The following is a 72,089-nucleotide window of genomic DNA, read 5'->3' as shown; positions in this document are numbered from 1 at the left end:
GTTTGACTTTGTATTAGTTAGCCTACTACTTACAATACATTGAAGTAATTTACTTCTAATTTACTTTTTGAGAAATCCTCTGTCAAAGTCCCCTGCTGAGAACAAAATCAAGCCACTTCTGCTAAATTTGATGAGGGAATTATTTTTTGTTGCCATTAGTTCTTCGTGATATTGATCCTGTTGGACTCAGTACTAGTGAAACTACCCCCACAAGTAGGCTACTATGAAGTAGGCTACTTACTGTGTACTTTTCCAGTAATCCTCTGTCAATGTCCCCTCCCGACTACAAGAATGCATGTTTTTCTTTTAATAAGCGTTAAAAAACAGTTCTTCCTGAGACTTATATTGTTGGACAGAGTATTTTAAGAGGATGGGAGACACGATATCAGCAATACTTCCAGTCCGTACTCCGGCAGCAGCATTTTTACACCTTGGAACTTCTTTAGAGTCTGGCCTGGATAGCTGGTCACAAATATCCTTCAGCACACTGACACACTAGGCTTGTTTGAGACACATTGCGGCTCGCCTCGAAAGTAGACGAGAGTAGCCGATCGCAGCCGGGGGAGGTGTCAAAAAGCTCGTCTTAAGTCGGACAGCTCGGACTCGGAGTCGGCTTGACTGGCTGGGTTTGCAATGGCGGAAATTGCGTTGACGTTTTACGTTGCAGATGAAGTGGATGCAATAGAAATGCTCCTCCCTCTTAATGTTTGCAAAACTGATAGGTGGACAGGCTACAAATGATCAGTCCCTTCAGATCCGCACACATGAAGCTTAATGAGCATGAATTGAACAGACCTGCTGCTGTGTTAATTCTTTAGCTGCCACTTTAAGCTTTATGATGTGTACAACATGGATGTAATCTGATTTAATCTTGCCATTTTAAATGATGTATTCAATAAATAAGGTTAAACCAAATCATTACATTAGATTTTATTTTAATGATATGGTTTAACTGTATTGTTATTGCACATATTACATGTACTGAGACAACGAAATGCAGTTTAGCTTCTAACCAGGTGCAACAAGCAGCGAAGTGGAAAGTAATGTACACAATCTACAGAATAACATGTAGAATGAATTGAATGATGAATAAACAGAGGGGTATGAATACACTAGATATCAGCCTGTGAGCAGTATGAACAGTGTGTATGAATATGCTAAGATATATAAAGTATGAAAACGGTAAGCAGTATAGTATAACATATATAGATATTAATTTCATGATGATAAACATTGTGGAACAATGATGAAAAATGGGAATGGATGTGGCGACGTAAAACTGACACAAAACAACAACAAACTTTTGCCAGCCAATGGGAGAGTTTCATCAGCAGCACGTGGTAAAACCCACCAATGAGCGCTCAGCTCGAGATACCAGCGAGCCATTTCCCATCAAGCATTTCGCTTCCGCAGCTCGTGGAGAGCAACTGCGCCAACTCGCCTCGCCTCGCTCTCAAGGCTGCGGGCGTCTTTGTCCCGCGAGATTTCAAAGTCTCATGTGGGCGAGCCTCCAGATCAAGTCGGACAAAATGACTAACCATCATGCAACGCACTAGCAAGACGTTGATCGCAACTACGCAGGTCTTGCTTGTCTCAAACAAGCCTAGACAAAATGAATGAATGAATGGGCGTTTCTTTGACTATTTATAGGCAAATATGGGCGTTACGTGAAGCCCGCAAAAGCTGCACCGCATTTCGAGTCGATTGTGATTTATAAAGGGAAACCAGCGTAGGAAGTCCTGTACGCACTTTCCTCACCGGTACGCAATGTTTGGTGAATCGGAAAATGTCTGTACCTATTTTTGGGATTTCTACTACGTAAGCAACCTTCCCACGTGAACCCTACGCACGGCGTTATAAATGAGGCCCCAGAAGTCTGACACAGGGGCGCGTAAGGGGGTGAAAAGTTAGGACGATTCTAAGGGCCCATGACTGACCCAAAATGTTTAGAACATTAAGAAAAAAATGTAAGTAACCTTTCATCAATCATCAATAATTAACATTAATATAACGTCATATTGATGATGTACTCACTAAACTTACGATTCATTTAACTTATTTTCTTCCAAAAGTTAATTATCCAAAGCATCGAACACCCCCCTCTATTTACATGTAATGGTTTGGTCCTGCCTCCAAACGCTGTGGGACACAGCACTTTCTAGCAGCAGAGAGTAGGCTTGTTTGAGACACATTGCGGCTCGCCTCGAAAGTAGACGAGAGTAGCCGATCGCAGCCGGGGGAGGTGTCAAAATGCTCGTCTTAAATCGGACAGCTCGGACTCAGAGTCGGCTTGACTGGCTGGGTTTGCAATGGCGGAAATTGCGTTGGCGTTTTTCGTTGCAGATGAAGTGGATGCAATAGAAATCCCACATGTATTGTATGGAGAATTACATGATCTAAAGGGACTGTGATTGAGAGAAAATTAAATATTTGTTTACAATAAACATGAATATGTCATTTGTTTGATTTGCATTAAAAGACAATACCATTTTTGATTTAAATGATAGATTACCTTGTGCATTTGTTGCAGCCCTTGCTTGCTGCATAAGTGCAGCTGCTAAACTGTTATCTGAAAAATAATTTACATAATTTAAAATCATATCCAGATTGTTGGAATGCAATTTAGTTGTTTACTCACCATTTTGTAGTCTTTGGGAAATGTCTTGTGAGACTATTACAGTGATGTCTCCCTGTCCATCACGCAGTGTAAGCACCACAAATTCCATTTTACCCACTGTAGACAAAGGTGATCACTATTGCTTTATATAGGTTTGTTAATTCAGTCATGATGAGGAACCACACCAGTGACTGGGTTCCATAATTAGAAATGCTCATCCCTCTTAATGTTTGCAAAACTGATAGGTGGACAGGCTACAAATGATCAGTCCCTTCAGATCCGCACACATGAAGCTTCATTAGCATGAATTGAACAGACCTGCTGCTGTGTTAATTCTTTAGCTGCCACTTTAAGCTTTATGATGTGTACAACATGGATGTAATTTGATTTAATCTTGCCATTTTAAATGATGTAATCAATAAATAAGGTTAAACCAAATCATTACATTACAACAGATTTTATTTTAATGATTTGGTTTAACTTAAAGATAAACTTTATTGTTATTGCACATATTACAGGTACTGAGACAACGAAATGCAGTTTAGCTTCTAACCAGGTGCAACAAGCAGCGAAGTGGAAAGTAATGTACACAATCTACAGAATAACATATAGAATGAATTGAATGATGAATAAACAGTGGGGTATGAATACACTAGCAGCCTGTGAGCAGTATGAACAGTGTGTATGAATATGCTAAGATATATAAAGTATGAAAACGGTAAGCAGTATAGTATAAAATATATAGATATTCATTTCATGATGATAAACATTGTGGAACAATGATGAAAAATGGGAATGGATGTGGCGACGTAAAACTGACACAAAACAACAACACACTTTTGCCAGCCAATTGGAGAGTTTCATCAGCAGCACGTGGTAAAAACCACCAATGAGCGCTCAGCTCGAGATACCAGCGAGCCGTTTCCCATCAAGCATTTCGCTTCCGCAGCTCGTGGAGAGCAACCATAGACATATAAAGAGTAGACGCCGCATCGACCGCTGCTGCCTATTGGCGCTGACGAGCCGTGGGGCCGCCATCTTGGACCGGTCACCCGCTCCACTCAGTGTAATCTGTCTGGCAGGCGCAATGAAGTGTCAGCGCATTTTATCAATCATAACTCGCTGAATACAAAACTGATTTTCACGGGGGGGGGGGGGGGGGGTTTCTGCAAACGTCATATATGTAGGCATGATACCGGACACATGATTCGGCGTATTTTAATATTCATAGTAGGCTTAACAGCAATAGAATATTCTGGTATTTGATAGCCTATGTTATGTATGATAGGTATTTTGCAAAAGACACACGATATATAATATATACACACACACACATAAAAAAACACTAATGGTCTATATATGATAGAGAAGCATATTGTGTAGGCCTATACTCAGCTATTTTAATAAGTTGAAAAATGAAGAAACAATAATACATTATACATAGACAGAAGTTATATATCAGTAAAAATGAATATCTATGTCATAAAAAATGAAAATGTACTTCTACATCTATATAAAAAATGTAAATGTTCAAGTTAAACACAAGAACATGACACCACCCCGCCCAAACCATATTTACACAAAGTTGCTCATGACACCCGAATGCCCCGTGCATGCGGCTCCTCCAAAGCATGACTGAGAACCTCTTTCTCATATCTTTGTCTTTGGGAAACCATCAAAATAAAAACGGGAGATTTGAGAGTCAACACAAAAACATTTTAAGAAGGAGGTCAAGCTTATTTTCTTCCTTCTTCTTCCTAGATAGATTAGATTAGATTTTAGATTTAGATTAGGACCCTTTGTGTTTCAGGTGACAAAGACTTCGTCAGGTAATATGCAATGGGAGCCTTCCAATGTCCGTGTAGGCCAACCACCATGAACACAAGAGCCTCAGTAGCAGCATCGGTCTCATTGTTTCCATCACCCATGTCTACAAAAGCAGACATTGACTGGTTATGTGGATTATATTGCACATGTTTTCTGATGGCCATGTCATCCAACATGAGTGAAACACATCCATATTTAGCCTGGTCGTCCTGGCATCTTCTCTCCAGCATATCCAGCATCATCTTGTTCAGGCCAGGCTTGCCATCCACCGAACACAGCCACCTGTAAAAAAATTGAGAAGTAGCTATTTAACGTACTTGCAACCGTAATTTCCAAAAATGAAATTGAACAACATTAAGACTACCTTTTTGTTGTAGTCTCTCTGAGGTATTTGTATGCCTTTGGACCATGTAGATGGAGTGTGAGGGCACATTCTCTGTGGTCCTTGGAGTACTCATGGCCCTGCTTTGCCTTCAAGTCTATTTGAAGATCTGAAATTGTATGAGAAAAAATTAATAAGTCTACTCTTTATATGTCTATGAGAGTAACTGTGCCAACTCGCCTCGCCTCGCTCTCAAGGCTGCGGGCGTCTTTGTCCCGCGATATTTCAAAGTCTCATGTGGGCGGGCCTCCAGAGCAAGTCGGACAAAATGACTAACCATCATGCAACGCACCAGCAAGACGTTGATCGCAACTGCGCAGGTCTGCGCAGGTCTTGCTTGTCTCAAACAAGCCTAGTGAGAGCATGGCGCTGGTGAGGAGGGATGCTAGTACTTACGTGTGTGCAATGTCTCAACGACTAACAAAGTCAGGCTTTCAAGAAAGAAAAGAAAGGAGAGAAAGACAAGAGAGAGGGACTAAAGGGCGACAGTATGTCACCCAGTTTTTCAAAAGAAAAGGTGGGTGTGGTCCATGGGCATTAGTCTGTTAGCTAAGCTTAGTCCATTGTAAATAATAATTGTAATGTTTTGCTGACATTAAGTACTGTTAATATCTTCACAGAAAATGCTGAGGTTTTTCATTTCACTGTTCTTTTAGCTGACATTTAATAAATGGTGGTACATTTTTAGCAGCTATTCATACTAAATCAGTTGTCCCTCCCCCTGGTGCCAGGACCAACAGATCCATCTTTAGGCTCAGCAGCCCTGTCCCTCCCATAATGATTTGCAGTATTGCCATGCTGCCTATTGAAAGCCAGGACTTCAAGCTGGACTTCAAGGACTTGATCAGTGACTTTGCCTGTAAGAAGGCTAGGCACTGGGCTCTTGGTGAGTAAGGCTGAGCCAGGGCTCGTAATAACTGTTAAAGGGCAAGGCTATGGTAACGATATTGGATCACTACACACAAGATGCATGATGAGAAAAAGACTGAGAACAGGTAATAGGCTCTGATTTAGCACCACCATCAGGCCTTTTCACTTCCATTTCCGTTTTGTTGTCCATTTACACTTTAATAACCGCTTATTTTGTAGTTGGTATGTATATGTAATTCAAAAATCTGCTGCTTATGTTTTTTTTTGTTTTTTAAAAAGGCATGTACACCATAAAAGATTACTATTGAGATCTATTGTCAGGAATGTTAGTGTTATATCAAATAGTGAATTCTACTGCAGCAGAATGTTGCCCGTCTGCACAGTGTTATAGTTTCACCGCTCAGTGTCAGTAAATATTGTGCGGTTAGTATTGGACTACAAGATAGATTGAAGCCTGTACAGGTAGAGTTATTTAAAGCATAAATGAGTGGGTTGGGTTCTGGAGGTGTGGTTACAGCAATTGTGCTTGGTTGGCATGGCCTGGGCCTGGTGGTGGGGCCCAATGTGATGTCTTTTCATGGGGCCCAAAATCCCTGGCGGCGCCCCTGCTGACGAGGATATGTTTATCTCTGCATTCACATGCAGATATGCGTTTATAGAGATCAATACAAGTATGCAAGCACTGTGCATAACTTTATTTAGCTGACTTCCGGTTTGTACTGTGTCGGTACATCCAGTGTCCAGCTTGCCGCTGTGTGACAACCATAGACTGGTGACAGCGTCATGTTTGTTGCATACCTGCAAGATAAGATAAGAACTGTCGCCCTACTTTCACCTGCACCCAGCAGCAAGCGGGAGAATGATATATCATACAGTCGACCCCTAAAACATTTGTAGCACACTGTAAATATGGACTATGAATGAACACATGCAATGTGGAAACACACACATAGGTTTATTCTCAATACTCATAACAGTATCAGACACAATGACTTTACTGAGAGTGAAGATTGTGGAAGCTATTCAGTATTTTTCACTTTTATTTAATGTATTTATTTGTTGTTTTTTGTTTTGTAAAATTAATTGATTTACAGCCATATTATTTAAGTTAAGTTGTGGTCCAGCTAAAATGCTTTTATTTTGAAGGTGATGGGTCAATTTGGGCACACAGCTGGGTTTATTTAAGGCAATCAGGGCACAGCAGCAGTCAGTGGGCACCGGGAAGGTATATGTTTTTTTTACCAGTGTCAGGGCTGAGTTCAGCAAACATTTAAACACCTTTTGCTGTATTGTTCCCGCAAGGTGAAACTAATAAATACCACAAAAACGCCGATGCCTTGTCTGGACAATGGATTAATTACCGGCTCCTGATCTGCGTAAGGTCCACATACCTGGTGCCTCAGTGGCCTTTTGAAACTTTGTTGTTGTTGACAAATAGCCACTACAAAGATGACATACTGTATGGTACTGAAGACAACATACAGTATATTGCATTTACCTCTTCCTCTAACTCTCTCTCCAAAATTGGCCTCCATTGTTGTGCACAACAAAGTGTTCAAGCTCAGGTTTCTAAGTGATCTAATTGGTTACATGGCTTTTAACGTGTGCATTCTGGGTGCAGGGGTTTGATAATTGAGTGTGGTATTTCAGTGGCAGTGTTTTGCAAACACACAGGCTGTCGGTTTTGAATAACGTGTCTAATTTTTAAACGTGTTTCTTTTCTAAGAGTGTGTAGTTATTTGGTCAATCCAGTGTCCAGCTTGTCACTGTGTGACAACGTCATGTTTGTTGCGATACCTACAAGATTTACCTGTGACAAATGTCAGTGATGTACAGAAATGTCGACCTACTTTCACCTGCACCCAGCAGCAAGCGGGAGACATGTTTCAAGTTGTACTTGTGAAGTTACGTCTACAATTAGGAGGGTGAGTAATTAAGCTTTTATTTCTGTAACGTTAAACTTATTGTTTTTCTTCAACAAATTTGACTACATTGAAAGACAGAGGAGGGACATTATGTGCATTCTTAATGAACATACTATGTATTTTTGTATGTGTCAGGGTGTTATGCTACAGGTCCATGAGGACAGGCCCCACAGTGAGTTCAGGATGAAGTGTTACTGTCTTAGTTACCGTCTGGTTCAACATGTTCCTGGGGATTTGGCTCATTTTAGACAGGTTAGACACAGCCAATAGTAGAACCTAAACTTTAATATAACTAGCACAAGGTAGCTACTCCCCAGAAATGGACTGACTGGTATGTGTGTGCTGCACAGAGGTCACAGTTGTGTTTTTTTCTTCCTGTTCTGTTGTTAAAGAGTTATTTTTCTTCGTTCATAGTGTAAAAGTAAATCAATTTGTATCGGTATAAGAAGTTGTAAGTATAGAAAAGAACAAAGTCATATAGGAACAAAGATATGACTTATTTTTTACTCCTTAAAATAGCACAATGTTATTAAACCAAAATGTTACCATAAAAGAAATAATACAAAGCAAACTGAATACGTATTTATTTTGTTTCTCTTCTTACAGGTGGGGCTGAAAGACTCGACCCCCGTTGAGCTGGAGCATCATGGCTGCAGGTGTGGCGTGTGTTACTCTCCTGCTCCAGTCACATGACTCCCAGTGGGTCCCCAGTACTCAGCTCTACAGAGCAGCAGTGGTACAAACCAAGAACTATGGCAAGTCTGAGAATAATGTCATTGTAATTCAAATGCTAAAACTACACACTCATCATGTCTCATACTCATCATCTCTATATCTTGCTTCCACAGTGTGTAAAACCAGGCCCGGAAGAGAACATGGCTGGGATGTCCGCAATCCATAGCAGAGAACAATTTCAGAGAGAGTAAAGTGAGAGATTAGTAGTTATGTGAACGTAAGCTATGCACACAGAATAGTTTATGTGTTGATGTCTCTGAGAGCTGCTGGATGTGTCTGCCCTCAAAGTGCCAGGGATCTACAAGGACTTTACCGCTGCTTCTGCACCATAGGTATCCCTGTGAGGTGCCACTAGTGGACTCTGCTCTCAGTAAAGTTCAAGCAGGCAGTCCCTTGTCATATGAACATCACCATGACAGCTAGAAGTCACACCGCTGCCCACCAACATGCCCCACCACGGCCAGATCTACCACTGGCTGGCTACAGACTACAACCATCTGCATGCGTTTTTTGTTGTTGTGAACATCAACAGTTGCCCTTAAGGGGATAGTTCTGGTCTTTTGAAGTGGGGTAGTGTGTTGTGTATATATCCATAATCATTGTATTACCTACAGTAGACCCGTGGAGAAACATATAGGAGCATAGCCATGTACTGCTGAGGACGTGGGAAGAAGCAACATTTATTTTATTCACCCAAAAAAGCTATATCAGTTTAAGTGTACGTTATTTAATGCTAAATATAATGATTTTTTCAGATGGGCCTTCATTTTTAGGTGGATTGCTGCTGGATTAGGTTTTGCTGCTGTGCTGATACTCCTGTCTCTCCTACTAACTGGGGTCGTGCCGACCGCTGTCTTCTGGAGGTTATACACTGACTGGATAAGAACCTCAGCCCCATTTCAAACAATCCAAACTATCATCTTAAAGTCTCTTGAGGTCAAGAGTTATGTGCACAACAATGGAGGCCAATATCGGAGAGAGAGTTAGAGGAAGAGGTAAATGCAATATATTGTATTTTGTCTTCAGTACCATACAGTAACTATATGTTCATGTCATCTTCACTCTCAGTAAAGTCATTGTCTGATACTGTTATGAGTATTGAGAATAAACCTATTTGTGTGTTTCCACATTGCATGTGTTCATTCATAGTCCATACTTAGAGCGTGCTACAAATGAAAATGCCTAAAACTTTTACTTGAATGTCTTGTTTATTAATCAACTAATGGACAGTGTTTCAATTCAGTTCATGTAAGCCTTACACACACTCTTTTGAGCGTCTAGTGATTATGGCCTGCATTTTTTTCTGTTCTAACTGAGCTGTCAGCTTCTTAGCAGTTTAGACAAACATCAAATTCATAATGTAGAGACTAGTTGGACAAAATAATGCTTAACAACTGTTCCATTACTGAGTGAACTGTTTTAGGGGTCGACTGTATGATATATTGTTCTCCCGCTTGCTGCTGGGTGCAGGTGAAAGTAGGGTGACAGTTCTGTTCACATCACTGACATTTGTCACAGGTAAATCTTGCAGATATGCAACAAACATGACGTTGTCACACAGCGACAAGCTGGACACTGGATTTGACAACACAGTACAAACCGGAAGTCAGCGAAATACAGTTATCCAAAGATTACTTGTATTCTCTATAAACGCATATCTGCATGTGAATGCAGAAATAAACGTATCCTCGTCAGCATGGGTGCCGGAAGCAGGGGGGCCAAGGGTCGTCAGCAGGGACGTGCACAGGTACGGGCTAATGTTGCCAGGGCAACGGCCTTTTTGGCTGACCTGCCCCTCTGGAGAGAGCGAGAGTTTATTTAATTTGTTCTGTTGTGGCCGAATTAACATGATAAGCCCACAATTGGTAGCGTCTCGCTGCGGGAAACACACTTTGTCAGCGCTGTCATCTGCCGGTGCGTTAAGCAGTGGCGTTTCTATATGTACAAAAGTGGTGGGGCACAAAAAACTCAGATGTCTATATATAAGCTTCTGCAGAGAGGTTCATGGCTGGCGAGGCACTGGCACTGACTCTTCAGGTTTACAAATATATTAAATCAAAATATAATATTATTTTCAAGAGCTTTTTTTGTCTGATGCTTCAATTACTTTTAAACAGACAGTTCAACAGAAGGATACCCAACATTTTTTAATTTTATCATTTAAATATTGAATTGTTCTCTCTTAGTAAGATCCCATTTTCAATAAAATTGCAGTCTTACCTTGACATGAAGATTAAGTCCATTTGCCTATCCTTCTGGACAAAAATCTCTATTACTTTTTTGTAAAAGTCCTCCTTATCTTCTTGTAGTTTCAAAAGTCTATCATAAATCTAATCTAATCAATAGATTTTTGATTCGAAAATGATAAAAGTAGGGTAGACATGTGGATATTATCCGGCTGAACAAAACGTACATTTATCTAACAGCTACGTTTCCCACGGATCTTATTTTGAGCTATTTTCTAAAATCCTATGGAGAAATCTCGTTGCTTTTTTGTGGAGGGAAGCCATACGCAGCTTACTTCCTGGTCGCCTCACTGCAGCTCTCTCTCCTCCTCTTCACACACCACACTTTTCGCGGCACACGTACTTACAGCCAATCAGCTCTGAATTATGTGAGATGACGTATGGTGGGGATGGCAGCACTTTGCCCCTATGGTCATTATTTTTTGCCACACACATTAAATAGGAAAATACTCTGAGCATGTGCAGTGTAGTTTTTGCAGTCACCGTTCACTTAGACAGTCAGAGGGAGGGGCAGGATCAGGTTTTGTCCCACATGGCTCTAAACAGCTCAATAGGCACACACTGTAGACACTAATTAGAAGAACACATACTAAAACAGCAATGTACAGACGAATCAGATGATTAAACATGATCTTAAAATATATTTTATATATTTTTTAATTTATTTTTTGCATTTTGTTGTAATCATTATTTTAATACTTTCTGCTGACACTAGGTGGGGCTGTGCCCCACCTGCCCCTAATGACCAGTCGCCACTGGCGTTAAGATCACCTCAGTGTCGGATTTTGGAAACTTGATTTTGAGTTGTCTCATAGCAGTAGGCTATAGGGAATAAGGGACAAACCAGGGGACTTTACTTCCTCTTGATACCGTTGGTTATTTACAAAAAAAACACCTAAATATAGCCTACTTGTTGTGATTGTGTGTCTTTTCATCTGTAAACTCCTTCAACGGGGCCGCTCGCTCTCTTTTCTTGCCCTCTCATGGGTGAATACTTCACTGTCCCGCTTCATTGTAGAATTTCTGCCATGTCTCTACCACTTTAGTTTGACCATCTCTGTTATTAAGTTACGGAATACTAAATGAATAAGTAATTAGATACCTTACCGTTACTGGCTGCGCTCATAATGGTAAGAATAAGAATAATGCGTATTGAACTGGTTTCATTAATTAGTGACTTTATTTAAGGTAGCCTAATTAGTTAGAAGCAGGGGTTAAATTGGGATTTGATATGTGGGGGGGGGGGCTCTGTGTGGAGGTGCGAGAGGGGGGGGGGGGGGGGGGGCGGAGGTCGAGGATCTCATTATTTGACCTTAAGGGATATAGGCCTACACTGTGGCCCTAAAGGAACTGCTCCATTATCTGTATCAAATGCACACATTGATGCCACCAAATGTCACAATAAAAATAGAAAGTACTACAAATAAACTGGAATTCATTTACATCTTAAATTATGAATATATAAAAAGGTTTACAAATATCCAACCTTCAAATTGCTTTTTTAAATCAACACTGCTCTGCACACTTGCTAAAGAACATTTGTGTGGAAATCTCAATTCATTTGTAGGGCTGCGTGAGTATGGCCAAAAGTATGGGAGTACATCTCACTGTAAACTATGTAATCATCACCAAATTCTGTGTTATTATGACCGATCATAACTCAGCTTTATGCAGACATACATTTAGCATGGTGTACAGGGCCGGTTCTTGGCATAGGCGACATAGGCGGTCGCCTAGGGCGCCAGATCTGTGGGGGGCGCTGCGCTGGCAGCTCTGGGAGGGAAAAAAACATTTTGACTGTTTGCGCCCATGCAGGCGCATTCACGTCACACAATCATACGTATTGGGATCATTTGTATTAATGTGGACCGGAGGGAGAGGGTGATGAGCATAAGTTTCACTTTCCTTTTTTATTTCAATTCCAACTTTGGTCATGAAAATATGTTTCTCTGTTGTCCCCGTTCATAAAGCATAACACAACAGCATCAGAGCACGGTGCAGAGTCTCGAGATGAGTTTACAGTAGTCCCTCGTTCTTATTAAACATCCATGTTGTAGTCCGCTGTATAGAAAACTGTAGTTTCCATAGTTTCCCCACAGCAGCAGACGCACATTCATGACGTCCGCTGGCGCATCATAAACACGTCGGATAGTGAAAGTGCATTCGGATTCTCTAAAGTACCGCAGTCTCTTCTCCTAAGTCCTTTTGAATTCTCCTATCCACTATCCCTTAACCCCGTGACGTTTCACTCAGAGATCAAGGAATAGGAGATAGGGTTAGAATTTAGGAGCTGATTTTTGGATTATCGGAACGCAACCCGAGAATAAAACGAAGTTCGGCCATGTTTTTTTTTTTCTGCAGGGAGAAATGTGAAGATCACGTGACATAGACGCCAGCCATTGGAATGAATGGTGAAAAAAAACGTAGGGATCTTACAATTTCAGAGGCGTTTTTGTAGAAATACTACGTCCTACGTAGTTATTACACGTTTTTTTATGAGACTGGGTTGGGCAAACATATGTAGTAAATATACCACAAGTATATGCAATTTAATGCAACAATTTGAGCATGAATGCTTAATTTATTTTAGTTACATGCATTTACTCCTGCAATCTATTGTTACATCTTTCAATTATTACTGATAATGAACACTCGACTCAGAATGAATTGTGTTGCATGTCATGGTCTCAGGTGAGGAGGTATACCTGTGGTGTCACAGCTATCACAACACATCACAGAGGGACCTGCTCACGTGAGTCAGCAGCCTCATCATTACTCAGCTTATTGTCGCTGCAGAGCTCTTTGAAGGCAGGTAGTCGTTGATTTTCACTCTGCATCTTCTGAGCAGATAACAATAAAACTCTAAAACAATGCACGTGACTTTGCAGGATATATAAATGGTGATAGTGCTTTGGTGTCATATCTGCTTCCTTGTACTTTCTTGCAGCAATAAAATGCACTGAAACAAGACAGGAAGAATTATCTATATATAACTCGTTTCTACTGTCAAGCCATGAAACAAACAAATAAGTGATTTTATAAAGAGATGATGATGCAGGTGGATGCTTCTTGTATTCACGAACCATTAGATATTTAATTCTGTCCAAAAACAGAGTCATGCTGGAGCCTTGTGTGGGGTGCTAAATGAATCATTTTGGAAATATAATTTAAGTTGCATTGTATTTAATTGGGAAATTCAACTTGTTTTAGAGATGTTGTTACAATCATGCACAGTCATGAATCTTTTCAATCAATCGCTGGCACTTCCCCAAGTAATAAAGCTTTTTACAGACCCTGCTTCCACTATAAATAATTTAGATATTTTTCTTTACTCCTTTCATGTCGGTGTTAACACTTCCTCTCCAAATACTGCTGAACCGGGTAGCACACATCTGCAGGACAGCAATATAAGTTGCTGTGTTAAATTAAAAGGTGCATTTCTGTGCAGGTTTCCCCTAAAAATGAATTTGCCTCCTCTGATGTATTTGTTGACATGTTCCGAGGAGTTCCCCTCTTGCAGGTGCTGTTGCCTTGCAGCAATTCAACAGAGAGTTCACACCTGTCTGCCAAACAGTTGTGAAGAAGCTCAACAGGCATCCTTCAGCATGTCCTAGTTGAGAATAAATGCACCTGCTGGGTAATCCAGTCAGCCGCAGCATTAGTCTGCTGCTCGTGACGCACAGGTCGACTCAGTGGAGCCGTCATGGTTCTCTTTTTTACTGCTAGAAGATGACCTGGCCTGTCAATAACACAACTTCCAGTGGATCATATTACTAATGATTGGCAGTAACTAAGCACATTTACTTGAGTACTTTACTACCTGCCTGCCCGTTCAATTATTGCACGTCACAGGAGTCTTTGAAGTTGGTATCTTGACAGCTATGAGTACTAACAATGACCATGTTTGGTGTTTACATTATCAATAATTATTTTGGAAGTTTTAAGTTGTTGTTAAGAGACAGGCTGTGCTTCAGGCTGCTTTGCTGGAAAATAGTAGGCTGGGCTTTTTGGTAGGATGATTTTCTAAATATTAGTCCAATTTACCCAAGCCTCAAGGTCTTTCTTTTCTCAAAATTGTATTTAATAACTTAAGTTCTTTTAAGTACATAACTATAATAACAAATATTCTCAACAAAGAATTGACCATGTATATTTATTGGGTTAAGATAAAACTTGATTGATCCCTTGGTGAAATGTACAAGCTACCCATCAGGATAAAAAATAGGCTTAAAAATGACCAGCTGCAACATTTAATATAACTAGAGAATGCAATTCCTGAATAAATTGCAAGTGGGAATGCTTTATGCTGAAAAGCTGACGCTAAACTGCTATGCTGAAATGTAATGTGTAAGAAGAAAGTGAAGAATTTAGATTGAAATGATACATGAACACTGGGGGCTTGAATGTGTGAAGGCTTGGAAAAGTAGCAGAATATTTGAACTGCAAACTTTTAAACTAACTTGATGGCGAATGATCTGTCGCCATGCCAACGGCATTTGATGACATCCCATAATACGCTTAGATGCGTTGATGGCTGCATCGTTACCAAACCTGTGTAGTTTTGGGCCGTTTGGAGCATTTTCACTGAAGTTATGAGAAAACCGTGTTTCATGCCAAGCATTGTGTTGCCATGGCAACGGCATTTGAAGAAATCTCAAAACTGTCCCGTAGATGTCTTCACGGCTGGACTGTTAGTACACATGTGAAATTTGAGCACTTTTTGAACCTTTTCATAGGAGTTAATTATAGCGACATCGTCTTTTATGGCGAGGGATGCGTTTCCATGGAAACGGCATATGATGACACCCCATCATCGACGTAGAGCTGTTGAGGGCAGGACCATTAACCATTATCTGAAGTCTGCTGCTCTGAGCATGTCAGTTGGAGTTATGACATCATCGTGTTCCATGACACAGGTGTTTATATTTGAGCTAACTACGTGTCCAGAGATCAAAGGTTTCCATGGTAATCAGTGAGAGGAGAGCATTTTCATTGTTCTGAATGAGAGATAAACCTCTTACATGTGAACGTTTTGTTGAAGAACCGTAACAGATATCGGTGACATTTCAAAGCGTGAAGCATGTTAAGGAACTTGAGCATCTGAAGTGTACTTTCGGGTTAATAATGTGGCCTTTTTGGCAGATTAACTAAAGGTGTGCGGCTGCTGTGGTGGGGAAAGGTGAGGCTGAACTTACAATGGGGTTTAATGGGGACATGTTGAAAGTTTTTGTCACTTCATGCCCTCAAAAGGCATTTTGACGAGATGTTTTCCTATGTTTGTCATGAAAAATTATGTTTCAGGAATGTAGGGTTTGGGAATTATGGAAATATGAAAGCAAAATTAAATCTGTCCTCCACTCTAGCTGTGACATCACGCACTCTAAAATCTGAAGAAGGCCTCTTTACCAAGGTCTGAACAATGTTTAATATCTCTAAAAGTAAGAATCCGATTTAAAAGTTGTGTTACACGAATGTCAGAAAGATGTGTAACATTTTAAAGTTGGAATGAGGTTTCTGAGTGAAAGTATGAAGGAGCAGTTAGCAGTTGAAGAAGGAGCAGTTGAAGTTGCATGAAGATTGTTGAAGTCTGAAGAGTTTCTCCATTGACTTCCATGTTAAAAATTGATGAATTATGGGATGTATCTCAGGAATTATGAAAGTTATGAATGATAAAAGTAATGGGCATCGATTCCCGACCGAGCTGAACGTGTTGACGTTTGAACGGAGTTTCTGCGATGTTCAATGTGGGAGAAGAAGAGGCGCAAAATAACCCGGCGGAATAATAAAGAATTTCGTGTGTAGCATAATGAACATCAAAATGCATCAACCATTATAATGCAATAATATTTATTATTGGGAAATGGCTTGTAGAGCAGAATACTAACACATGTTGCACTTTAATGCAGTTTATTTAATGCATTTTCTTTAAACTTAAGTAACATTTTAAATGCAGTATATAGAATGTCTTCACTGTATTGTTACTTCTTGTATAAGTGAAATGTACTTCTCACCACTCAAGATCAGATATAGTTTAGTCATTTTGCCAGTCAGTAGAAATTTGACACTATGAAGTGTAACAGTAACCCTGACAAAGTCAATGCAGTCTTCTTTGGTTGTTAAGAGCTTCTGAATGTCTAACTTTCAGACACCTCTAAGATCACATTAATCAGCCATGGGTTGCCTGCCAGAGAGCTTAGCTCACTACAAAACACTCCTCAGGGCAGCATAAGGTTAGCTCTGTGTGGTTAGATAACAGATAATCAGTGAGAAGAGGTGTTCGCTCCTCTGCTGTGCAGCTCAGTAGCTTCTCCAACCAGCACCATGACTTAGCCTGGTCCCTAAAGCCGCTGTTACCTAATGACAGAGTCCTGACGGAGCCACAGGCCGGCTGATTTACACCATCCAGTTCAAAGCTTCTTGGTTTATGAGCCGGGCAGACCAGGCCTTACTGGTTTATGTGTATGTTTGTGGGTTTGTGTGTGAAGAGCTGGGGATGGCTTTACAGTCACATCAATGTTATGCAATCCTATTAGAGGTTGCAGTGCTATAGCTCCAGAGTGCTCAGGGCTCTCCCACAGGGTCACACTCAAGATGACCTCTCACTTCTGTTGAGTGTGAATAATGTGGCCTGCTGGTAAAAAGGAAACAAGTGATAATCACAGTATCACAATGTCAAACAGTGCTACCATGACTCAAATGACTCACTCTGAAACTGCAGTAATAAAGCGGTCAGAGTCTCAGGTTCAATCATTGAATATGGATTTTCTGACACTTTTTTAGCTATGTGTTTGTTTGTTTGTTTGTTTGTTTGTTTGTATATTTGTATATTTGCTAAAGCTGCAACTCATCATTAACAGTATTGATTAATCTGCAAATCATTGTATGGACTAAACTATTAATCCTCTGGTCGGTACATTTTAAATTAAAGCCTAAAGTGTTATTATGATATAAAACAGAACAAATTGAACCCTAGCCATATTGAAAGAGCATCAGCATTTCTGCCAATTTTGACGATTAATCCATCAACAAAATAAAGTTATTTATTTCTATTCCATTTTTTTGTTACTGATTATGATCACAGATTCTATAGCACTCTATGTACAGAACAGTCTTTGAAAACTTGATGCTGATTCATGTTTAAAAGGATGACCATGTAACTTTGAGACAAATATAGAACAATGATCTGCAACATTGGCAGGTTGAGTCTTCCTGAGGTACTTTGTGTATCTGTTCCCCCTCATTTCTTCCCTGTTGTTTATAAGAAAGGCAAAATGAACCCCAGCAAATCACTTTTATACCCAACAGGGGTTGAATGTGCACACAACCCGCCTTTTCCACAGATGATACTTGTTCATATTATTGGACCATGACATGCTCGGTTTGATTTTATAGTTATTTCAGAATCTGAATCAAAATACCTTTATTTCATCCCACAGAGGGGAAATGTGCATTTGTGACTGCAAGAAAAGAGCCAAAGACAGCTTAATGTTACCTAAGAAGCATGCATTACACAAATAATAAAGATACAACGTTTCAAAGAAAAATTACACAATTTACAAAATACACATCCTGTAACAGTTCTGAGATATAGCAGCCAGGTATATATTACACAGTTATTAACGGCATTACAAACGTTCAAAGCTATTTATTTGGATTGTTCATCATTGCTGAGAAGGGCAACATGACATTTCTATTTGAAGCTAAATGGATGTCTGCCTGCATGTGTCTAAAGGCTTTTCAGACATTCATAACTTGTCTGTTGTGTTAAGTTTTTGAATGCATCCAGTGAATCATTCATATATGAGTGAGGTCAGTAGTTTGATGACTCAGCAGGGCCGTGTACTTTATAAGGCCATTAAAGAAAATGCTTGCTAGAACACTGACTGAATAAGCCCCGTGGCTTTGACTTCCACTAATCATCTTAGGCAATGCATGGCTCCCAAGATGCCTGCATGGGAACACCTTTACTGGGCCGCAGCAGCATACGACTGGTGGTACTGTCACCATAATCATGCAATACTTAAAAATGCAATACTTTTATCATGTTGTTGCTCAAACAAACAGATATGTAAATGAATGCAAACATTTTTAATTAAGTCTTAAACCTTTTTCTTTATGATTTGAATTCCTGCAATGTACAAGAATGTTGCAAGAACCTCTCATTAGCAAAGAAACGCGGTAATTTGCATAATGCATGCAAACTAAATGTTAGACTTCATTAGAAGAAGAGAATCTTGGCAGGTGAAACCTCAAGTTATACGGTATGCACTGCGCCGCTGCAAACACAGCTAATAATTTAAAACATTTGTTAAGAGGTTTTATGTATTTGTTTTATTCATATCTAACAACAACAATGTTAACATTGCTCATGCCTTGTGAGGGAAATGAATATATAGGCATTATAAAAATGAGAAATCATAAAAACCAGGACAAATCTAGTGCACTTTTTTGTTAGAAAAAAATAAGATACAATAAATAAAGACAGCAATTGAGTTACAGAGCAAAGGTAATAAAGACATTTGGGGATGTTCAAGTAAATACAGAGTATACCATATAACAAAAACCATATACAATAAATAGAAATATGAAAGCTCTAGGCTTTGTTTGTGGGGTAACATATGTGCTAAAACAAACTAGTTTGCAATAAAATATAAAACTGTCCTTATTCCTGTTATATTTGGAAAATGCTAGAAAGCACGTCAACTTTACTCTTTGCTACCACAATATAATTAATATTTACAGTGGTGTTCAGTAAGTATATTTCTAGGCCTACTGTACTTAAGTACCATTTTGACATTTTTACTTTACTTGAGTATTAATTCCATTTTATGTTGTACTTTGTACTTCTACTCCACTAAAATGTAGGGTTAATATTCTACTTTTACTCGACTACATTTTTGTAGTAGGCCTACCTTTGGTTACTGGGAGATATAGATTAATGATAAACAATATGATCAACACTCAAATAAGACTTTATTTACCCAGCAGTATAATTAAAACTAGCTTCACCTTCACCAGGTTGATAAACACATCAATAATTGTATGTAAAAACATGTAATATATATGATTGTGAAATGAGCCAATGTGCATAATGAGTACATTTTACTTTTGTTACTTTAAGTATATTTTGATGCTAATAGCCTACAACTTTTGTACTTTTACTTAACTTGAGTCACATTTGCAATGCAGGACTTTTACTTGTAACAGAGTATTCCTACACTCTGGTTGTTCTACTTTTACTTAAGTACAATATATGAGTACTTCTTCCCCCTCTGCACATTATAATTAATATTTAAATAGCCAGGCCTAGTAGTACAACCTTACTGTGTGAATTGTTTTATACGCTGATCTTGTTGCCGGGCCAACGCGACTTCCTATTGGCCGCCGCAGTATCACGTGACAGTCCTGACGTCATGGTGAGTGTCTGCAGGCTGAGCGGAGTATGTGCAGCGAAACAAGCTGAGAGAGTGCGGACTGATAGCAAGCAGGGAAACTGCAGCTCCTGAGAGGCTCCTGCTGCTAGCTGTTGCCCTCCTAAAGTCTGTGAAACGTTTCACTGCTGAGACGCGAAGTAATGGACAATTAGAGAGACATTCAACAGGCTTTCAACAGCTACTTAAAAGCGAGGTAAGTTGTCGCTCACGCTGTCCCTCCCTCCCTCGCTGTTTGTCCGCTTCCTGTTTTTGTAGTTGCTTGGACCTCAGGTGAGATGAGTTACAAGCTTCAAGAGTAACTTTACAGACTTTTATTGGTCTGCATAATATTATTTTCTTCTATTAATTGCAACAGCGTTACAAGATGGTAGCAGCGGATAAAGCTTTACCTAGATTTGTAATCGGATGAGGCTGCTCTTCTTTCCTAAATTAACTTCCAGGGTAGCCGGTAGCAGAGGTGCTGTGTGTCCTTATACACTTTTCATATTTATTTGTAGAATGAGTGAGGACAGGAAGTGGAAAAGGAGTCCTCCACTAACACACTAGTCTGAGTGAGGTGAGGCAGGGTATCTCCTTTCAGTAAACACACATCAGTCACTCAGTGGACTAAAGCAGGACAGAGGAGGTAGCTTTATTGGACTGCTGATAGGCTACTTTATCTTGGATTGAAATGCTTTGCTGTGCATGAATGCCTGTGGTGGATGTACTGTCAAATATATGGTCAGTGTGGTAGCAGTGAGATCATGTTTTCACTGAAATAAGGTGAGTAGCTTCCCAGCATTACAAGGTTTAACATATATTTAAGTCAGGGCATCAAATAAAAGATTACATATTTGACAATGATTTTGATAATCTATGTATCTATTTACCTAATTTTCTATGATCATTTAAAAACAAATTAGCAGGTTTTAGCTTCTCAAATGTGAGGATTTGTAGGATGTTTCTTCTTTGTTTTGTTTGTTGCAGTGAACCAAATGTATATAAAAATGTATCTCCACAAAATGTTCTGCTACAATTTCTCATGAGCCCAAGTTGAGGTCCTTAAACAGCTAGTTTTATCTGACAACAGTCCCAAATATAAAATATATAAAAGTATTGTTGAAGCAAATAATCAATTCATTTATAAAATGTCAACATATAATAATAAATAAATAATGAAAACAGTCATTAGTTGAATCCCTACATTGCATTGCTTATTCAGTGGAGCGTATTGGTTTCAGGTTTCCGTTAAATGGTTAAACAGCTAGAGTAAGACTGAGGTTTAAAAGTGGCTTGTTGTATTAAGAGGCTCTGTGCAAATTTACTTTTTGTTAGCTGTTGGTTTCTAGTGATTGAACTGGTTTAGTTTGTGATGTGGGATGTAAACAAGAAACCTGCCATGAGTGAATTTCCTCTGGCTGTCTCTGTGAAATGTTCTTGTATGTTCTTGTAATGTTTGATCAAGTGAAAGAGACACAGAAGGAGACAAATAAACATTAAAGTGACAAGAAAAGCACAAGCTCATGACATAAAATGAAAGATGTAGTGGATATGAGATAAAAAGACACACAGACTGGTTTTGCTATCTTTGAGTCACCGTCGCACCCGAACATCCGATGTTTTTAGGAAATGAAATCTCAGTCCAGCTACTCCTCTCACCTCAGGAAGCCAACACAACATGGCAAGAATCATTTAAAGACCCGCGGAGGTGCGGACACAAGGGTGGAGTCGAGATAATTTCCCCCTTGGTGTCGGTCTGTCGGAAGCATCTCTTCAAACATTTCAAGATGCTGAACTCTGATGTTCTATTCCTGTGTGCGTGGGTTTGTTTTGGGCCAGTCTGACCACATTGGCAGCGTCCTCTGTAGTTATGTTCGTCTGTGCAGCAGTCAGCGCTCTTTCAGTTGAAGTGGACCTTGTTTTTTTAGAGAAAGGAGTCGGGGAGAGCGATTGGAAAAAACAAGGATGAGTGTTAGATTAAACAGAAGTAGGAGAGCTTCAAATGTTGAGATAATGATAGATTCTGGACTGCTGATATTTTGGATAGAAAGCCGCAGTTAACACACGCTGTGCAGCATATATCACTGGCAGAGCAGGGTGGGAGTTGTTTAGTCATCGGACAGAATGACATTTCCATTTCCAGAGCCTTTGTCTTTTCAACAGGCTGTTTCAGAGAGAGGCACATTTAGATATTCAGTGCAAAGTAAACGCCACTCCTCGTGCAATCAGTGACAATTTGCTGTGTGTGTGTGTCTGTCTTCTTGCAGTTGTTGTCAGTGAAATTTTTTTTTTTTTTTAATCTTGTTCTCATTCGCTTCCTCATGATGACCTCCCTGTCATGATTGTGGTTTTCTGCAGCTCAGACATCGACGCACAAAGCTCTCCGGCTGACAAATTGAGCTCATGTGTGCTGCATTATGATGAAGTTGCTGCCTAGGGTTTCTCAAATTGGCAGGATGAATAGGATTTAGAGAAGAGAAGGAATGGACTTTGTCAACCAAAGAAAACACAATGTTATTATTTAGAGTGCTGTAAATAAAAAATAAACTAACATCCAGAGAAACCAAATCCTGTCAATTGTACACAAACTCATCTTAACACACGTTTCACATCACGGAAGGCCATTTGAAATGACAACTAGAAGCAGAAATGAAGGAAGGACATTGATTAACCCAAATATTAAGGAAGTGTATGAGGATGTTTGGGCTATCGTTAGAGCTATGAATGTTTGTGTTTTTAAAGTGTGAATTGGCCCTCAGCGTCACTTTGATGTGAAAAGTTCTTATTTGCAAAAAGCTGGCTGCAATTTATGATTCATGTCATTATGAATTATGACCAGCTGCTGATTCTTTTCTCAATTCATCTTTCAGTGTTCATATATCTCTATAGGTATGTGTTCTTGTTTTGTCTGACCATCAGTCCAAAAACCAAACGATATTACATTTCCTATAATATGACTACAAAATATAAATAAACAGTAAATCCTCACATTGGAGAATTTGAAAGCAGAGGGAAATAATAATAAAAGATGAATCAATTATCTTAATATTGCAAATTATTTTGTGTCAGTTAATCCACTAAAGGTTTCAGCTCCAGACTGGAAAACGTTTGTGTCAATAGAATCAAAATCATACAAACCAGTAGATTATTTTCACTTTTAGCTGCTGCAAAGTCACATTTGTACTTACTATTATTACGTATATCACTTTCTAACACTATTTACTAATCCTTTTTTTACTATTTGAGTCAGTTGGAGCTGTATAGGTTCTACAACCTTATTTGACTGATGTGCCATGATAAGTATTTTCCAAACCCTCTGCTGAATTTAGTTCCCAAGACACTGTGGCACAGATTGGCCTGACGGTAGACTGGTCCTGACCCTACGCTAAATAACTCGGGAGATAAAGTTGCAGGCAGATATTCAGGCAGCCGCTGAAGCACGCTGAACAGCCCTCGTCATGATACTTGTAACGTGAGCACGGGGCTCCTGCAGCTGCGTTTTGATGGCAGTTTGAAATGTGCTGCTGACCAGACATGTGATCGCACACGATCTGCGGACAGGAGATGTTTAAAGAGAGGGACGTGCACGGAGTATTCATACCATAGACTGTATGATTCATACGTGCCAGACTTATGAGGGTAATGGCGGTCAGAAACACAACCTTTTTCTTTGGTCCTTGTTTATTTGTAGCTTCTTTAAAGAAAAAACACATTGGTGTGGTGGTCTAAATTTGAGTCGGATGTGCTGTAGGGCCTCTCTATTGTTAGTTTTTTGTGTCATCCTGCGCTGTGCTTAACTGCATTTTAATCACACTGATTCATTTGTGGCAGATTATTATCGCTGTCACAGTTGAGACATCAACCAACTTTGTTTTTGTGTGTAGGTATCTTTTAATTTTCAAACTAGACATCATGAGAGAACAGCAATTCTACATTAGGGATTTATTTGTCACCTTTCGGCACCATCGAGAAGACAGAAAATAAATTGGCAATAAGTTTGCTCATTAGTTCATCGTAAACAACATTATTTTATGTAAAAAACGGTCTTAAAGCGACATATTTCAGCTTCTCAATTGTGAATTAGATGTTCTCTTCATGCTGCTCTAGCTCTAGGCTCCTGCACAAATAGATACAACATGAATTACGTGCCTAAATAGCAGAGAAGAAAGTGAGTGATTGTGATGTTGCCATCATCAAAATCATGTGCCCGTGTAATCAAATCAAATCAAGTTTTATTTATATAGCACATTTCTAAATGATTTTTGGTCGAGTCAAAGTGCTGTACATATAATAAAAATAGCCTACAGTAGAGACACTTTACAGCAAATGCAACAGCACAGATTGTTCAGAATATCAGTATGAGAAATACGACGCCCTCTATCCTTAGACCCTCACATCGTACAAGGAAAAACTTCCAGAGAAAACCCACAGTTTAAGGGGAACGTGGGAGAAACCTCAGGGAGAGCAACAGAGGAGGGATCCCTCTCCCAGGACGGACAGACGTGCAATAGATGCCGTGTGTAAATCGAAGAGATAATACATTTTACAGCATATAGACCGAATGTTAGGAAATGCATGTGTCTGTAATAAGAAGATGAAGTGTAAAAGACTGTATGTCTGTTTCTGGAGTTCAAAATCACATTTAACTCTGACTTTTGTCCTCGCCTAAACCTCTGTGATGTCTTATAAAAGCTGAAATGAAACATCACTCTATTTAATAGCGACCTCTGGGTGAATATCACACGGCAGATCTTGCAGGTTTAATAATTGCGTCCTTGTTAGGTCGGGAAGGACTGGCTTCACCTCCGCAGCCTGATCGCAGACGGATCATATTGCCCCCCCCCCCAGCTTTCTTCTGCTTTCTGCTCTTGGATTATCTGTGGGACCTTTGGGTTCCGATTTACCTGCAGGATATAAATGGAGACTTCTGGCGGTTACATAAGTGGACAACAAGATGTTCTGGGATGGTGGCGTGTCGAGGGCTTTTCGTGCGAGCAGCAAGAATGAGTCAACCTCTCAGATGCTGCTCTAAAAACATATTTGCTGCAGAGTTGTGTGGGATTTCAGCTTTTAAACCAGTAATTCAATAGTATAATGTTATATAATTGGCTTCAAAAATGAAACATTTTATATATAAGTTAATATTAAAGTGTTAAGAACTAAGATTTGGTATCACATTTTCGGGTCAGATTTTGAGAGTTTTCTAAGTACTCATGGTTATTTTCACGATGAATGCATTATCTTCTATATTAATGATCAAACCAATAATTACGTGGTCCATAAAATGCATTCACAGCTTCCCAGTGGACGTTTTCATAATTATATAAAAATAGATATATTTGGTAATACTTGTTTTTGGTCACCATCAGTCCAAAACGAAAATAGATATCCTTTTTGCCATCAACTTAAGAATGTATTTTCTAAAATTATTATTACCGGTAGGTTTCATATTAACATCAATATAATGATAAGATTACATGTTACCTACCCCTGAATGCTTGCTTTAAAAAATACTCTGTGGTTGGAGATTAATGATATTGAACAATCAAACGTTTTTTTTATTAGTATATGGAAATTCAGTATCCAACTATTTTTATCAATTAATATTTGTCTCAACCTGAAATGCTAAACAGACATGTTTGCAGCTCAAATGTGAGGAATTGCTGCTTTTCTTAATGTATTATTTGATGATAATCACTGTTGGTTGGAAAAACAAGACAATTAAAGAAGTGATCTTGATGTCTAAAGAGGCATTGCTGTATATCATTAGTTGTAGTGTTAGTTAAATCTGTCTGAAAGCCCCACAGGTTGATCTTGTCCTACTAAACGTCTGAACATGTGTGCCCTGTTGCTGTTATTAGAAACTGAAAGTGACAGCATGGATTATACATGCAGTCTATGATTATACCTGCACAGCTCACCTCTCAGGCCTGTTCCCCTCGCAGAGGCACTCACGAGGTTAAACAAGTGCCGGGTGCTCACTCTTTGTCTTGACCTTATGAAATGGAAGAGACTTGGCTAAACCACGTGACCTTTCCACTTGTCAAAGCCTCCGTTATGTAACAGTGTCATCAGAGGTCGACCAGCAGCAGCAGGTAAGAGTCTTAACGTTAATTGTAGGCAGTGATCTCTGGGAGACAGAAATAGCTTCTTAGGGATGACTAGTTAAAGGGATGTTCAGTGGAGGTCTGAGCCCTCATCCCATCATTTCTTCCTTTTGAAATGCACAGCATAGTGAGAGGGGTGGTGTGCAGTGTAAGCATAATATGTTAAGTTACATAAGGGCTGCAAGTAACCATTTTCAGTGTCAAAAAAGTCAGAAAAATGGCCGTCTCAATTCCTGATTGTCCAATTTATGTCTTTACCTGTCTTGCTTTGTCAGTCCAAAACAAAAGATATTCAGTTTAATATGATATATAACACAGACAAATAGTTAATCTACAGGAACAGCGTTTTTTTGCCATTATTGCATCAAAAAAATACTTCAACAGTTAATAAAACATCGTTTTCTTCTGCTGTTAACTAATCGTGGCAGTTCTACATTTATAAAACATTCATTTGGCAGTCAAAACAACCTACATGTTTACCCATACATACTATACTGAACACATGCAGCCTTACCTGCATGTTTGTAGACTGTGGGAGGAAACGAAAACCCACAGGGAGAAACATGCAAACTCCACGCTGAAACTACACCCAGCCGTGGAGTCTAAAAGCAAAGAGAGTTAGTAAAGAGAGAGCATCCAGTGTGAGAGTTAACAGCTCAGCACACAGTAAAGCTGCAACTAATTATTTTCATTATCAATTAATCAGTTCTCCGTAAAAGCACCAAATTAGTTTAATAATATGTTGTTGTAAAGCCAGTAAGAGCAACACTAATTAACCTTCCCTCGCTCATGCAGAGTAATGGAGATTGAATCATTTTAATCGGCTCTGTTTGTGTAAACAGTCTGGCATAAAGACGACGGTCTAATTGGAGCTGCAGCTAAAAGCAAACAATTAAACAAGCCGTCTGCACAGAAAGTATAATTAAATGCTACTGTTAATCATCGGCGGCATATAAAGTGATGTTTCTTTGACAACCTGCTGCCCAAAACAAGAGTTATTGTTTGGTCAGTAAACATTACAACACGACCTCAGTAATCATTACAGCGCTCCAATCCATTAAAACATTAAAATGCAGTTTGCAGAGTGTGTGGCGGTTGTGGTCACCAATGGAAACAAATGGATGACATTAAAAGAGGATATCAGGATGACGTCAACTGTTGATTAGGAGAATATCTAATAGAAAGTTGACGTCAGTATCTGTGTGTGTTTAGGGTACATTTACTGAGCTGGTTTTGAGTTTTCTCTGCATTTTAAGCATTTAGATCAGGGATGGGCAAATGGCGGCCCGGGGGCCCTCAGATTAATTAATAAACAACATAATTTAAAAAAAAGTACTGATTCCGTCCACTAGACTCCTAGTTACGTCGCGAGCTGCGTACATGATTTCGTTCAGCAGCCAAATACCGCAAAAATAATCTGTGACGCGTTTGTGTGTATTGTGTTTGTTTCCCGGGGAAACACTCACAAGAAACACCGGCTGTTGTTATGCCTGCTGTGACGTTAAGTTACCGCTTGTAAGTATGCCTTTTACAAAAAAAGTTGTATTTATAATCTGAATTTGGTGAAACTAGTTTAATATTCTAAAAACCAAGACTTTGTTGTTTATTTGAAATCAGATGAAAACAAACTGTCACGGACCCTGCCGTGTTATCTATGATTACTATACGCTTTTCATTCATAATTTCAGTGGGAGGGAGGGGGAGCGGCACTGAGGAACAGCAGAGTGCGGGCTGACAGGTGTCAGTATTGACATTCCCCTTATTGTGGAATAAGGGGAACGCAGAGACAGGCTACAAGTGTCTTAGCTAAATTCAAGTTAGACAACTAATGTCTGGGTCAGTGTTCTTGACTTCATGTTTATCTCATTTGAATGGTTAATCTCAATACACACACATTTTCCGTGCTTTCCAATAGTTTAAAATAGTTTTATTCCACACTGTTAAATCACCTGTTCAATCCAAACATGCCACTTGTAAAAATTAAATAACATTTCTGTGAACTGATATTTGTTTAGTGAGCTTATTAGAGGATGTTCCCTGAAAGATTGTAAAATGTCAATGAAGATGTCAAACTTAGTATATTTGTTAATAATTACATACAATACATGGAATTTGTGTGTGCGCGTTGAAGTGAATCTGTGGCCCCCTGGTGGCCAGTACATAAATGATGTGGCCCCCACCACCATCCAAGTTGCCCATGGCAGAACAATACTTTCTAAAAAAACAACAAATTCCACTGTGAGCTCACAAACCATAGAGAGGCGAAGTCCCTCCCTTTCCAGGGGAGCTCCATGGGACCTTATTTTGGAAAAATTATGTATTGATGTCAATGGCGAGAGAAAGATTATCTTTCGATTCCGTTTCAATTGTGCCACTAATTACACATATGATGTTTGTCAATTTAAAAGATAACTTTGCAAGTCAAAACAATTTAAATGTGTCGTAAAACTGTGAAGTAACACTTTTTTTTGTGTGAACCCGCTCAATGAACTACATCTCCCGCCTTGCACCACACAGCAAGACGGCCGTCACGTTGGCACATTTCACTTCTTTCTTTCAGAATGAGGCGAAAAGTATTAAAAGAGGTGAAAATCCCTCCAAGTCTGGGCATGTTGAGAGCTGTATACACAGAAGGGGAGTTAGTCGGTTCCGTAAGAGCCAGCATGCGGGACCGGGATTCTGGGATTTGTAGTCTTTCTAGTTGCGTATTTTTCATAGTCTTATATTTCAACAGTGTTACGACAAACTGTGACTTTTTTGACATGGAAATTATTTTTTAAGATTGACAAACATCATATGTGTAATTCATGGCACAATTCAAACGCGATCGAAAAATACGTTTTCTCTCCCCATTGACTTCAATACATAATTTTTCCGAAATAACGTCCCATGGGTCGGAAGTAGATGGGCGGGACTTCGCCACTCTATTGCTTGCTGTGAATGTAACTTTGTTTTCTTCGTGTGGCAATGGCATCATATATAACATGAGACTTTAGATATCATATCATGGATGTTCTACCCTGATCATATGGGCAGTCCAGATACAAGTTGACTAGGAAAGAGATAAGATAAGACTTTATTTATCTCGAAGGGAATTGTTGTGCCAGAGTAACACAAATACAATAAACACAGCAGCATAATAGTAAAACTGTACACTAAAAGTTCAGTAAAAAAAATCTCTATTACTTTTTGTAAAAGTCCTCCTTATCTTCTTGTAGTTTCAAAAGTCTATCATAAATCTAATCTAATCGATAGATTTATGAGTAAAAAATTATTAAAGTAGGGTAGACATGTGGATATTATCCGGCTGAACAAAACGTGCATTTATCTAACAGGTTTGTTTCCCACAGATCTTATTTGGAGCTAATTTCTAAAATCCTATGGAGAAATCTCATTGCTTTAAATAAAAAATATTCTGAGCATGCGCAGTGTAGTTTTTACAGTCACCATTGACTTAGAGTCTTAGACAGTCAGAGGGAGGGGCAGGATCGGGTTTTGTCCCACATGGCTCTAAACAGCATAATAGGCACACACTGTAGACACTAATTAGAAGAACACAGACTAAAACAGCAATGTACAGACGAATCGGATGATTAAACATGATCTTAAAATATATATATTTTTTTTTTTTGCATTTTTTTGTAATCATTATTTGTAATACTTTCTGCTGACACTAGGTGGGGCTGTGCCAGTCGCCACTGGGTATGAGAGACCTGTGAACTATTTCCCCAAATGACTACTATTAGTCATCGTATAGTCCCTCTTACAGCCAACATAATGGCACTTTTTTTTGTGCAGTCTGTGCATCCCTAATCTAACAGACCCAAAACCAAAAATATTTTCTTTAGTGACGACTAAGAAAAAGCAGCAAATTCTTACATGTGAGAGGCCAGAGGCATCAAATGTTTGGTCATTTAGTCTAAAATAACTCAAGAGATTTAATAGATGATCAAAAAAGTTTCCTATTTTTATTGGGAATACCTTTGGTGCTAATGTGACAATTTAAAAGTCCCCGTGTCACCTTACGGTCTAGAATGTTTGTTTGATTTTGTAAAATGTAAAGCCGGACATGCTTCCAGTCTTAATATCAGCCGTTCACACCGGACCCCGCTGTGTATCTGCTGCTGGGTTTTGTTCCAGGAGTGATGAGTGGAAACATGTGTTAATGTTCTTTTCACGCTGCTCCAGCATCCACGCTGGCGTTGAAGTGAACTATATGAGTAACAGCAGGGAACTCATTAGAGGCAGCTGCCACATTGCTAGAGCCCATTGTTTACTCTGAGTTTATAGCTGGCTGTTTATGGAACATGCGAGTGTGAAATAAAGGGTCAAGGCGGCAGAATACTTGCATTAGCAGTCAACAAAACTAATAGAACATCAGGGTATTTAATTCAAAATGCAACCACTCTTTGACAGATCTACATATTCATACAGTTTCACTTAAAATGACACATTTGTTTCAGTCAATTTGTGAAGAATAGTGTTTCCACCACTTTGTTTACTGTTGAGTTTGTCACTGAAGCAGCACTTTTCATTAGCTCTGCCTCTAAGTACAGTAAATTACTAATAGCAAAAAGAACATCATCCCATTATGAAGTCTTATCAATCAGGCGTGGTTAATTAATGGATCCGCTGAAGTCAAATGGGATTGTACACAGTCTACATGTGCATGCAGGGATATGAATTAGATTGCTTATTATGTTATGATTTTTTTATATTTGAGCTTTTGAGTCTGTGAACAAAATAATAAAATCCACAAATGTTGAGTGGAAACATATTGGTGACAGATTTGTCTTCCTGGAACAAACTACCAGTGATTTGCGTCGGCCTGCCATTGCTGATTTTATCTGTCATTAACCTCGGCTAAGCTTAGAACAGCTTCCCCCTTCTCCTCCGCTGGTCTGACAGGGGAAGTGCTAAGCACATTAGCTGCAGGGTTAAATGATGAACTGACTCTTCTGTCGAGTGTTAAGGCTCCATGTTCGCTTTCTGCAGCCACTGCAGGGGATTGTTACTTTTTTTCTTTTTTTTCACTTTGCATGTTTATTATGCGCCAGGAAAGAATAAAAAGTCCAGCTGAACTTGAGGTTTACTTCATATCTATATATCTTTTCACGTTGGTATATTTTTAAAACTAGGCTGATCTTGATTATTATTATTACAGAGGAAGTGTGTGTTGTTCCTGCATGAAATGTAACGTGCATCTGCAGAGATACACACGCATTTGCAGAGATACACACGAATTGGGGTTATCGTGTGTGTGTGTGTGTGTGTGTGTGTGTGTGTGTGTGTGTGTGTGTGTGTGTGTGTGTGTGTGTGTGTGTGTGTGTGTGTGTGTGTGTGTGTGTGTGTGTCATGTGGTGGTCTCCTGTTGCAGCTGCATGGGATGCTGAACCAGGCTGTGCATGAGCACAAAACCGCATGCACAACCTCATCGTGTGCATTCACTTTTATTTACTATCATTGTGGTTATACTAATGTTTTGTGCAACAAACTGTGAAAAAGATAAGTGCAGCTAAAAAAATACACCTATCTTTCAGCCTTTAAAAAAACCAAAAAAAGACAAAATGAAAGCAACACTTCTTCTGTAAACCCCCAAATACAGGGCAACACAAGTGACAGTGAATCTCATATAAAGTGATATCAGGATCTTGAAAGCTTCTACCCAATTTATCACAATTTAACAACACTTTGATGTTAACAGCTCCAAAGAACATAACGTTAGAGCACTTGATATCCTAAAACTCCCCATTTCAAATGTTTTTGCAAAGTTAGGAAGCCAAGCAGACTTTGAAGAATCTTATCTCTTAAGTATTTTAGTTGGAAGATGATCACATCCTAATTGTGAGTAGCTCGAGATCCAGAAGTTTCTATCAGGAGCTGAAAAGAGAATACATATTGATGATGATGTGTTAGTGTGGATATACAGCTTGTTCCAGTGCCCCCAGGTGGACAAAAAGTTGGCTAATACAGGTTTTAAACTGAATTTTTGGTGTCCAAAGAGTCGGTTTATTATTTTGTATTTCACAAAAACAACGAAAAACCATTAATCCAGCTTTTCAAAGTGGGAAAATTCATGAAGACCTTTTGATATCGCCTTCTCCTCTCTCCCAGCTGTATCAAAGATTCTCAAGGTTATTTCAGATTATATCTAACAACCTTTTTGTGTCCCCCTCTCTCTTTCTTTCTTCATCGTTGTCTGCAGTCTAAGTCACCGCTGCCCTCACATCGCCCACAGCCTGAACAAAAGCAGCGACCATGGGCAAACAGAACAGCAAGCTCCGTCCCGACGTCATGCAGGACCTGATGGAGAACACGGAGTTCACCGAGCACGAGATCATGGAGTGGTACAAGGGCTTCTTGCGGGACTGTCCCAGTGGCGCGCTCTCCATGGAGGAGTTCAAGAAGATCTACGCCAACTTCTTCCCCTACGGAGACGCCACCAAGTTCGCCGAACATGTCTTCCGCACGTTTGACGCCAACGGAGATGGGACTATCGACTTCAGGGAGTTCATCATCGCTCTGAGCGTGACCTCTCGTGGTCGGCTGGACCAGAAGTTGAAGTGGGCATTCAGTATGTACGATCTGGACGGGAATGGATACATTAGCAAGGCGGAGATGCTGGAGATTGTAACGGTGGGTTTTACTCTTAAAGTCTGGAGTAGTTTACCTCATTCAACCCCCCACTTTCTGCTTCTCCATCTGTTGACAGCCCTCAGTCTTTCAGTGGCCACTGCATGCCATCATAGTAGGGTCATGTTCCTCAAACTACTCAAGCAGTGAAGCAATACTTTGCTCAGCCATCCACACCAGCTGCTCCATCATATTTCCATCTGCTTCTGTGTTCTGCACCATTTGACCGCTCACAGCAGGGAAACCAGCTACTGAGTAATTTTAGAAACCAGCAGTTCCGACATTTCTCAATAACACTCATGTGATGTATTCCTAGAAGGGAGCGGCCCTCCTCTGATCCTCGTATTGACTCAGCATTGCATCCAGCAGCTGTGAGCCCCACCCCCCTCCCGTGTTGCTTTACAACAGCTAGTTTAACCCAGGCTCCTCGTCTTATTGGATAACCGGTTCTGACGCGCAACAGCAATCCTTTACACATGTTCGCAAATCCCAGTGCTAAAATGAGTGCTAGATCATGTGTAATCCCATTCTTTCACCAATCATCCATGTTGTATTCTGTGTCACGTGTGTGGGGACACGCCTCCCTTATGGGGACAAATTGGAGGTCCCCATAAGGGGAATCATTAATTTTAGGGTGAAGACTTGGTAAGGTTAAGGGTAAGGGTTAGGCATGTTATGGTTAAAGTTAGGATAAGTCTCCAGGAAATGCATGTAAGTCAATGTAATGTCCCCTGGTGTGTGTGTGTGTGTGTGTGTGTGTGTGTGTGTGTGTGTGTGTGTGTGTGTGTGTGTGTGTGTGTGTGTGTGTGTGTGTGTGTGTGTGTGTGTGTGTGTGTGTGTGTGTGTGTGTGTGTGTGTGTGTGTGTGTGTGTGTGTGTGTGTGTGTGTGTGTGTGTGTGTGTGTGTGTGTGTGTGTGTGTGTGTGTGTGTGTGTGTGTGTGTGTGTGTGTGTGTGTGTGTGTGTGTGTGTGTGTGTGTGTGTGTGTGTGTGTGTGTGTGTGTGTGTGTGTGTGTGTGTGTGTGTGTGTGTGTGTGTGTGTGTGTGTGTGTGTGTGTGTGTGTGTGTGTGTGTGTGTGTTGCTAAATGTCCATCAGTCCAACATAGGGCTGCATTTACTTATTATTTTCATTGTGTATTTAGATCAGCTGATGTATTTTGATGCCTGATTATAGGGTCCGCTGCAGCATCCCTTCATCTTACCATTACTCGAAAAGTAAAATATGTCCATCACAATAACCGAAAATCCAAGGTGAAGTCTTCAAATCATTGGTTTGAATAATAGTCCAAACCAAAAAGATATGTACAATCATTTAATTGCAAATATGTTGCTGAATTAATTTAATTTAGTTTTCTGTAATTGTATTCGACATGCATCTTCCTCAATGCAGCTGTCATATTAGTGACACATATCCATAACATGGCCTAAAGATGATCACAATTGTAACAGAGGCTGAACCATTACCCGCCCATATAAGCCGATTATTTAAATAAAAGTTGTGTGTGTCCGTGTGATGGATGCAGATGATCCGAAACACATTTTCTAACCGTCTAATAGAAAGATGTCAAGGACTAAACAACAAACATACGCAGCAACATTGATATATAGCAACAGCTTCAGTGTTCAAGTTCGTCAGAAAACCTAAACAGTGAAGCAATACATTCACTTTATCTATTTAAAAACCTAAACTATGTCTTTTAGGCCTGGGTACTTCCCTTTTTGTTTCCGCGCAGACGCATCAGCATCAGCCCCAGAGCTAAACATAAATAAATAAGTAATCCTTTATCTCTCTTATCCCAGAGGAGTTGTATTGATTGATGAGTCATATATATATTTCACTGCATCTTCAACAATCTAGCTGATGCAATGATGATTTGTGCTTCTAGCCGGACTATGAAACGTGATCAGACTGTAGACACTTTGTTTTTGACTGAGATATCTACTATTTAAATGTAATACACCCACTTAAAATGTTAGAGAAGGTTACTGTAGGTGACTTAACTAACCACAAACAACTCTTTTTACAATTGTAGTCTGAAACATAAAATCTTGTATATGACTTCCTCCTCTCTGTTCCCTCTATCTTCAGGCTATTTACAAGATGGTTTCCTCTGTGATGAAGATGCCCGAGGATGAGTCTACACCGGAGAAACGAACGGACAAAATCTTCAGGCAGATGGACACAAATCGAGATGGTGAGCCTTCTTCATTCTGCCTTTCACTCTGCTGCAGTGTTTTCTGATAACACAGTCGCTTCTTTAAAGCCTACAACTGAACTCAGTGCCCTGTCAATCTCAGTAACACTGCACATGGAGAATATAGGCTAATTTAATTGGCATTTCATCTAACTTAACATCATAAGAAAATAATCAACTATCACTAAAAATAGCCCAAATGATCACAAGACAACTAAAACTCACCCAATTAAATTAAAAGAAGCAGGAAATCCAGCCTATGATGCAATACTGGCCAAATCCTGTAGATGCAGTCCAGCAGTCTAAGTTGTAGCTGTTTAATAAAAGTTAAATAAAATAAATATAAATGTTTTCCGTTGTCCTCAAAGAGAACAATAATCTATATTATTTTCCACAATAGATGTATACGATGCGCACATTTATTAGACGTACAAGATTATTGTTATTAAAAAGTTAAACATGATTAGTCACAGACTGTTGTCACTAAAGGATGTTACTTATTTAAAGCTTGTTTGGCTATAGGGACGCTCCTGCTAAAACAGACTTTCCTGCACATGGGGTTTTTGTTTTTGTATTGCTATGAGCAATTGTTTAAGGAAAGTAACATCATCATGGGGAAGATATCTGCTCTTTTCTTTTGATTAAACATATTTTGTATCATCTGAAATGAATAAACAAAACCATTAATACTTGTCTTTCTCTCACAGGTAAACTGTCCCTTGAGGAGTTTGTTGAAGGAGCGAAAAGCGACCCCTCCATCGTCCGGCTGCTGCAGTGTGATCCCAGCAGTGCTGGGCTGTAGAAAACTGGACTCTTCCCCCATCATTGCTTTGATTCATTTAACACAATTTTAATATCTCTCCCAGCTGACCCACCTGAGATGGTTGACATTTGATCACTTGAGCTTTAGAGGCACACACACACACACACACACACACACACACACACACACACACACACACACACACACACACACACACACACACACACACACACACACACACACACACACACACACACACACACACACACACACACACACACACACACACACACCATGCGACTGTACTTGCTAAAAATACCAAAGCCTGCTGCAGATAGTCTTTCAGACGCTAACATGCACATTCTGTACATGTGCCTCTATGCCTGATCAAAATCCGCAGACAACACAGATCTCATACGTGGTACAAATATAACACAAAGGACTGAAATCCCATCAAAGACTTGTTAAACGCTGAATCAAAGTTGTGCTATCTCTGTCGGAGAAGACGGTCGACGAGGTTAATCCAACAGATTCGTGAGGTACATTGAGCCGAGTTCAAGTTTGTTTTTGTTTTTGTTTTTATGCTCATTGTGTTCTCTTTTAACTGACTCGGGTTGTTGAGTGATGACTGACAGATTTTTACAAAGTATTCTAGCTCCATATTAACACTGTAAAAAAATGAAGTAAATGAGTCTGGCACAACAAGTTATCAAAGCTAACAGTATGGCTTATGTAGACAAGAGATCTGGGACGTTTAGTTTTAAAGTACAGAATAATTTAAAAAGGGATAAAAGCAGTTTTTCTTTTAAATGTCTATTTTGGAGGAAGGTTACACCAAACCAAAATGATACTCAGATTTCTAAATGAAGGGGAATATTTTGACTACAGGTCACAACCATCTGTTCTTTTGAAAATGACTTTTTATGCCAAGTTCTGTATCCACACACACACACACACACACACACACACACACACACACACACACACACACACACACACACACACACACACACACACACACACACACACACACACACACACACACACACACACACACACCAGACACACACACGCACACACACAACTTAATTTAACAGATGGATACATGGATTTGACATATTCACATAAACTGAGCTGAGCTGTGAACTGTGGTTCAACATGTGTATGAGCAAAGAAAAGTTAGTAGTTGTATGAATATATAGTATGTTACTTATATATTCTTTTACTCTGTGATCACATTGTGGCGGTTCGCTACAGTGGAAAAAATAATAATTTTACAATTTTGACTTATAAATTATTGGATTGTGATTATAAACATTTTAATTTACTTGACGAATATGATATGAGAGAAAGTTGTACAGTATATCACCCATATTTATGCTAGAGATGTTAAAAAAGGAGAGGACCACACATATTGCTATTCATTCAGAAAATCCTCAGCCACATTTAGTTTATAAAGGCTTCTTTTTGCCCTTTTTGAGAGAGAAAAAAGCTACAAATCTCAGTCCAATTCAGTCTACTGTTTCCCAATAAGTCGGTACACATAGGCAGTCATTAGGATTGTGTGTATAAACGATGGCATACAAGTCATTAATGTGCAACATTAACAACTGGAAATGTCAAGTCTTTTGCGAATGTGACTTTACATCTCTTTAATGTGCACATAAACATTTAAGTGCAACTGTGACAAGGGAGATTACACATTTTTTTATGATTATGTCGCAGTAACAATTGACAAATGGAACAAAGCATTGAAGTTGACAGCGAGGAACAGCAGTGTCCACCAAACATCACTGTGTTTTTGCAGGATTTACCGTTAGCTCTAACTAGCTTCTCACTTACCTCTGACACACCAAAATATGTGGTAAGTCTTAACGGGAAGCTTAAGGATAACTTGGAGAAAAACGATTGTGATACACATTTCAAGTAGGTGATCATCAGGTCCCACATTTCACTTCAATAGCATCTTGTGGTCAAGTGCCAAATATAGATGACTGAAATAGAAGCAAAAAAATATACTGTACAGTTGTCTGTCGAACAAAACACTTTGTCACTGTATCATTTTGTAGATTTTGTATTGTTAACTGGTATGTATGTATTCTGTTTAGGTTTTCCATTTTGTTATTCAAATAAATACAAAGTGGGAAAATGGCTGATTCTCTTTTTAATAGTCATAATGTTGCATTTGAAAGTAAGACATAATTAACCATGCGCATGGCTCGGGGTAACAGTGGTTCATCTATTTGACCACTCCTGTCAAGAAATATTTGAGGGATGCCAAAAAATGTCATGGTTCGCAGACGATGGGCCTAAGCCTTGATGAATTGTCTGATTCCTTAACTTTTCCTCTGGCATCACCAGTCATATTGTACTGTGGTTTTTAAGCTAAGAGAGTAGTATAACATTTAGTATACATTATGTAAATGGTATGAATTGTAGCACCATTATCAGGCCAAACACTTACATTTTGGGTCAAGTACAGCTTCAGCCTCAAAGCGTCACCATCCGATCAAAAGGTACGGCTTTGGTTTATTTAATTGAAAGCTTTTCCATTGGCCCAAGCTAATTAGCACATGTTACTATGCTAGCCTGCCAAACTTGGTGTGGCTGAAAGTGTTCAACTCTATGGATAAACTGCACCCGACAACACAGAGATACCATTAGCTGAAAATAGGTTTTATAAACAATCGCTGTAAAAAATAAATAAACCAACCCCCAGCTCTGCCACAGTCACCAGAATATTAGGTGTTTGCTTGGCTTCTTTTAACAACCAGCTACAGCAACATCAAACAAACAAATTAATTTGGCTAAAGATAACTAGCTTAAGTTAGCCGAGTTTAACAGAGTAAAGCTGTAACTGCCACTGACTAGTGACGAGGTGATTTGGTGTAGCTAAGTTGCCTTTAAACACACTCGTGAAGGCATTACAACAGTATTTCGGACAGCATTAAAGCTTTTTTATCTTAAATATAGACTGCACACCCTGTTAGCATTGTCATTGTGTTAGCATTTAGCTCAACAAAACCTGTTCCACAGCCTCATAAAGGGCTCACTCTTTCTCTTATTTGTTTTTACTAAACATGACATCTGTATGTTTATACCTTTATTCATGTTTTCAATACAGCCAAGAACATGATGACATGTGCCATTTGACACCTGGCAGATGTTGTTTACTCTTTTTACTTCAAGAGTCATTACCATCTAATGTTACGTCCTACAAATAAACACTTAAGGCTATTTGTTGACATGTTTATAGATAGAACAACATAGCTGAAAAATTGTCATTTAAAAACTCCTTGAGTACTCTTATAGAGGGCGACTAGAAACAAAGTCACTGAAATGTAAAGAACTTGAAATCTTTGAATAAATTGCTATAGAAATGCAAAACATTGTCCTTAAAAATAAATAACACAACTAACAAAAACAAAGGCATGCAAAGGAGCTAAGTTAATTAGGACCAACTAATCCAGGCTACATGCAGGCATGAGGCTAATCCAGATGTGTTATTTGGCAAGATCACAAGACTGTACAGGAAAGTAGATATTTTTTCATACAATAACACATATTCAGTAAAAGTGGGGAACACAGATATGTGCTCCATCAATTCACCTCACAACATAGGGGGTAAGCACAACCAGGAAGTGAATACAACCAGTTCATAGGGGTTTCTATGAAGTCCTCTAGTTTTCTGTGAAATACGACGTGTAGTGTAACAGTGCCAGAGAGGGATCAGGTGTGACGACGTTGACCTCGGAGCGTCTGATTTACGCCACCAATGGACCATCTCCAATACTGTCAGTCAGCTTATCAGCCAATCAATAGCAGCCTCGTGGATTGCAGTCACAGCGTCTCTTTTGTCTAAAGCTGCGGTCCTTCGAGTCCACCGAGGAGTGGTCAGATCTCCATCAGCGTGATCTTGTAGGCTTCTGCGTAGCTCTCAATGTTGAGGATGAAGGTGTCTTCGTTGGAGTAATGCTCAATGATGTTATCGTCCATGTTCACCAGGATCCTGACACAAAGCACACTTACAGTTTAATTTCATAGGCTTTAAGGGAGAGCTCAGATGTTTAGAAGTGTTGTTTGAGGTCTTTATCTATAGTCAGTGTATCATTGACAGTTAATGGTCAGTAGCCTGGAGAAACAGAGTTACAGCAGAAGCAGCAATGCACTGCTAGGGATTTATATTGTATCCACCTACTAGGGGTGGGCGGATCGATCCCAACATATTGATACTTCCGATATTACGATACGTCTCAAAATATCGATACTAGAGCCAATAGGATCGATACTTTTATAGTTTTTCCCCCCCTCTCCTCTACTCGTCAATTTCATCAATTGATGTGCAGAGTGCAGACGAACACAAGTATGCGCTCTTTTCTTCTCTCTCCACTGCTGTCCTCCTCTCCTCGAGGCTCGCACACGCACGCGCACACACACACACACACACACACACACACACACACACACGATGGCTGAGAGAAAATACTTGGTATCGGATCGAATCCAGATTGTGTGGTATCGCCCTCCCCTACCACCTACACAATTTTCAAATCATTATATTGGTACGCTTTATTTAGAATATTTTCACCACTTTACCTTTCCTTCAAATTGTCCTTTCCAATGAAACTGAAGATGTTATCTATTCTCTAGTCAAAACTAGCAGACTTGTTTGGCAACAACTTTTATTTTTCCGTCTGAAACACAACAGTTTCTGGTCTACTATTCCCTTTGTCAGTTTGTTTGTTTTTGTGTGAGTTTTGTGTTTTACAGGGTTAGTTCACATTCACACACTAAACAAACAAAGTGACCGATTGACACAGAGGCAGACCAGCAACTTCCTGTTCTGCAAGGGAAAATTCATATTATTTTCAAAGGATTCCGGTGGCTTCAAAGAGAATTTATACTTCAGTTCCCCATTGGAAAGGGCTGTCTGACAAAGTACGTGAAATAGTGAAAATATTCTAAATATAGTTTACACTTCAACTAATGTATATTTTGTAGGTGGTTCAAATACATGTTGCCACTGCACCAGTACATGTATTAGCTTCCATGCAGGAACTCCTGTTTGCTTCTCCAATAATCGGGCGTCACCCACCATCCACTGTCTGTAGTTCACTGGCAATAGATACTCAAACAACCCCACATTAAAACATCAACACTTTAACATAAGGCTCCAAATTGGCCCAAAATTAGAATCTGTTTCCTCACTCACCCTTTTTTACTTTTCTTGTACACTTTGGCTATCCTCTCTGTGGCCAAGCCGTACTTCTCTGATATCTACAAAAGAAAGATAGAAGCAGTTTTTTATTAGGATTCCCTTTGAGATCAATCTCAGATGTAATTAGAGCGCCTGCGTCACTCACTGCATCCATCAGGCCTCTGAGCGTGGGAGACTTCAGCATCAGTGCGTCGAACACCTCGTCCATCTCCTTTCGTACGTACAACAACACTGCAGAGAGAAGAGGAAGAATAAGTATTTGCTGTTAGCTTCAGTATAAGTTTGTTATTTATTTATTACCAGACACAGTTAGAGCTTATAAACTACAACAGATAAAGATACATGGGGATTTTAGACACAGACTGGCTTGTTGACTAGGTTGTCTTTTTATTTTCTAATGTCCTAGTCTAATTGGCCTTGTATACATAAGTTTCATTTGCATTTCAATTTTCTGTTTATATCAAGCTATTATCTTTGGTAGGAAAGTGCCCGATAAAAAAGTGTATTAATATTATTGTTATCATTATTACAATCACCAATTACAAGACTACAAGGTGATGCAGAAATGCCAACAGTCCTGCATCTCTTTTCCATGGTTTGCTGATTAACTCAGTATTACATCATTGTATATTTAATATCATTATATTTGATTGCTGTTAAAGAAAAGTTATTTAAAGATATTACATTGCGTTGTTTTTTGACATTATATATAGACTTCTTTTCTTTCCATAAATCATTGAAATAGTCTAAGCTACACTAAGTTAAATATCATTTTGAAAAGGAGATAAGAGAGGGACATGCAGAGGAAGCGGCCGCGCCGTACCTCTCTTGTGTGTCTCCTCTTTGATCTGTTTGTGAGGTGACGGACACCGATCTTCATCTGACGGCCTGAACATCCTCTTCACCAGCACACTCCTGAGGAAAACACCCCAAAAGAAACAAAGAAATATGTGTCAGGTGCCATAAACGTGTGTTGTTTGTGTATTTGTGGTGACGTGCACTTCCTCTGTATGTGTTTGGTTAGTATCTGTACCTGCTCTCATTTGCATACTTTATATTTGTATGACTGATGTAAATATAAATGCTCCTGTTGACGCACACTCACCCTTCTCTCTCGATCTCCTCCGTGTTGAAGGTAAACACCTGCAAATGAAGTATTACAGTAAGCATTAATGTACGTTTTAAGCTGCACAAATATAGACATCAGAGTAACATGTTTTATACTGAGTCATTCTGCTAAGACATGCAGTAGTTAGAGAAATACTTAATTAACATAAGTAAAAGTACTAATGCAACAATGTAGAAACACTCCATCACAGGTAAAGGTCCTGTGTTCAACTCTAATTTAAATAAAAGTACAGAAGTACTATCAATATATCTGGACAAAAACATACTTCTGGGATAGATTTATATAAATATATTATTAATATCCTGATGGATTAACGTGTAAGCACAATTTTCTTTACTTTTTCTGTGAAATACTGGCAAATTTACCCTCAAAACTTAATTACTGCTAATTGATAATTGTTCTGAAAATGTTGTATGTCAAGTATTGATGCCTTTACGTAAGTACAGTGTCTGGCTTCTTCAACAATGAGAAAAGGTCAAAATAAGTCCATTCAATCTTTGAATATTAAAACGTCAACCCTTACAGTATTATTTAACAAAGTACTTAAATAAATGAAAGCTAAATATTACAGAATTGCTAATGTGTGCAAAAAATATTGAAGTACCTACATTTTTACATACAACAAAATAATAACATTTAATATATATAAATAATACTTAAAATAAAACTCAATAAACTGCATGATCAGATCAAACTCCATTTTGTAATATTGCAGTAACCTATTAAATTGTAAATAAAAAATGCCCAAAAGTACATAAGGCAATATTGGATTAACTTTTGTGCTATAAAATGTCATAAATCTAAAATTTGAATGGATTTACACACTGAAGGGTTTTTTTTTTACCATGTGACCCTTTGGGAATGGAAAGCGTCCATTGGGTAATACGGAAAGTAAGCGTTGGCTCCAGTTTCCCCTTTAGCAGATGAACTCAACTGATAGGAAACAAGTTCTTTCACTTCTGCTCACAGAGAAGAATAATGTGTCTACCTGTCCGGCTCTCTGCAGGTTGCCGAAGTGAACGTCTGGGATGAAGAGAACGGGCTGAGCCTCCAGGTCGCTCATGGTCTTGAAATAAGTCGTGTCGGACTTCTTGGTTGCAGTTATCACACCAACTCCTCCGTCTTTACCTGAACACCAGCAAATCATTTTTAGAAAAGAACAGACAGTATTTTTTCTCAGCAAAAAGAAACCCACACGTTCACACCATGTAGTCACAATTATTATTATTGTTATAAAACAAGATTCATTAGTTGTGATTTCAAAAGGGGGTTCTCTCTCCTTTATACCCCATTTAGAGCAAACTGGATCTATGATTATCTCGAGTTTGGATGCTAAAAGTGCAGAAACAAAATCATTTTTCATGAAACTCTAACCTTTTGACTTCTTGCGGAAGAGTTTCCTCTCCTCGTCCCTTATTTTCCTCTCTGCTCCCTGAAAACAGAATGATACCAGCATTAAAGAAGAGGAATCAGTTCGTGGAAATGTAGCCCCCTGAAACACTGACAAATAAGCGATCACTATAGTGTTTCAGTTGGACAGAATATATTCTCTGTTCCTATTTTGCATATGTGTGTAAATAAATTGTATTTATATAATCTTTCTTATATATTGTTAACATTTGTATCTTTTATTTTTTTATAACGAGTGCTTTTATTGTCAATGAGTTAACCTGTGTTAGCTTACATAAGACTTGAAAAGGAAAAAAACTGAAAATGAAAAGTCTTAAAGGAAATAAGATGCTGTGTGCATTCCAGGTGTATCTGGAGGCTCACTGTGCAGGTGAGGCCACTAGAGGGAGGACTGATGTCAGGATTTAACTCCAGGACTCAAACACACCATCTAAGGTCAAATATACTGTATACACCGCAGCAGTCGCACTCTATAGTAAAGATCAACACGTCTAGAAGTGAATAAAAGCAAGTGCAGTCCATCATCACATTTAAAAAGCTAGAGCCAATACATGTATGTTAATTTAGCATTACAAAAATACTTAAAGGATTTTCAAAACAGTCGCTTATTCATTTTCTTTCCATTGATGACATGTTTCAGCTCTCATCATACTGTATATTCTGTTAGGTCATTCAATTTATGACAATCTAAGCTCTTTACAAGGTGTGTATCCACCATTTTTTGAAGAACCTGTAACCTGCTAAGTTGTCAAAGAAATGTAGTGGAATAAAAAGTATAATTATGTTTGAAATATAGTGAAGTAGAGGTACAAAGTGGCATCACAATTCACTGATTACTACTTATCAAATCTCTTTAACGGACATATTTCTAAATTTTCTACCGACAAAATCATGAGACTTTTTCAGATAATATCCATATACCAAATGATGAGGAAGTGTTTTCTCACCTTGTCGCAGAACACCTTGATCTGAGAGTAAGCTCTGTGCAGCGGCTTGTTGCTGCGGTTGTTGTAGCTGTACGTGTCGATCTGGATCATCAGAGGAAGACCCTTCACCCCCTTCTGTGAGGAGAAGTCTGTGCTCAGACAGTTCACCGTGATGAAGATCTGCCGGAGGGGGAGAGAGGTGTTACAATAAATAACTTTATTTGTCATGTCAGGTTTTTTTTTGGAGTAATGTTGTCTTTTGTTTGTGCACAATGTAACCTAGCAGAACATCCACAACAACCATAAACGTTCCCACAGAAGCTGGCCCTTCAACACATTGGAAGGGGTATCTATTTGGATATTTCTCTATTTATTTGTGATTATTATTTATTATTAAAACATTGTTCACCCAGAGACCCTTGTTGCATCCTTTAAAGCTTGCTATTCAGATGCTTGATGAATCCATTTGTTCTGCTAAAGACATAGTTTACATTTAAAATATGGACAGTAAGATATTTTTTTTAGGTATGCTGTGACTGCTGAGTTTCTAATGTTGTTTGTTGTTATTTTCAAAGAATATAATTTCACCCTATTGACATTACCTTAAAGTCCCCGCAGATAGAAATCAAAACTGCATGTAACTACATGGTTGCATAGGACAGTGGATTAGTGAGAAGCTGTTACATAACAGTGTTGATTTCCTGTTTTTATTTAGTTTCCTTTGTATTTCAAACGTAAAAGTTACACTTGTGCAGCAGAGATGTGGTGGCTTGTGCCATTATCCACTTTACACGTTCCCTTTTAACTAACATGTTACCTAATGAAGGCCTTCTGACTGAAAGCTTGACTTGTCATTAAAAACTTAAATAAGAGTTCAAGAGACTTCATTCTTCTTTCAAAACTACACACACATAGTAAATAAAAGAAACTGTTAAATGGAAACAAAGAAGCCAAGTACAGAGGTTCATTAATGACACTTAAAACTGTCTAACTAATACAAACTTTACCATAAGCTTTTAACTTCAAAATAAACATCTAGCACAGAACTTGTTCTTTATATCTTGAGCTTTGGTTTATATTAGTTGTCTAGAGACCATATTATGTGCACCTTACTATAACAAATGTTATCCATCGAGGCGTTCCTTCTTTGTTTATTACCATCCCTGAAACCCGGATACTCCTATTTACTTTACAGGTATTTATAACTTATCAAGTTTCCTGAGACATAAAATAGGCGCTTGTTTTATTGATATAAAACACACTGAAACACACACTTCATTGTAAATGACTGTAAACTGATTACCTGAGTTTCGTATACATTAATAATGATTTGAATGTCTTCCTAACTTACAGTAGAAGCATGCACACCAGACTACCTGGGCATTAGACCTGTTCCTGTGGTGCGACAGATATATTCGGGCTTGTCCCACAGATTAAGAGAGAGAGAGGGATAGAGTAAAAGAGAGAGAAAGAGTCAATATTGGCCCAGAGCGGTGTGCTTGGATTTCCACCTGCAACGTCTTTGTACACAGGCTGCCTTTACAATGAACGACACACACACACACACACACACACACACACACACACACACACACACACACACACACACACACACACACACACACACGCACACACACACACACACACACACAGACTTACTGGCACACACACTGTCGGTCGCATTCACACAGAAATGAGGGCAAAACAAACAACAGAGGGTGGGGACAGGGATCGGTGTGTGTAGGCCCTTGGGGGCCTCTGGAGTTTAACAGTGATGGAGCTCCATTTAAGGTGTGGCCACAAAGGAGTGGGCTTCACAAAGACAAAGAAGACAAACAGAGCAGAAAGTACACAACACTGCCCGTCAGCTTTATGAGGGACACAGAGAACATGCCGGTAAAAAGAAAAATAACTGCTTTAGGCTTGTAATGCTTGTATCATAGCAACATGTTGATTCTTAAATAGATAATAAGTGTTTTTGCTGCTTGAATCGCAGGTAATTTGTCGAGCGAGTGCGTTTGTTTGCCAACAACTGAATCAGCACAAAAAACCTGTCCCGCTGCTTTTTCTTAATGACACGCCTATGTCATGAGTCAAAATAGTAGAACAGTTTGTAGGAAAATTAATGTGACATTTATGTACCGCAAAAAAAAAGAAAGAAGGAAAAATGTTAGGCTTTGTACCTTGGCCTCTTCATTCACATCCCAGGTGAAGGAGATGGCGTTGTAGGCGATTTCTTCGATGTTGCCAATGGTGTTGAAGCTCTCCTTGTAATCAGCTGCAAACACAAACAGAGGGGTGGTTTATTTCAGATGTATCTTATGCTTTTAAAATACTTCAAGTTTACATTAACTCAAGTTTATCTTTGCCGATATCTGCTGTTTTTAAAACCCTGAGAAATCTGAGAAAACCCTCCACACACAGCACACATTGGTCAATAAATCCACAAGCAGGCAGCTATTGTTTGTTAAGATAAGTAATCAAATGGCACGCTTCGATTTTATAAGATAACATCTTATCTGCTTGAGCAAACAAACTCTAAAAGGCTTCAAAGGCAGCGGGAGGGAACACATGAGGCGATCTGGCTCTGAGACTCATATTAAAAGCCAGTCAAGTGAGCGCATCGCCGGCTATTGTTGACCTGAGCGACCGCACACTTAAGGGGCTTTAAATGGGTGTTGTAGAGTACATTGGAATGCTGTGGGAAAGACTCAGATGTATAAATAAATGAACTACTATGTAAGTGTGAACTGTATAGAAAGATGAGCTTATTGTGGGTCCTGGTCTTTTAATTGGATTAGGTTTTAGTTATGATCAAATCTGACTGGATGAGATACAGCCGCCTGTTTTTGAAATATTTTACTTTAGGTCATCTTTTAAATACATTAATAAGATCCCCCCCTTTGCTTCAGGGACATCCGACCTCCTCCATCATCCTAACGACAAACTGGATCTTCAGCAGGTGCACAAAGCAGCAGGGCAGGCCCAAATCTGGCAGAATCCCCCGTTAAATAACCCCATTCAAACGATCCATTCTGTGACGCGGCCCAGGGGCATGATAACCTGGCCACCCACCCCCCCTCACTATTCAAATTAGCTCACGGGACAGCTTCAGGTTACAGGACGCTCTGAGGAGCAGGGTGGAGGGGTCTGTCATCTGACCTACTGAGATTCCCCACTTTGATGCACAGTCCGGCACTCGAGTATACAAATAAAGGCTGCAACGATCACTCAATTAATCAATTCCTTATTCTTAAAGGTGGGGTAGGTAAGTTTCAGAAACCGGCTCGAGATATACTTTTTGTTATATTCCATGGAATGCTCTTAACATCCCGATAGCAATGAATATCTAAAGTGCTTTGACAAAAAATCCATAAAAAAATGTCATCTGTAGAAGCCGTAATACTGTAAAAAGTACAACCAGGCAGGTTGGCCTACCTGCCTGTCAGCCTTCCATCGGGGCACAAACTTATCTCGTGCCCTCATTGGTCATGTGCGCGTTCGTGTGTGTTGGAGGAGGGGCTCTATAAGGAAGTGGCAGATTTTCTCCGGTTGTGTATTTTCAAATTCTAGCGATCTCGAGCCGGTTTCTCAAACTTACCTACCCCACCTTTAAATAAAAAAGTAATTGGCAAGATTAGAGTATTTAAGGATTTTAAAGAAAAGATAAAAACATTCCAGCAGCTCAAAAGTATTATTAATATTGTCAAATGATTTAGTCTTAAAGGATATTACATTGAATACTTCTGTGTAAATTGTGGGACTTGCGTTCACTTATATTACAGTATGTGCACCAAACCAGTTATTTGATGAACTGAAACATAGTTAATGGAATCATTAAGAATGACAATGATCATATAAATGATGAATAAACTGTAAAATAGCACTCAGTAGTCTTACTCTCCTCCAACAAAGAAGAGTTGAATCTCCCTCAATTTTCCCTTCAGTATCCCTTACAGTCAGGATGCGATGAAGATAACAAAAACATGGATTTATTAATCTCTTATCGTGTCTTACTAAGAGAATCATAACATAACGGGTAGGGTATAAGTCTGCACCTACTCCAGTTCAAAATAAGACCAAACTTTTATGTGAAAGTCAGATTTTGAGCCATGACAATGGTCCAAATGTGGCCTGTAAGGGTTTTCTTAGCCTAGCCTATTACCAGAAACCCCTTTTGCACTAAAGCAGTTGTTGACCACTTTCCGCCCCTATTGCATGGTGAAGAGGAGTGATGAGTCAGCAGTCATTGCCAGCATGAAGCAATCAATAAAGAATACAAAAGTAAGAAATAGTATTTTAAGTAGGTATTTTAAGCATGTTAAGTTGTTTTACAGTGTTTGCGACCCGTTTTGGGTAACTATGTGTTTATACATGCTGCAGGCCATGTGTGCGTATCTATTAGCAGATAGGTATCTGTGTGTACATGTCTGTGTCACTGTGACGGAAAACTACTTCAGCCCTGTGAGTCGAGCTGTAGCTGCACACTATCTGTCTAGGGCTCACACTCACACACACAAACAAACACAGACTCATTACACTGGCAAATGCCAAACAGATTGCCTAAGGGAATCTTGCAGGAAAAGATAACACATTTCCTCTGAACACAACAGGATCTACTGGCAGCTTTAAAAAAGGTTTTATCTTCAAATCATATACAATTCTGAGGTGCTTTTCAGCAGCAAAACAACAGAGAGTCATCTCACAGTTACTATACGTAGTTTCATTTTTAAAATGTGATGTATACATAATGTTTACAATGGTTTAGGACACGGTTCCCAAACTCTTTGACTTAAAGGAATAGTATACTATTCTCACATCTCAAAATCTGTCACTAGCAGCATCTCTAAAGCTCACAAATGTACACATTATATGTTGTTTGTTTAATTTGTACTGAGAACAAAATGTTAAAATGTCCATTTATGATTATATAAAGGACTTTTTCTGGTTAATGTGCTAATGATGCCTTTCCCTTTACTATAAAGCATTGTCTGTTTGTGACCCAAGTCAAATGATGTACGTCTATCAAAGAGACTGTGTCCTTCTCAGTAAAAGATTGACTTTAATATTTTGAGAAAAGTCCAAATATTATTTTGTTTAATTGAATTTTGTATTTTTCCTACAACCATCTCACAACAGCTTAAATCTGTATCACGAAGCCCAAGTCTGGATCAACATTTACTAGCAGATGTAAAGATATGTGTATTGTAAAATGATTAAGATTTGTCTTGGTTCACATAAATAGAGGAATTAAGATGAAGACATAAATTGGGCAAGAATAGCTTTCAACAGACCAAAACCAGCCGAGGTAACAGTGCGGCTAGCATTCCTCTCCCTGTCCCAACAAGATGTGTATAGGTGTGTGTGTGTGTGTGTGTGTGTGTGTGTGTGTGTGTGTGTGTGTGTGTGTGTGTGTGTGTGTGTGTGTGTGTGTGTGTGTGTGTGTGTGTGTGTGTGTGTGTGTGTGTGTGTGTGTGTCCCAGCTTCCCACATACCTCTGAACCCCTGCCTGGTTAGCAGGCCCGAGCTTGTTAAACAAATTCTACCTGCAAGCTTCTCACACACACTCATTCAACAAGGCATGCAACTGCATATTAAAACCCATCAACTGCGAAAAAAACTGCGGCAGACAAAAGTAAAAAAAAATACGAGTGTTGGGATCAACAACTTATACTCGTGGGAAGCTTGCAGAAAGAGGAAGTTTGTCACATTGTTTTGGATTGATGACTTTTTGCTCCTACACATTAAGAGATTCAGAGTGTGTGTGTGTGTTAGTGGGCAGCTGAGCAGCCTCAGACCCCATTTTCACGCAAACGCATACGAAACGCACAAACCGAATACGATATCAAAAAAGTCTTCCGTTCACACAAGACCGCTCGGGAGCGCTGGAGACGCTGTAGTACATATGCCGGGCTTGTAAGTGGCGCTGTAATTCCGCCACAAAATACACCAAAAGCAGCGAAGAAGACCCCCGAGCATGGTTGCCATGGTTGCCCTTCTGTTTATGCCCCGCGGTGGATTTAGCAACATGTAATTCTCCATGTCCACTTGTTGCTGATGGTTGTGGTAGAGGAGCAGTATATTTTGCACTAACATCTGTAGCATGGTCAGTAGCAGTAGCTACTGCTACTGTAGTGAGCGGCAGAGGTGGGGAGAGGTGGGGCTATGGCTTCATCGTTATCAGGAAATGATCGTATAGAGGCGTACACACGGAGCCGTTTGGCCCCCCAGAGCGCTCTGTTTGCAGATCTATCCACTTTGGGACCCGTTATTGTTTGCGGGGTCCGTTTCCGGGTTTCCGTTACGGCCTCGTGTGAACGAACGGGCTATACGAAAGAGAAAAGTAGCGGATACAACCGTTTGTGTTCTCGTGTAAACAGCACCTCAGGCAGACAGTTGGGTGGGGGCTTGTTTGCTCTTAGTTTGGTCATGCCTTGTTTATTGGCTGAGTGCATTCCAGCACTGGCATTAAGATGAATCTGTTATTGTCTTTCGGTTTATGTGTTTTGATTAATTCAACAAATGGAGAAAGTTTTGAAGAAAGCAGGAGGAAATTGAGCATTACATGAACAAGAGTGATACCACTATCATGTCTCTCTCGTGCAGTAAATACAAAGCAACAGCCAGGAGACTTATGTTAGCTTAGCTTAACATAACGACTGCAAACAGAGTCAACCTACTTGTCTGGCTATGTCCAACATTCATAAATCTGTCTTACCGATGTCTAAGACTCTCTGTTTGGCTGTGTGCTGGCGGGAGTGCCAGTACTTCCAGTACTTCAGCTGCTCGTCTCGGTTCTTGTCTTCACTGAACACCACCATGATCACACTCTGAGAAGAGAAAAACAAATAAATGATGGTCAAGTCTTTGATGATTTATCCAAAGCGACTTACAATAAGTGCGTTCGACCAACAAAATACAAACTTGAAGAAAACAGAATCATATAAGTACATCAGGTTTCATAGAGCAAAAACATTTCAAGTGCTACTCAACTGGCTTTGTTAATAGTTCTATCGCTCAAAGTGGAGTCGAAAGAGATGAGTTTTCAGTCTGCGCCGGAAGGTGTGTAAGCTTTCTGCTGTCCTGATGTCAATGGGGAGCTCATTCCACCATTTTGGAGCCAGGATAGCAAACCCACGTGTTTTTGCTGATGGGAACTTGGGTCCCCTTCGCAGTGCGGGTGCAGCGAGCTGTTTGGCTGATGCAGAGCGGAGTGCACGTGCTGGGGTGTACGGTTTAACCATGTCCTGGATGTAGGAAGGGCCAGATCCATTCGCAGCATGGTACGCAAGTACCAGTGTCTTGAAGTGGATTCTAGCAGTTACCGGAAGCCAGTGAAGTGAGCGGAGGAGCGGCGTTGTGTGGGAGAATTTAGGAAGGTTGAAGACCAGGCGAGCCGTTGCATTCTGGATGAGCTGCAGAGGTCAGATGGCACATGCAGGTAGACCAGCCAGGAGGGAGTTGCAGTAGTCTAGGCGTGAGGTGACGAGAGCCTGGACCAGAACCTGTGTCGCTTTCTGGGTCAGCTGGGGACGTAACCTCCTGATGTTGTAAAGCGTGTATCTGCAGCAGCGGGTTGTAGCAGCTATGTTTGCAGTGAAGGACAGGTTGTTATCTAGGATCACACCCAGATTCCTTGCAGTCTGAGTCGGGGAAACAATAGAGGCACCGATGTTGATTGTTAGGTCAAGAGTGGGACAATCTTTTCCCGGAAGGAAAAGCAGTTCAGTCTTGTCAAGGTTGAGCTTGAGGTGGTGAGCAGACATCCACTGAGAGATGTCGGCTAGACAAGCAGAGATGCGTGTGACGACCTGGGTCTCTGAGCGGGGAAAGGACAGAATTAATTGGGTGTCGTCAGCGTAGCAGTGGTATGAAAAACCATGCGGGCTAATGACTGATCCGAGCGAGTTTGTGCACAAGGAGAAGAGGAGGGGACCAAGAAAAGAGCCCTGAGGGACCCCTGTAGTTAATTGACAAGGGTCGGACTCCGACCCTCTCCAAGTAACCCTGTAGGTGCGGTCTTTGAGGTATGAGGTGATGAGGGAAAGTGCAGAGCCTGAAACGCCAAGTTCTTGGAGAGTGCGAAGGAGTATCTGATGATTCACCATGTCGAATGCAGCAGACAGGTCCAAAAGGACTAAGCCAGTGTCTCTACATTATTACACAAAAGATAGCTTAGAGAAGCTCTGAAAAGCATGCATATTGAGGTTTCGTCACTTTAGGTAGACTATGCGTTTTTGTAAGTGTTTTTTGTGGGTGAAATATAAACTACAGCTAAATCAATTAAACTGGGATCACTTTTTGCTAGGAACCCTCACCCGAACTTTGCTGATGGGGTGACGGAGGCGTTTGTTGGCACTGAGCTCGTTAAGCGTCACGGCGTAGAACTGGCCTTTGTTCAGGTAGGTCATCGGTCCCTCGCCCTGCTTCTGACGCAGAGAGCGGGTGGCGTCCAACGTGTACTGGAAGCTGTCACTGCGCACACACACACACACACACACACACACACACACACACACACACACACACACACACACACACACACACACACATAGATAGATAGTAGTTGATTAGACAATGTGGGATGGGGGTGCAACACACACTTTTGCATTCCTTTGTGGATCACAATATGTTTGTATGCTGAAGGACTTACACTCCCTCCTCATGAAATATGAAGCCATCTGGGGCCAGAGAGGAAGGTGCGTGGTACTTCTGTTGAGAACGCTTAAAACACACGGAAAGAGGAAATCATTGAAGTTCTCTTTTAGCCTGAGAGGAACTGATTAAACAATGCTTTAAAACAATATTGTCATAAATAATAATGACATGGAGATTTCAGGCAAACAGTGAAAACATTCAATAAGTACTTGTAGATTTCTGTTGAGGTAATTAACTTTTGAATTATCAATGAATAATATTTAAACATCTATCCATCTTTGCGTACCTTTAAAAAAAACTCCAGCATTGCATGTACATTTAATGTTCCCATCCTCTCTCTTGTTATAATAATTGTGCCTCACTACATTTCCCATATTGTCTTTTAACAACCCCTAGAGTTTGCCTGATAATTTATTTCACTGTAATTTACCAAATTACGAATTTACAAACCAACGAAATTAGACCCAGTAATACAATACATACAATGTTAACTGTTATGTTGTTATGTTTACTGTCTTTTTGGGCCTGTTTCCCCTAAACGTGTTGGCTTTTATCCTGCTAAAAGAATCATTAAATATGTATTAAAGTTGTACATTGAAAAAAAGTAATTTAAAATAGCGTCGGAAAGGGTCAACCGGTCGAGTATTTAACAAAAAAAGAGGAATTATTAAAGAAAATTCAGAAAAATAAACATTTTTTTTTTTTATTTACAATTTGGATTGAATTATCTCATGACCGCTCAGATTTATTTTGTGACCCCACCAGACTGGAAAGCACTGTTTAAGTTTGATGTTTTCTTTATTCTGTCATCACACAGTATGTATTCAGACTCTCACCATGTCTCTCTCCTCCTCGTACGGGCTATCGGGCGGACTCTGCTGGTCTTCCTTCACATACGAGCTGTGGCTGACCGTGGTCACCTCGTAGGGATTCTGTTCGTAGATCACCCTTGACGAGAGCTCCTCTCCCTCCCCCCTGTAGTGAAGCCCCGCCCCCGTCATGAAGACGGGCGCGTACACCTCGGCCTTCACGTGGGCCAGCGCCGGCGAGCCTCCGTCTGCCGACACGGCCTCGCTGGAGCTGCTGTAGTGCTCCCGTTTGCTCTCCTGGTGCTCTGTGTTCAGGGACAGGTTGACGGGGACAGATTTGAGGACTTGAACACGGTTGTCCACCGTCTCCGTCTCACTTTGGCTGCCGGGGTTGCTTGGCAATACAGACCTGAACAAAAACATGAAATTGTGTTTTTACTCTTTTCATTACTTTGGACTCCTACTGAATGACTGCACTGTATTGTGTGCTTTTAGAAATTGGAGGATATAGGACATTAAAAGTTCCTACACCATCCAATGATATAGGAAGAAAAACACTACATTTGGTAAATTTCCACTATCAGAATAATCCTGAATATCCTTGTCTGCTTTAAAAAGTTGTCTAGCTTTACTAGAGTAAAAACTGTCAACATGTTTGTCAGGTCTCAAAGATTAGTTTGTGAGTAACACTGTACCTACATATAACTTTATTGTATTTACAAGAAACCTCCGCGGGGCACCTGTAATAAGTGTGTCTGAATATATTAACCTGTTTTATTGCTTTAAAAAAACAAAACAAAAGATTCGATGTTCTTCTATTCAGAAAAAGAGAGACCTGGAGTTACCATTCTTGTAGATAAATGTTACAAAAGCAGAGACACATTAAATCATGAAATCTTTGGATCTTCTTTTTTTTTTACAGGGAACAGGACGTTTTCACTGGCCTCAATCTATCCTGTGCTCCTGTTGCAGTGCTTCAAGTGAAACAATAAGTGATCTTTGCACACATGCCTGCTAAAAGTGCTTTTCTCATATAACTATTGTGTTATGGAAATTGTGTGTTTATTCTTCATACAAGTGAAAGCCTTCCATTTCACTGCTCCATATGTAATATCATTTACTACGGGTGCACCATGTCAAATACTACAATCAATGAGCTCCAGGGTTTAATTCCATACATTGATGGGAAAGGCTAGCAACTACATGTTTGACATTTCTTTTCTCTCTGTCTGTTCATGTACAACATTGAACCAGTCATGGAGAGACACAAATTCACTGACCTCCTCTCATGTTCCTCTGTAATTTCCACGACTTTGGGCACTGGCAGAATTCTCTTTTCTTTAGGCACCTGGGAGGAAGAACAAAGGGTGGTGTTATGTTGGCCTTCAAACTGTACCTGACATTTTTCTTTGATAGAATGGGATGCTATGACTTGAAACTGCCTAAAATAGGCTGTTTACTACAGTACTCTCCACAACTTTTCTAACTGCACTTATTGTGCAAATGGTTAAATAATAATCAGTGTGTTTTTAAATAATTGATTTGTTCGACAAATATAATGATGTGAACCATTATGTCAGTGTAGCTTAAAAATCTTTGATTCCCAAAAAGTATGCTATTGAATTCAAATTAATATGATATTTATTCATTTTTTCTGTATTTTTTTGTTTTTATCAAGTTGTTTTTCCCTCTGATGGAACAAGAATAAGCACAGCTGAATTTTTTTTGTTGCGACTTATTTTACAAAGTGTATGGTTGAACCTGGGAGAAAGACACTATGCAATCCATTTAGGCACTTAAACAAGCTCTTACTTAAAAGTCAAGTAAATCTCAAAACATGCTTTACTTAATCTTTTTTTATTTTTTGCATCTTTAGAAACATTTTCTCTATAAACATGAGGTGACGTCTTCCACATTTCTGTCTGACCTCCTCTCCAACATACCAACAAATATGCAGTTTATCATCATACAAGACAAAGAAAAGCATGAAGCCCTCCCCACCTTGTAGTATTCGTAGAGCAGGCTCAGGGCGTTGGCGCTGTCTTCGTCCCCGTTGATGCTCATCATGGCCTTGGTGGCGGCCGTCAGCGGGTTCTCCAGGTACGACCGCCATGCCTCGTCCTCGCTGGTGTACGCCCGCCGCACCGCGGGGTAAGAGTTCTCGTTGGGGACCACCACCACCAGACGTTTACTGGTGGACACATTTCAAATGGACACAAATTAAATTGCAGGTTCATTCATTCATTTAATTTCCAAACTCAAACTCGTTGTTGGATAGGCATATTTGTTGGTACTGAGAGGCCTTCAGACTCGGCATGAATAGTGGACCAACAATTCCTGATCAATTGATCAAACAAACTTGTCTTTAACTTATAGTACATTTATACCAAAAGCCTACCTTGAATCTATCTGATTGACACAAGTCCTCTGCATCAAGGCCAATAAAGTCATGTTCCTTCAACCTTTTGTACTTGTAGCTTATCTCGCCTAGAAAAGCTCTGCCTGAGAGTTCGTTTATTAATAAGACAAACATATGAGTGTGCTGAGTCTCTTTTTCAATCATTTTCATCGTCTTATATAAAGGTAAGCTGTCGTTTTTTCTTTATTTTTGCACTATCAAAATGCTAATGCTTGCTTTGGTAATAAGGTTTTATTTCTTGCTGGTTAAGACTATTCTAAAGTTCAAACTTTGAGATCAGTTACTTTTATTTGGGTATTCTTAATATCAAATAAGAAATTGAAAAATAATGAAAAATTCATATATAGTAGCCAGTGTTGTGTGTTTATGTGGGTTTGTCTCTCTACTCTAGGCCCTCTTAAGTCAAGATCACAGACCAGTTAAACACACATTGTTGTCACAACATCACTGTGAACGCAGCCAATCACAGGAGAGCCTCTGAATGTGTCAACTTGCACTTGTTGTGCGGTGAACAGTATCAGTATAATGTCACACCTTCAGCAAGAGTCCTGGAAGTATGATGCAGTAGCTTCACAATAATTTAGTTTTTGTTCATTTGCTTGTGCTAAAATCAAACTAAGATCAACAGAAAATATTAATCAGGAGTACTATACTGTGAAATATGCTGTACAATCTTGGAAATGAATTCACAACATGAAACAACTAGGCGTATTATAGGCCTATATTGTGGTTGTCTAATTGGCATTAACTCCTGTCTGCCAGATATACCTGCCAAATAAAACATGTACCACGTCTTTATTATCTGATGTCAGTATAACAAATACAGATAAAGCAAAAAGAGTAATGGTAGAAAACAAATAGGCATCAGTATGAAGCTGTTCCCCCATTACTTTCTCATATTATCACAGGTATAAATGACTATGTCTTGTTGACCTCTCCATGGCAGGTAGAGAGCTGACATGCAGGTATAAAAAGACCAAAGACATATGAGTGATGTTTAGGATTTCAACAACTCTACTCAGGTGAATCTGACTTAATATAACACCTGTGGGTCATAATGGTGGCACTTGTTGTCACTGCATTGCTGATGCAGGATGCATGAAGCAGCATCACTGCAGTCACACTAAGAGACATAGTTGTTTAAAAATACACAATGAATGCTTATTATCACATTAAAGCATTATCTTAGGAACAAGTGTTCTTTTCAAACAATGATATAGTCATAATCACTCACTTGGATTATCATCAATACAGATATGAATTAGTAGTAAGCAATGTGAAGCTAAATAATAGATGCAAAATGAAACTTTCAGACCCTCCATAAGATTTTGAGATTTCTGTGAGCCAAGGCCTCTGCTATTTCAGAAAAATAAGTGTAATAAATAATTCAAAAGCACAGACCCTCTTTAAAATAGTAGGTAAACGGTTTTCCTTATTTTTTTACTTGTCTGAATACAGTTGAACAGTTGTAATTTCTCCTTAATTTGTATAGCTTCTGGTGTTAGAGAACAATACATAGGCCCACAGGCAACACACACTGTCCGCATTCACAAGAAGATCCATTGCGCACTGTAGGCCTCAACATATACAAAATGTATTGCAAAAGCAGAGCTAAAACTCTTATTATCAGTCAAAAACATCATCGTGAAATAAAAATAAATGTCTTGCAGTTTGAGGGTTTTCCCCCATCAGTCAAAAATGGCGAATTCAGCTCTTATGAAACCACGGCACCAAGTTGACTTTTTTTCTCAAAGAAAAATAGTCATAAATATCCGACAGTAATACAAACAGAATGTGACATTCTTGATATTCTATGATACAAAAGCCAAATCCAAATTTTCAACAAATAGTGTTAATTTAATTAGCGAGTAAAAATAAAACGTTAGAGGGAACCATCAAACATCCTCTCGGCGTGCTCGATCACTTACTTGTCTGTCTCCTGTGACATATTTAGCTTCCTCTACGATTCTTCCTTGTGAAACTGGACTTTCAAGTCGGAGCAGGTAATAGAGTGTGTGAGTTGCCAGAAGTTGGGCTACAGGTAAGTCGACTTTTCTCGCCCCGCTTCTTTCCCTCCCTCTCCCTCTCTCCACCTGGCAGGTAGGCCTACTAGAGCCGCTTTTGTCCGCAAACAGCCAATCACCCTGTCTTGTGTTCACTTAGTACGCATATTATGACAAATATCCACACATCCTGCTGCCATGAATTATAATATTTGCCTAGGCTTGCTTTAATGGCAGCGGGGCAGATTTAGCCGAAATTCTTTCACTGTGAAAAAGAGTTGAAGTTGAGGGCGAGTCTGACGCTGATTGGCGGGTGCAGATTGAGCCGGGCTCTGATTGGCCAGTGAGAGGCCCACCTCACCTGCAAGCAAACTAAAAGCGTGCATTGAAAGCCCCAAAATGACACAGAAAACGTGGAAACACGGGCAGCTATTTAGGTTTAACGCTCTAAATGAAGTTATTTGCCATAGGTTTTATTTGTTCTAGAACATTTTTTATTTATAAAACAACAGGGATAAAGTCTGTGGGGAAGGTATCCACATATTGGCCCCAGACACACAACCACATCACGTCCACTGATTTAACCTTTTTGCACCCCCCTCTGAATGTTCATATTGACTTGTGTGTGAGTGTCTGTGTTTGAGCTGATCTCAGAGCAGACAGGAGGCAGACAGGAGCCCTGTCATTAGTTGACACAATGCCATTGTCCACTTAATGAAGCCATTGTATGAGAAGATCCAAGAGTTTGGGATTAATATGCCAGAGCAAAATGCGTGTGTGTGTGTGTGTGTGTGTGTGTGTGTGTGTGTGTGTGTGTGTGTGTGTGTGTGCGTGCGTGTGTGTGCGTGCGTGTGTGTGTGTGTGTGTACATACTAAATTTTTTGTTGTTTTAGTTAGTGTTTTATTGATGCAGGAAGATAAAAGACAGTATTAATCTTAATGGGAGATTCTAGTGTAACAGCAGTCGTGTCACACTTAGGCTGCGGCCCCACGAGGACGAAAACGGCTAAACGCATAGGATTAACGCAAACGCAATCGCAAACGGCTTCCGTCCACATGCAATAATTATCCGGATAGTGTCTGCCCACACGAGACCGCTCCGTTTAGCTCCAACCGCTGGAGAAGCTGCAGTACATATGCAGGAGCCTCTACGTGGCGCTGTAACTTCCTCCACAAAAGCAGCGAAGAAGCATGGTTGTCATGGTTGCCCTTCTGTTTATTCTCTGCGGTGGGGGCCGAGGGAACCGGGCAGAGTTTTTCGCCAGTCAGCGTGTATTAAAGTTGAAATCTTCCGGACAAAATTATAAAAGTGCCGGTCAAAGGTCTTCTTTGTTATTTATTGAGCTTTAAAACAAATGAATAACGACTCTATATAATATAATGATAAAATACACGGAGCCTCTCTTTTTCCTCCCTCTCTTCGGACAGCGCCAGTGTCTGTCTCATGCAGCAGCTCATCCAGTAATCAGTGACCCGGCCGACTGTAAAAATAAACATATTTATAACTAGTTTAGGGAGTTTGAGAGGTAATTAAAATAGCTAAGGGTGATGATCTGACTTGAAGTGTGTGTTTTGCTGCAGCGGGAGGAGCTTCAGGTGAGCAGAGCTGCGTGTCTCCGTCCTGTCAGATTAGACTTCACTCGCGAGAGAAAGATAAATAATCTGAATTCAGGGTGCAGTTTACTTTGACGTGGGGGTGAGCAGCAGAGGTGGGGAGAGGCGGGGCTATTGCGCAATCACTATCAGTGATCTGAAAATGTCCGTATAGGGCGCACACACGGAGCTGTTTGACCCCCCAGAGAGTGGCTTATGCATTTCTATCCACCTTGGGACCCGTTGTCGTTTCCTCAGTCGTTTAGTGCCATATTCGGTCGTCCTCGTGTGGCTGAACGGTCTATATGACACTAAACAGTAACGCAAACGACCGAATTCGTCCTCGTGGGGCCGCAGCCTTAACCAAATAGATTTGTGTATTGGGTATTGCTAAAGACACTTTAAATGGTAGATGGTAGAAATAAAATCATGAAAACGTTTAAATATATGATCTTTAAACGTAATTAATGGGTAATACTAAACTGAAAATGTACTGATTTTATCGCTCTAAATAACCAAAGTACAACTACATCTTCCAACATCATTTCTCTCATGATACAGCTATCAAAACTCTCAGATCTTCTTTCACCACTTCAGCAGGGGTTACTTTAAAAACATGCAGAAAAGATAAACTCCCAAGATGGATCTTCAGAAACGGTTGGGATGCAATTTCTAAACTGGTTTTATGTCCTGAAGGTGTTTGCATGACAAAATATGGGCCTTTGGTTATGAATGCTTTCAGGCACTCTTTTATGGAAATCACAAAATGTCGTTTTAGTGTGTGTGTGTGTGTGTGTGTGTGTGTGTGTGTGTGTGTGTGTGTGTGTGTGTGTGTGTGTGTGTGTGTGTGTGTGTGTGTGTGTGTGTGTGTGTGTGTGTGTGTGTGTGTGTGTGTGTGTGTGTGTGTGTGTGTGTGTGTGTGTGTGTGTGTGTGTGTGTGTGTGTGTGTGTGTGTGTGTGTGTGTGTGTGTGAGAAGAGCAAGCATTTGTTTGTGCAGAACTGTAAATGATATCCTCCCTTGTCCAATTTGTTTCATAGAGCACTTGAGCCTCAGCTCTCTATGTATGTGTTTGAATGGCACTGCTAGATAAATACAGGTGGGGTCCGTTTCTTACGACAACACACAGACAGAGAGACGATAAACAGAGGAAGAGACAGGATAAAAACACATTTAAATTAGGAGAGAAAAATATGGATGTTTCCAAGCACTATCAATCTTTACTAACACTTGTTCTCATGAACATAGATGCATAACGTGGTGGGCAAACTGAGCTCAAGCCCACTGAGCAAAATGTTTTTTTAATTTCTTGTTAACCCTGTAAAGCCCAAAAATAGAAAAACATTAGAATTTATTTTTTTGACCTTTCATATGTTGTTGTAGGGAGCATCTGGAGCAGAAATTAAAATGTTTTACATTTTGGTAAGTTTTTTGCGAAATGTTGTAATATTGCAACGTTGGGCTTAGGTGGGAGCAGAATTCCTGTATTTCTACTCACATTATCTGAATAAATATATTGAACAACTAAGGGTTGATTTGCAGGATTGATTGCTTACTTAGCCCTATATCAGTATATAGCATGAATAATAATCACACATCAGTCATATTTTTTATGAATAGTTATTTATAAAATATGAATATAGAGTCCAAAAAACAGTTTATGTCGTCAGAAAAGCACAGACGGACGTCACACTTGGTGCATTGGGTGTTTGTGTACCCTTTACTGGAGTGTCTACACTACAGCGTCCTCTCTTGGTCTTCCATGGAAAATGGTCCTTGCTACATCCAGTGGAGGTTGTGATCTCTTAGATGGGGCCCCGTTTGGTGGACTCCCATCAGCTGAGGATGGTCTCTTCTGAGAATTCAACTGGCTCCTTGATGTCACTGTCGCTGCTGGGCTCCCGTTGCCTGAAGATGTTCGTCCTCTCTTTGGTGTTTTCATGGGAGTTGTGTTCACCTGATAAGAACAAAAATACATTAAGATACAAGTCAAAACTATTACAGTGAAATATAAAAAAAATATTACAAACGGCAAATAGCAGAAATGCATTCTTACCAGGATGAGAGAGGATGCTAGATCTGCCTGAAACTGTCTCCTGTTCAGGAGCTCCTGCTTTGCCATCTTTAGAGCGCTGCAGTCCCGCTTGTATGATGATGGTGTATCAGAAGATGTACACCAGCGTCGGAACTTCATGTTTATATTTGGCCATAAACGAGTCCAACAAATCCAGTTGCAGTCAGGTAAGCGCACCTGCCTGGCTGTTCCCACATAATGAATCCCGTGATCAAGGGGCTTCACTACCAATGGGACACAGGTGAAGAGTTGTCTGCGTAGATCTTACAGTTCTGACCTACTGGAAGCGTGGAGGCAAGCTTCATCACAACATCACCCGACAATCCAAGTTCAGACTTGGCTCGTATCCCATTGACACTGCCTTGGTACCAGAGTTGGGTGTAACGCGTACTGTAATAATATTACTTTTGTCGGTAACGGAGTAGTGTAACACGCTACTTTTATAATTCAGTAATCACACTACAGTTACTAACATTGCCCCGACACCCGTTACTTTGTTACTTACTAAAAATCAGTCATAATCACACTGACAGACAAGAGGGGTTTCCGCCGCAGGTTTATATATGTACGTAATCTGCGCGATTTGCGCGTCCACATCTCCACGTGCAGTGCTGCATAAACATGGCTGAGTCAGCGATAACTTTCGAGGGGTGGAGAGAGGTATGCCCATTATTTTGAGTTCGTCCGAAGAATAGACAGGAATGTGACGGTGAGGTGCAAACTATCTCCAGGCCAGAAGCTGTTATCCACTGTTGTAAACACCACGTCAAACCTCAACAAACACCTACAAAGAACACATGCTAAGGTGAAGCTAATAGCTAAGGACCCAGAGTGAGGATGTTGTGAGTGCGGCGCCGCCGACCCCGAAGCAACACAAATTAGAATTTGGAGGATCGGTAACCAAAGCAGAGATGGACAGGCTTGTAGCATCCTTCATAGTAGAGGAAATGTTGCCCATTTGCACAGTGGAATCACCATCACCATCGCAAAATACAGATAGCAGGAGACAGAGGACAGCCATGGTCAGATAGGAAAACATTCAGGAGCTATCTGGATCAGTCTTATGCGACAATGGAAACTGAACTAAAGAGAACATTTGAAACTTTAGCAGTCTGCGTGATCTGCCGGAGGGGCGGGCCGGCCCTGCGAGTAAAGTAACGAGTAAAGTAACGAGTAAGTGTAATATATTACTTTTAAAAAAAAAAAAGTAATATGTAATATATTACTTTTTTTTAAAAGTAATATGTAATATATTACTTTTTTTTAGTAACGACCCCATCTCTGCTTGGTACACATCAAAGTCACAGATCATTCCAGAGATTCTGTCTGGCTTAGCCTATTATCATACTAAAAGGAATACATGCACCACCCCCTTCCAGGTGTCCCGATGCAACAAGCATCTGAATCCTATTTACATTGTACACTTGAGTCACACAATACTACATGGCCTAACCTATTATCATAATAAAAGGAATACCTACACCCATACATGCAGGTAAACCAGTTCAACAAGTCACACACAATGCTGTCTGGCTCATGATAATAGGCTAATTATCATACTAAAAGAGATACATTCAAGTGTCCCAACACATTTCAGAAAGAACTGTTTCTGCCAGAACCAGAGAAGAGTTCAATGAATTGTTGTAACTAATTAACTGATAAGATACAAGTAGAGTTTAAAATATTGCTAGATATAATTTCACATACTTTTATCAGAAATAATGTATTAATTTATTCAATTCTGGTTTTAATTCAAAATCGTAACAGAGGACACATTTAGAACTTAGTTATGGTGAATTATCAAAGACATTATATTTATATTTGTGTTTTATTTCCATATGTGAACATATAAGAAGGGCAATCTCCATGACAAGTGCTCATGCTATTTTGACTACCACACTGACCCAGTGTTGTAATATTACAACAAAGACATAAGCTGCTCAAAATCAAATTTGATGAAAGTATTCCACAATAACTAAATATGTATATGTTCTAGACATTGTAATAATCACACAATATTTTTTTGAGGCATTTGACTTACTTGAATCTGACAAATCCAGTCCAATAAAACAAAGAGATGTTGCTCGTTTGAAGATTCTGAAGTTTTGTGAGTGTATGGCCAGAGGGCAGGACATAAAAACACATGTACTACCTAATAGCATTGTGAGGCTGAACAAAATGACCTATTGACTAAGTAAATGTAGTCTAAAAAAACAAAAACATTTACTGACTTTTTTAGGATAGCTTAAAGCAATGTTGGGGAGGCTGTAGCTCAGTGGACAGTGTGCTGGACTTCGAATCAGGGGATAGCAAGTTCGAGTCCCACTGCATGTTGTTGTGTCCCTGGGCAAGACACTTCACCCCAAATTGCTCCTGTGGGATTGCCCACAGTAAGTCGCGTCAAACAAATGACATTTAATGTAATGTTGTAAAATTCCAACCGTGGGCCTTACAGGGTTAAGTCCAACAAATGACTACACAAAGATGCAAAACAGACTCAAAACTCTCAACAAATAGACGGAAAAATAGTAAATAAGCAAAACCTCTAAAGAGAGACACACCAATACTAAAGATGGAAAACAACTATAACACACTCCACAAACTACAAAATTCAAATTGACAAGAGAGACAAAAACACTTACAGTGAGACCTAAAAATATCTCAGAGACACAAAACGACTAGAAATACATGCACAAAGAGATACAAAACTACAACTGAGAGATGTGAAACAACTGCAAACAACGCAGCTGTGAGGGGGAGATGGGGGGGGTTAAAAAGTGCCTGTGCCCTGGGGCCTGTTGTCTCAGAGTCTGTCCATGCCCATGAATCATTAACTCTACTCAGAAAACAAAGTGTGAAGTATGTTTTGCTTGCTTTGATCAAAAATAATGGTAATGTATGAGCTTTCCTCTTATCTTTACCCTTCCCTATGACTTCTCTCAGAAGGAATGTCTGCCATGTGGCGGTGTGACAGCTGAAATACTGCGAAGGCTGCAAGCTGCCACAAGACAGGAAAGTCAGGGGCAAATACCTTCCTCTGTGTGTGTGTGTGTGTGTGTGTGTGTGTGTGTGTGTGTGTGTGTGTGTGTGTGTGTGTGTGTGTGTGTGTGTGTGTGTGTGTGTCCCACTCTGTGAGAGAGGTGAAAGGTGTATCCTACATACCTGGAGTTTTTTCACAGGGAGAAGCAGCTTGTCTGGACTTGGCTGGGCTAAGTGTCAGAGTCTGAGCACAGAAACTCAGCTAAGACAGAGACGGAGAGATGTTGGGGCAGGAGTCGTCCTCCAGAAGGAGAGCAGTGAGGAAAACGGGATGGAGGAAGAGGAGGATGGAGAAGTGGAATAATGGTAACGTGGGCAGATTGAAAGGGACATTTAAACAAGGCAAATACGGATAGATTAGAACACATGAGAATAAACTAATATTAAGTGTCCTAGTGATGTGTAAGGTCACCGTTTCCTTTAATTTGTCATCTCTTTTGGTTTATATAAAATGATACAAACAAACAAGCAACCTGGAATTCAGCCCTAGAGTATCCCAATGTGTAGGTAAAGTGATACAAATCAGAAATTCCTTTGCATTTGTTAAAACTGATATTAAGATGGACTTTTATTAATCCCTCGTGGGGAAATTCTTTCTCTGCATTTGACCCATCCTAGTGTTAGGAGCAGTGTGCTGCCATGTTGAACGGCGCCCGGGGAGCAGTGTGGGGAACGGTATATTGCTCAGGGACACCTCGGTAGCACTTGCTTTCGATCCCAAGCTGTGACTCTGTTCACAAAAACACACATTTGGTCCGGAGCTGCTGCTCTGAGTGAGGTTAATGAGGGCTGTCACCACCTTCACAATCAGCCTCTGTCTGCCGACCTCACCTCTCCTTCAGTTGCACTTTGTGTGTGTCTGTGCGTGCGTGTGTGTGTGTGTGTGTGTGTGTGTGTGTGTGTGTGTGTGTGTGTGTGTGTGTGTGTGTGTGTGTGTGTGTGTGTGTGTGTGTGTGTGTGTTGAGGTAAGAAATTAACTTTTCCCCCCCTGAAGGCATGGTTTGCCCTCTTGATGTGCTTTCTTGGAGCATCTCAGGGTCAGTTTTAATAAAAGCACTCGGTTTCTACCATTAAGTTGAATTTTTACTTTCCCCCAACCCTGAAATATATTAACATGTGATATGGTTGGTTTAATTTGTAATTTGATTTACATGTTCTTGGTCAAAATGCACTTTAAAAACACTTCTATTAAACGCTTTTACAAACCCTGTGTGTGCTATATTGCACATGTCATTCAAGTCACGTGGGAGGAGGCCTCGGAGGGCAGCAGTGAAAGTGACCTGCATGTGGATGTGTTGTGTCATGGCTTGTGTACAGCCCAACTGGTCTGGCAACATTGTGGCGTGCCATGCTGGTATAGACGCAGAAGCAGCGGACTATGGCAAAACCTGTTTGTTACAGGGGAAAAAGGAAAGCATGGAGGGGGGAGCATGGAGAGGAAGTGCCCAATGGGGAAGATGAAATTCAACTTCCTCTTCCCTCAACAGCCTCCAGAGAAACAAGGATGCCACACAGCCAGCATTTCTCCCTCACTGAGGGAAATGTTGTTGCCAAACAAGTTTCTCTACCCTGAAAAGCATTTAAAAAAACCTTTCTTGACCTTGACATCACCTCTTAGCTTAACTACCCTTGATATGTGTTCAGTGAGAAAGAGACTGATAGTTTGCTACAAAGAGTCCTTCAAAAATAACTTGTTTGAGCCGAAAGTGAACCTGAAAGCCCTTGTGGCGGAAGAAAGGATCCAGAAAAATCCCAAGCTGTCTGCGGCAAACCCCTGCGTATTCATACACACAATGGACAGCCAGATAATATTCTGCTGCACTATTGAATAGCTGACACCTGGAAGATTTGCTTTCACACGGGCCCTAAGGCTGGACAACCTCACCCCAAACCTAAGCTAGCAAATCCCTGCACAACATCCCCAGGGTGGGGGGGAACAGGAGCAATGTGTGGCTTTTGTAATTTCCCCCCCCCCTTCTTTTTCTTTAACTTTTGGCCTCCTTCTGAAACCATAATCACATCCTTATCTCTTGAGAGATATTTCCCTCCATTCACAAAAGACTAAAATGATTGAAGCAGGAAGGTGTGTGTGTGTGTGTGTGTGTGTGTGTGTGTGTGTGTGTGTGTGTGTGTGTGTGTGTGTGTGTGTGTGTGTGTGTGTGTGTGTGTGTGTGTGTGTGTGTGTGTGTGTGTGTGTGTGTGTGTGTGTGTGTGTGTGTGTGTGTGTGCGCGCGCATATGTGTGCGCATGTGTGTGCATGGCAGTCCGGAGACTTTTCTCACAATGATAACGTTTCACAATCATGACACCTAACTGTCTGGAAGATGTCCAACAGGAATGAGTGCTATCATGACTGATGATTAATAAAACACAGTGATTTGGACGAGTACTTCTTTCATTTTTGTTTTATTATGTTTATCCTCAAAACAGAAAGCACTATCATACACTGTACAATTAGATTCTACAAGAATTAGATAGTACATTTGGATTATGCGCCAAAAACAATCATGTTTATTTTTTCAAGTTTTAACACATTTTTCCTAATAAAGCCACAAAAATAAAATGCACCTCAAATAATAGAAAACTATCATTTTTGTATTTTCTTTACAGACTTATTTATATTGTGGTTTTATTGGGATAGCATGTGATACTTAATTTCCATCATGTACCTGGAGTTGCAGTTAATTTTCATATTAGCTGTATTCAGGCAAATACTGAGCGGATATGAACAGCTCCACTGTTCCCAAAACCAAAGAAACAGATAGTAGCTAGATTGATATCTGATGCAGTCAAAAACATCCCTGTCTATGCTGAGGCAGTATTTGTATAACTGTGATTAAAAATGTCTGTTTAAAACAGGATTGTAACAGTCGAGACAGACATTATTAGGTCAGCAATGCAAAGAGTACATTATTAGTTACATTATAATGCTAATTCAGCTATTTTATCTACACTATCTTTATTAATAATAGCTAAGTGTCAGTCTTAAGCCTGTGCGCAAATGTTGTGAATGCTGGTGGCACAGTATGCTTGCACACTTATTATTATTAATATTATTATTTACCTGCCCCCTAGTGTTGCTTTAAGGGAACATCCCTATTTGATATTTATCTCGTAAAATTGTTGTGTGATTATGTTTTTGTGTTGTACATGGTTACAAAAGAACAAGGTAAACATGGTTTAACAGAAAGCAAACAACAACAGTCCCATTATGTTAATGCTTATGACAGAATTAATGATCATTTTCATGAATCCTTATTCATGAAAATGATCATTAATTCTGTGGATTAAACCCTAACTTCCAAATGGGCATCATCATGAATACAATAAATAAAGGTATCTTAAAATAATAAAGAAAACACACCAAAGTTTTGAGTTGTGTGTTTTAGTCTTAGTACACTAACGCCACGTGGGGGCGACATTGCCAACGTTATGAATCCGCATCATGGTGCGTTCACTAGTCCTCTTGTAATCGAATAAATAGATTTTTTACATGCATTTGTTCCAATGTTGACTAAGTAGGTCATTTGCATAGACTGTGTAAAATACGTAATTTACCGTGCACTACTCCCGAGCCTGTAGGTTTTCTGTTACATAACCTCTTATTCTATGGATATGTTAATTTTGTATAACTGTGAATATTAATCATTTAAGGTTATCTATGTATATGCCTTATTTCCATCTTCGCACTGGACCCATCAATGTTTTTTTCTTAGCCTCGAAGAGACGCATTACACCAGTGTCATTGAACGCATCAGTATCCTTTAGCTGTCTGTGAATTGAGAAATTCTTACAAATTGTGTACGCCTTACAAACGACACGTAGGTTACTGTTATTGTAAAGAGGTAAGTACTGCTGTCCTTTTAAGATTGTATAAGCTATAACATATACCGCTGGTACTTTTCCTGGTTAAAGTCTCCCACAGGCTGAAGGAAATAATTAGTTGATGTTTAGCCGACTAGCTAACGTGTTAGCCGGAGTGAGCTGAGGTTAGCATGGAGGCTAACCCACGCTACAGCTCGGTCATGTAGTGCAGAGAAACACACCAGTGTCACCTGGATCACAACGAGCCAGATGTGCTGAGATAACGGAGTTTCAAGAAGTTAACAGGTTGACTGTTACTGAACAGTCAATTTAAAGATGGATAGGATATTAAGTCTCGTCAAAAACAGTAGCTAACAACTAGCTTGCTAATTGTGTCTGTATTATTGTTCCTACCTTTCAATACTTACTTAACAGACATTAATCATTCCAGTATGCCCAATGCTTTGCGCACAAGTGCAAAACGTTGTTAATTCAGATAGCTAACATATGGTGTAACATGTTACGATAATGCTTAGCAGGCAGCATTTTCATTAATTAACCATCGCTAGTTACCAGTTAATGCAATGCTGACCAACGTCAAAGTATATATAGACGTTGATGGGAGGCAAGGCTGAATTACCAAAAGGAAATGTACACAATTTCACTTTCCTGAACTGCAGGGGTCTGCGTCTCCATCAGTGTTCTAATGTGAGAATAAGCACCACTAATGTGTATAGGATGAGAGCTACGCTAATCGTTGTCAAGTTATAGGGGCTAATTTGAGCCAGTTTTAACGTGTTTCATTTGGTAACACTTGTAGTCTGATTGCAGCTAAACGTTTGGTTGTTTAAAAAAAACGGTAAAATGCAAGCAAAGACTTCACAACTGCCAGCCGGCCGAGCCGAGGTCAGGCAAAGTCAACAAGATAGAAGAGCTTCAGTTTACCTGAACTGAAAGGCAGGGAAATTACAGGCAGGGCTATAAAACCTTGATTTACATGACGGGTAAGGGTAATTAATTTCCTAAAACCATTCAAAATGGGCGAAACTAACCAACCAAGGAACGTTTTAATTAGCAAAGAAAACGGACTAACATGACCAGATTTGTCAGTTTGTGCTACAGATTTACTAACAAGTGACTAGTTTGAAAGAGTGGAATCGGGGAGGTAAACAAGTTCTCTCTTGCCCTCCATAAAAAGAAGATTTGTTTCTCTATGAGTTGGGAATAAACTAGTTCCTCTGGTTCAGCAAACAATCCAAGAAGAGCACCTTCAATAAGATATTTTCTTTTATAAAGTTAAGGTGGATAACAGATTTGAAAATTGTAGAGTGTGTTTGTAGGGGGGTTTCTCAAGAAAGTCCTTGCACCTGGCCCTCAAAATGCTGATGGAAAATAATGAAAGAATTGCCAACGTTTTCTCCTTTGCTATCACAGTAAACATGGTATTAGGCAAGTCTTTCTCTGTGGGAACTGAAATAACTCTCCAAACGTTTTAACTGACTTATTTATGGTAGATGTGTACCAACAACAAGAATAGAAGGTTAAGAAAAGGTCACAACACTGTGGTGTATCGGTAAACATCAAGTCATGTGTCGTTGCTTCTTCCTCTTTAGGCTTTACCAGAATGGCGCAGGCATCAAAAACTTCAGTCCCAGCAGAAAAATGCAAAGAAACAGACGGAGATGAAGAAGGCAAAGGGTCATGACCAAAAGACAGACGCCAAGGCAGCGCTAGTGTTCACCTGCCTGGTGTGCCGGGTGAGTATGATATCTTTACTATTACAACCCAGAGACCAACACCTGACTGAGGGTGCAGCCTGGTAATACTGCTATGTTATATAATAATGCCTAATTCTAACCCTTATTATGTCAAGGTTAGAAAATAATAGAATTGGAATATATTCCCTTAAAAAAATGCTTGGTTTTCAACTAAATATATTGTTTTATATACACAATCCCTCATGTCAGAGTTCATTTGAATTGGTGAAAAATTTCAATTGACCAAATACGCTGATCGCTTTGAGTATAAAATAATTATTTAAAGGTAATATTTTGTGAACCCTTATAATGAGAAAAGGCTTTTATTTTCCCTTTTATAACTCTGCTGGTGTTTGGTCCTTTTTTATAATTCTATGAAGGTGTCAGACATTTGTCCTAAATGATAAATTGTTGGATGTATTTTCCCTTCCCGCAGACCCAGATGCCCGACCCAAAAACCTTCAAGCAACACTTTGAGAGCAAGCATCCGAAATCCCCTCTGCCCCCCGAGTTAGAGGGAGTGGAGGCATAAACGGTCACCATGGATACCAAACCCATTCAATGCCCTGCACCAACTCTGCACTTGTCTCAGTCTGACAGCAATGGATGAATCGATGTAACCACCTAAAATAGTTAGCTATATCTACGTAGTCTTTGACAGGCTAGGTTGCTTTAACACAATGCTCCCCCTCCCCCCTCTCCAATCCTCTTTTCACTTGTGGTTAAATACCTTGCCAGACTAAACTTAAATACCGGTTTTAATTCCAGGGCCACTGGAGTTCCAGGAACCATTCAAGTGTCGAATGAAGATTTCTACCTTCCTTCACTAAGTTCCTCAGAACAGTCACTGCCCTGATGTCTTATGCACATATGAGTATTTCTAGCTGCTAGCTCTTGTACCTCTCTTAACTCAAGCTTCAATTAAATCAATTGTTTGATAAACCTATAAAGCAAAAATACATATGTTGTAAAGGCATAAAGTGTCTTCAAACAAAGCATGGGATTGGCTTGGGTGGGAAAATTCAGATTTAAAATGAGCTACAATCAAGACAATGGCAGATGTGACCTTGTCTTTTTTTATTTGTGCTTCAAGCATTGAATCAAACTGAGGCTGTGGCGTTTTTTTCTCATATCAGTTGTTCAATATTGAATTTTTCCACAGTGTTGTCTGCTGTTTTAAACTGCAATCTTTCACCTAGCTAATCATAATTTCATGTTGGGTAAATTTTTTTGGAAATTTTGTAACCAACTCGGATACGAATGAATGAATGCTCCAATTATGTATAATAACATTTTATTAAATTTGACTTTGTTGTATATTTGCGTTTCTCTAGAAAGTGTTTTTTTCTTCTTCATATAATTCCAGGAAATCCTCCTAAGGATTTTGTGGGATTCATCTTGTTTGTTTTTCTGCCTCGTAGATTAAATTTAAAGGTGGGGTAGGTAATTTGAGAAACCAGCTCGAGTGCGCTAGAATTTGAAAATACACAGCCGGAACAAATCTGCCACTTCCTTACCGAGGCAGGAAGGCCATCCAAT

The 72,089-nt window shown here is 39.8% G+C and overlaps 3 protein-coding genes across 4 annotated transcripts; 2 read left to right on the top strand and 1 right to left on the bottom strand.

Annotated features, from left to right (window-relative positions):
• The first annotated feature begins 20,016 nt into the window (after window positions 1-20,016).
• On the top strand, window positions 20,017-37,851 carry ncaldb (neurocalcin delta b). Of its 2 annotated transcripts, none has more exons than XM_034094726.2 (4): window positions 20,017-20,229; window positions 32,328-32,758; window positions 34,844-34,949; window positions 35,657-37,851. In XM_034094726.2, the coding sequence occupies exons 2-4, from the start codon at window positions 32,381-32,383 to the stop codon at window positions 35,749-35,751; spliced, it is 579 nt and encodes a 192-aa protein (XP_033950617.1). In that variant the 5' UTR covers window positions 20,017-20,229; window positions 32,328-32,380; the 3' UTR covers window positions 35,752-37,851. The 2 variants fall into 2 exon arrangements, with proteins under 2 accessions (XP_033950617.1, XP_033950618.1); XM_034094727.2 differs by lacking the exon at window positions 20,017-20,229 and adding an exon at window positions 20,666-20,798.
• Window positions 37,852-38,829: 978 nt separating this feature from the next.
• On the bottom strand, window positions 38,830-58,410 carry grhl2b (grainyhead-like transcription factor 2b). The gene is made up of 16 exons (XM_034094154.1): window positions 58,210-58,410; window positions 55,864-56,053; window positions 55,143-55,210; window positions 53,890-54,244; window positions 53,049-53,119; window positions 52,714-52,870; window positions 51,114-51,225; window positions 46,579-46,673; window positions 44,417-44,575; window positions 43,434-43,491; window positions 43,048-43,187; window positions 42,036-42,073; window positions 41,754-41,842; window positions 41,076-41,161; window positions 40,925-40,989; window positions 38,830-39,721 (listed from the first exon to the last, which is right to left on the bottom strand). The coding sequence occupies exons 1-16, from the start codon at window positions 58,227-58,229 to the stop codon at window positions 39,607-39,609; spliced, it is 1,818 nt and encodes a 605-aa protein (XP_033950045.1). The 5' UTR covers window positions 58,230-58,410; the 3' UTR covers window positions 38,830-39,606.
• Window positions 58,411-68,738: 10,328 nt separating this feature from the next.
• On the top strand, window positions 68,739-71,867 carry znf706 (zinc finger protein 706; the record flags this gene model as incomplete). Its single annotated transcript, XM_034094152.2, has 3 exons — window positions 68,739-68,834; window positions 70,407-70,550; window positions 70,987-71,867. Coding segments are annotated over 3 exons (336 nt in total), but the record flags the coding sequence as incomplete, so codon positions are not given.
• Between the last annotated feature and the right edge of the window lie 222 nt (window positions 71,868-72,089).

The sequence above is a fragment of the Pseudochaenichthys georgianus genome, chromosome 11 (genome assembly GCF_902827115.2).
Source record: "Pseudochaenichthys georgianus chromosome 11, fPseGeo1.2, whole genome shotgun sequence".
Lineage (NCBI taxonomy): Eukaryota > Metazoa > Chordata > Actinopteri > Perciformes > Channichthyidae > Pseudochaenichthys > Pseudochaenichthys georgianus.
This window is presented reverse-complemented; position numbering and strand designations above follow the sequence as displayed.

Excerpts from the sequence above, each read along its gene's own strand:
- ncaldb (XM_034094726.2), top strand. The coding sequence starts at position 32,381 with ATGGGCAAACAGAACAGCAAGCTCCGTCCCGACGTCATGCAGGACCTG. Across the intron at positions 32,759-34,843 it reads AGATGCTGGAGATTGTAACG|GCTATTTACAAGATGGTTTC; the intron begins GTGGGTTTTACT and ends CTCTATCTTCAG. Across the intron at positions 34,950-35,656 it reads GATGGACACAAATCGAGATG|GTAAACTGTCCCTTGAGGAG; the intron begins GTGAGCCTTCTT and ends TTTCTCTCACAG.
- grhl2b (XM_034094154.1), bottom strand. The coding sequence starts at position 58,229 with ATGTCACAGGAGACAGACAA. Across the intron at positions 44,576-46,578 it reads ATGTGAATGAAGAGGCCAAG|ATCTTCATCACGGTGAACTG; the intron begins GTACAAAGCCTA and ends CCCCTCCGGCAG. Across the intron at positions 43,188-43,433 it reads CTTCCGCAAGAAGTCAAAAG|GTAAAGACGGAGGAGTTGGT; the intron begins GTTAGAGTTTCA and ends GCTGGTGTTCAG.